General features: G+C 40.0%; 1 protein-coding gene across 1 annotated transcript; it reads left to right on the top strand.

Moving 5' to 3' along the window:
• Positions 1–44,013: 44,013 nt before the first annotated feature.
• On the top strand, positions 44,014–71,743 carry LOC127482632 (vomeronasal type-2 receptor 116). The gene is made up of 4 exons (XM_089315518.1): positions 44,014–44,757; positions 54,794–55,021; positions 56,429–56,552; positions 70,830–71,743. Exons 1-4 carry the CDS (start codon positions 44,014–44,016, stop codon positions 71,741–71,743), a joined length of 2,010 nt encoding a protein of 669 aa, XP_089171644.1.
• Positions 71,744–72,089: the final 346 nt, after the last annotated feature.

Raw genomic sequence — 72,089 nt, 5'->3', positions numbered from 1 at the left:
GCCTTTATTACTGTTTCAATTTCTGTCTCAGTTATGGGTCTATTTAGGTTTTCTATGTCTTCATGGTTCAGTTTTGGTAGATTGCATGTGTCCAGGAATCTATCCATTTCTTATAGATTTTCCTGTTTGCTGGCATACAGGTCCTTGTAGTAATTTCTGATGATTCTTTTTATTTCTGTCATGTCTGTTGTTATGTTTCCTTTGTCATCTCTGATTTTATTGATTTGGGTCTTTTCTTTTTTTAGTTAGTTGGGCCAATGGGGTGTCAATTTTGTTTATTTTTTCAAAAAACCAGCTCTTCGCTTGGTTGATTTTTTGTAGTGTTTTTTTTTTTTTTTGATTCAATCCTGTTGATTTCTTCTCTTGTTTTAATTATTTCCCTTTTCCTAATAGATTTGGGTCTGGTTTGCTGCAGTTTTTCTAGGTCCTTGAGATGCGCTGAAAGCTCATTTACTTGGTGCCTTTCCAATTTCTAGATATAGGCACCTATTGCTATAAACTTGCCTCTCAATACTGCTTTTGCTGTATCCCATAAGTTTTGATATGTTGTGTTGTAATCCTCATTTAATTCCAGAAAGTTTTTGATTTCTCTTTTGATTTCTTGAATGACCCAGTGTTCATTCAGGAGCATGTTGTTCAGTCTCCATGTGTTTTCATATTTCTAGGGTTTCCTGAGCTGCTAATTTCCAGCTTCATTCCGCTGTGGTCTGAGAAGCTGCATGGTATGATTCTAATTCTTTTAAATTTGCTGAGACTTGCTTTATGGCCTAGTATGTGATCAATCCTAGAGAAGATTCCATGAACTGCTGAGAAGAATGTAAAGTCTTTAGATGTAGGATTGAAAGTTCTGTCAATATCTGTTAGATCCATTTGGGCTACAGTGTCGATTAAATCTGCTGTTTCCTTGTTGATCTTCTGTCCAGATGATCTGTCTATTTCTGAGAGTGGAGTATTGAAGTCCCCCAGTACTATTGTATTGGAATCTAAATCTTCCTTTAAGTCCCTTAACATATCTTTTAAAAAGACCGGTGCCCTGTAATTAGGTGCATATACATTTGTAATAGTTCCATCTTCCTGTTGAATTGAACCCTTAATCATTATATAGTGTCCCTCTTTGTGTCTCTTAACAGTTTTTGTATTAAAGTTTATTTTGTCTGATATTAATATGGCTACACCTGATTTTTTTTTGGTTTCTGTTGGTATGGAATATCTTTTTCCAACCTTTCACTTTCAGTCTGTTTGCATGTTTGTTAGAGAGATGTGTTTCTTGTAGGCAACAAATAGTTGGGTTTTGTTCCTTGAGCCAATCAGCCACTCGGTGTCTTTTAACTGAAGAGTTAAGACCATGAACGTTTAATATGACTATTGATACGCAGTGACTTTGCCCTGCCATTTTCCCGTAGATATTTTCTAGTATATGCTTTGAGCTTCCCATGCTCTTTTACTGGTAGGTGTTCTTCCTTTACCTTCTTTCCTATTGATGGCCGGGTTTCTGTGTTTCTGAGTGTAGCACATCTTTAGGCATCTTTTGCAGGGCCGGAAGAGTGGCGGCAAAGTCTTTCAATTTCTGTTTGCTATGAAAGGTCTTTATTTCATCTTCATTCACAAATGAGAGCTTGGCAGGATATAATATTCTGGGCTGGCAATTTTTCTCTCTTAGCACCTGTGCTATGTCTCGCCATTCCCTCCTAGTCTGTAGTGTTTCTGATGAGAAGTCTGCTGTGAGTCTGATTGGAGATCCTTCTGAGAGTAATCTGACGTTTCTCCTTTGCACATTTTAGGATCTTTTCTTTATGTTTCACTGTGGTGAGTTTAATTACAATGTGTCAAAGTGAAGATCTCTTTTGGTCATGTTTATTGGGGGTTCTATAAGCTTCCTGTACTAGGATGTCTCTGTCCTTCTCCAAACCTGGAAAGTCCTCTGCTAGTATCTTACTAAAAAGGCCTTCTAATCCTTTCTCTCTCTCCATGCCTTCAGGAACTCCTAGAACTCGAATCTTGGTTTTTTTAATAGTATCCTGTAGATTCCCAACAATATTTTTTAGATTTCTAATTTCCTCTTCTTTTATTTGATTTGACTGTATGTTTTCCTGTGCTCTGTTTTCTTAGCCCGATATTCTCTCTTTTGTTTCACTGACACTGTTTTTTAGACTTTCTAATGTGTTTGTCATTTGATCTATTGAACTCTTCATTTCATTTTGTTTTCTCTTCACTATCACACTTTCCTGTTCTACTAGTTTCTGCATTTCATTTTGATTCTTCCTTAAAATTTCATTTTCACAAGAGAGATTTTCAATCCTGTCCAATAAGGATTTCTGTAGTTCAAGGATTTGCTTTTGAAAACTTCTAAATGTTCTTATCATGAATTTTTTGAAATCCGTATCTTGCATTTCTTCTATCTCATCATCTTCATAATCTTGACTTGGTGTGTGTGTGTGTTTTTTTTTTTTTTATTTGCAGGCATCATAGTGTGATCGTTGATCTTGTTCCCTCGATTTTTTTGTTTTTGGTTGGCATTGTTAATTCTTCTTCCCTCACTGTGAGTTTTTTTTTTTATACTATTTCTGTGTTAAATGGACTGCCTGCTGTTGGAGGAGCCTTGGAGGCTTGAGATGGGTGTGGCCTGAGAGCTCTGCTTGGTTCTTCAGGGTTACGGGTGTTCAAAGGTGACACCATTAGGTTATGTGTGGTAAATCTCTCTCTCTCTTTATTTATTTATTTTATTTTTTATTTAGGAGGTAAGTAATACCGCACGGCTGAGCAGAATTGATGGTATTTAGCTTCTGATCTCTGGCTTCTACCCAGAGTCTGTGCCAGTTCAGTTTCTGCTGCAGACTCCCACTGGGTTGCCTAGGCTACTGAATTGTAGCCTTAGTTCTCCCCTTTTGCTATTTATATCCTGCGTGGGGCCTGCTCTTTGTCTCTTGCTCGCCTTTGTAAGGTTGGCAGAGAGAGAAAAACTTGTTTGTACCAGTACCCCACCACCACCTTTTTTTGTCCTTCTCTCCTGTAGTCAGTCTGGTGAACTTTCCTGCCTCAAAGCCCGCTTCCCTCTAGATTCTGTCCACCATTTCCCCGCCAATGTCTCTGGGTACTGAGCTCACTTCCCCTTCCTGCGCCGATGTGTGGACTCGGAGCCCCGGGTGTCTGTGCTTTCCCTGCTGGTGTCTGTGTGACATCCACCCATGCATTTGTTTTTGATAACTTCTAAATGTTCTTATCATAAATTTTTTGACATCTGTATCTTTCATTTCTTCTATTTCATCATCTTCATAATCTTGTATTGGAATGTCATGTTAATTTGGGGGGTGTCATAATGTCTTCTTTGTGCCTTTATTTTTTGACAGGCGGAGTTAGATAGTGAGAGAGAGACAGAGAGAAATGTCTTCCTTTCGTTTGTTCACCCTGCAAATGGCTGCTATGGCCAGTGTGCTGCACTGATCTGAAGCCAGCAGCCAGGTGATTCCTGCTGCTCTCCCATGCAGGTGCAGGACCCAAGCACTTGGACCATCCTCCACCGCCTTCGCTGGCTACAGCAGAGAGCGGGGCTGGAAGAGCAGAAACGAGGACAAGCTGGTGCCCCAACTGAGACTAGAACCAGAGTACTGGTGCTACAGGTAGAGTATTAACCTAGTGAGCCATGGCACAGGCCTTCTTGTTTTTTTTTTACAGGCAGAGCAGATAGTGAGAGAGAGAGAGAGACAGAGAGAAAAGTCTTCCTTTGACGTTGGTTCACCCTCCAATGGCTGCCGCAGCCAGTGTGCTGCGGCCAGTGCATCACGCCGATCCAAAGCTGGGAGTCAGGTGCTTCTCCTGGGTCTCCAAAGCAGGAGCCCAAAGACTTGGGCCATCTTCTGTTGCATTCCCAGGCCAGAGCAGAGAGCTGGATCAGAAGTGGAGCAGCCAGGACTAAAACCAGTGCCCGGATGGGATTCCGGTATGCAGGTGGTGGCTTTACCCACTATGGCACAGTGCCAGCAACTGAATTCTTTTTTTTAAGGATTTATTTATTTATTTGAAAGTTAGAGTTACACAGAGATGGAGAGGAAGAGAGGGAGAGGGAGAGGGCAGGGGGAGGGGGAGGCAGAGTGAGAGAGGGAGAGGGAGAGGGAGTGGGAGTGGGAGAGGGAGAGGGAGAGGGAGAGGGAGGTCTTCCATCCACTGGTTCACTCTAAAACTGGCTGCAATGGTCAGAGCTGAGATGATCTGAAGCCAGGATCCAGAGCTTCCTCCAGGTTTCCCACACAGGTGCAGCGGCCCAAGCACTTGGGCCATCTTCTACTGCTTTCCTGGGTCAGAACAGAGAGCTGGATCAGAAGTGGAACAGCTGGGACTTGGAACTGGTGCCCATAAGGGATTCTGGCACTGCAGGTGGTGGCTTTAACTGCTATGCTATAGCGCTGCCCCCCACCCACACCAACCAGTGTTTTAATATAATCAGTCTAATCAGGATAGGGTTAATCTTTCCACTTGCAAGCCTTCACAAGGACTGAATGCATATTTCAAGGACTGAGTGGCAATCTTGTGATGAGCTTGATGTCTGGCTTACCAGAGATCAAGTAGTGTTTTGTGATAGTTGTATAGGATATCCTGCTATGTGCTCCTCATGATAAAGTCAAGCCATCAAGTAAGTTTCCCAGAGCTGTGCTACATCTGAGATACCCTGTGATCAGACAGACAACCAGCTTCTGCACCTGGCTTAGCAGCCCAACTCCTTTGCAGCCTCCTTGAAGACCTCAGAACCTCCTTACTGTGCAGGATGGTCGTTCTTGAGACTCAGAAGTCTACTACCTCCTAATCTGTTGATAGGTTAAACTGAGTCTTTCCTTTACCCTCAAACCTTGTCCTCATCATTTTGATATACCACCAGGAACAAGGACCTAGTTTTCAGTAACGCCACTACTTCAAATCCTCTGTTAAAAGACCAAGTTTTCAGCAATGCCACTATTTTAAATCCTGTTAAAAGTTCTTGAAGGGAATCTAGAAAATGTGACATCTTTTCACACCTAATTAGTCCTATACCGTCCTGACCTAATGAACACTTCTCGCCTCTGACTTTTGTTGCATGGCACCATTATTCCATCAGTTACTTATCCTTCAGGTGCTTATTGAGTTAGCACTTTTGTTCCACATCATGAGCAGGTGGGTGAGTCTTGTGGAATGGAGATCTGGTCTATTGATGAAGGCCATGGGGCTGCCACTGCATTTCTCACAGGGCATAAGCCTGATGAAGAAGCTACAGATAGGGGCCAGCACTGTGGTGCAGTGTGTAAAGCTGCTGGTGGCATCCCATATGGGTGCTGGTTTGAGTCCTGGCTGCTGCACTTCCAATCCAGCTCTCTGCAGTAGAAGATGGCCCAAGAGCTTGGGCCCCTGGACTCACATTGGAGATCTGGAAGAAGCTCCTGGCTCCTGGCTTTGGGGATTGGCACAGCTTCAACTATTGCGGCCAGTTGGGGAGTGAACCAGCGGATGGAAGACTTCTCTCTCTGCCTCTGCTTTTCTCTCTGTGTACCTCTAACTTCTAAATAAAGAAATAAATCTTAAAAAAAGAAACTAGATGGTAATTGAGGAAGGAAGTGAAAGATCTGTAAACTGAAAACTGTAAAATCTTGAGATAAATTTTAGAACACAGAAATAAATAGAAAGAAATCCCATGTTCATGGCCTGGAAGGACTAACCGTGTTAAAATGTACATAATACTGAAAGCCATAAAATGATGTAGTGCATTCCTGACAAAATTCTTATGTCATTTTTCACAGAAGTAGAAAAGAACCAAGGTTGCCAAGGCTGGGAGTTTAGAGACCCAGGGAGATATTGGTCAAAGGAATCAGAATTTCAGTTAGACAAGACCAGTGAGTTCAAGTGATGTCTTGCACGTCTTCATAGGAAAACAGGGACACCATTTTGTCCACTTGCAAAGTGCTTAGTCAGTAGACTTTAAGTGCAGTCAAAATACACAGATCAGAATCATGTGAAGTAAAATACACAGCAAATACTTGAATGGAGCTAACTGCAATGTATATAGATATCAAAGTGAATCATTTCCTTGGAAACAAAATCTATACAATTTAAAGTAATCCATTAAAAACATGCAAGGAAATTCTGTTGAGGATGTTTTCTCTGAAAAGTGAGGGAAAATATGCGTGATGAGGAAGTCAGTGTTTGGAGCAGAGCATAGTTCCTTTCATTTGTCACATGGAAACCATGTAATGCTGACGGGGCTTCCAGAATTTTGAATGGGGAGAGCATCGGTGAAGTGGGAAACTGGATTAGCAGTGTGCAGATGTACATGTGGGAGTGAACTTGTACCCTTTTCTGGATATGCCTACACATTTACAATCATGAAGCCCATTTTTTCCCAGCAGAGTTCTGTAGACTTGAGAGTGATATTAGTTAGATACAGCAATGAAGAGACTGGGTGGGAAGCACAGAGTCATCAGTGATAGACATCAGCCCTTGACTTCTTTCCAGCGCATATTTGGAATGATGCAACTGGTTGTTTTGTTGATCCCAGCACCAACTCTTTCAGAAGTAGCCAAACACACCAAGAAGGGCACTGGACTAACAGCCATTTGTGCGCTGTCCAATCATTCAGTGGTCCCCAGTGCCTTGTTGGGCCATGATGAAATCACACAAGGAGGAGAGAAATGAGAGTCCAAAACATGTTTTTCAAATGTGTTTTCCCCTAGAATGGAGGGTGACAGGTGCAGGGCCCCAGGGCAGGGTGATCCCTTGAGTTCCTGTATGAGACACAGTGAAGCAATGAAAAGGCCGAGCTGCAAATGCTGTGCTGATCACAGGGACACTAAGGGCAATGTCTCACTGAGTGTCTCACTTCCTTAGAAATGACTCCCTGTAGTTGCTAGATGTGCCCCTTTCTGACTCACTAGATTGGCACACAGCAATACTGGGAATCAGCTGCGCCCTGCACAGAGAGCAATTCTCTACAGGTTTTTGAGCCAGCCACCACCTGCCAGCTCCTTGTTCCCTTCTCTCAACTGACATTTTGGGCTTCATCTCTGCATTGTGATAACCCTGGCAAGATGTTGTCTATGAGCCTTCTGTGCCTACTCCTGCACACTATACACACTTCACAGGGCATGAGTTACAGCCAATGCCATCATTACTTTAAGCCAAGTATCAACCAAGATGGAGACCTGATCCTGGGTGGATTTTTCCCTCTCTACTACCCAGAACCAGAAACTGAAAAGCTCCAGATGTCTTTTATACATGGTCCCCAGCGTAGAACTGTTGTGTCTTGGTAAGTTCGAGATTGTATGCATATGTTAAGTGTGGTTATGATTGAATGTGAGTGTATGTCACTATGTCTGTGTTTAATCCTTTCTGAGAATGCTGGAAGGTATGCAGAAAGTGGCAGAAATGCCAATAAAGAAGGGCACAGATTCCCTCCTTTCTTGTTCCTTCCATGTCTTCCTGTTCATTTTTCTATTTGCTTCTTAGTTCTTCAGGGACAGAGCAGTGACATTAACATCTCTGTGCCCACTCCATTGTCTTGGATATCTCAGAAGCAGCCCTGGGCATCTTGGAATGAGTCATAATGTGGGGACTCCAGATCCCATCCTACCTACTTGAATGCAGTGAGCACAGGTGTCCTGACACTGAGACCCTGGTCTGGGGTCAGTGTTAGGATTAAGGGGTCACTCTGAGTGTCAGTACTGACAAGAGCATTGTCAAAATGCACCTGAGAGTGAGTCCATGTGTGTCTGAGATGTGCCACCATAACAGACGGTGTCTAACCACATGTCAGTAACTGAGCCCCAACAGAATACAGGCATCAAGTCCCTGAAAGTCATAAGGAGAAAGGGGTTTATCTTCTCCAATTCTGTCACTTGGATCCTGAAGGTTCTTCTCCAGGAACCACACAGAAACTGCATTAATTCTGGGCTTGACGCACCTGAGCAGCATGTGTTTTAGTAACTGTTAACATTAATGTGTGGTGAGGATTAGAAACAAGACATCCTGTCTCTGCACCCTTGTTGGTGGTGACAGTGGGGTGTGCTTCTGACTCACTGCAGAGAACCATATGCTCATGTGTTCAGAAGAGGGTGAGGCAGAGAGATGTTGGTTTAAATGGTGTGTGTTGGTGTTTGTCAGCGCCTTTTGCAATTTAATGCTTATCAGTTCAGCAGGTTGCCAAGCACTGGGGGCAACTGATAATGTGGCTGGTGACCTTTGAGGCACAGTGTTACCGTGTGCTCTCTCCTAGTCTGTGTTTTCACAGTGTTCTGTCCCTTCTCAATGTTTCATTGATTTCATCTGTTTTTAATTTGTATATGATTAGCCAAGATGCCTAATGGGACATTTATGGTAAACATTTTAAGCATGTGAATCTTCTGGTTGTGTGGCAGCTACGGATTGTACTCTGTCTGATATAGGGAGATAGGATGTGATTATCTGAAGGTGAGTTAATCTCTCATCTCAGGGATGCTGTGTGGGAGACAGGGAGGACCTGCCTTGTGGTAATCTTAGGGTGAAAGGTTTTAGATCATGCCATGGAGAGGAGGCCAGGCTTTGCTCTCTGCCTTCTCTTCCCCAGGTAGAAAAGTGTCTGGCCACTCTTTTTTTGTGCAGACCTGCGAGCCCTCTTGTGCTTGTCACAGTCTAAAATTGCATATGCTTCAATCCCCTTGATGGGCTCAGATGATTGATGCTTTCTGGAGTTTGACTTGAAGCTCCAGCTTCAATACAGGGAAATAACTTCCCTACAGCTGATGGAAGATATGTTTTTATTTGCCTGACTGATAGAGATTATTTTATGTGCATATCCCATACTTGTTTACCCAATATTTGGCTTTTGACTTGGCATTCATTTTGTGTGACTGTAATACTCTAATGATAATTTTTATTTAATAAACTGTATATTTTTCTGAGATGATAGGATGCATCATTGAATAATGAGATAAAGTTTTTTTATCAAGATTCTTTAAAATAGTTACCAAATCATTGCTGATAAAACTGCAGATGCTCATCACCCACTTACAAATCCCCATACTCCTTTTCAGTATCTCCACATCCTTCATTCTTTCTCTCCTGCATACCACTCATTTGTCTTGTGTCTGTAAGGATCAGCCTGTTATGGACACTTCATGTGAATTGATTCATATCCTTTGTGGTCTTTTGTGATGACATCTTGCAGTGCACCACGTTTTCCTGTTTTATCCATGCTGCGGCTTGCAGCAATATTTAGTATACTTTTCTCAAAATATCTTAATATCTAAGTCTGCCTTGGTGTCAGCCACTCCTGTTTACTCAAAATTATATCTCTGCTTTAAAAAAAACTGACAACATTGTCTTCAGGGACAAAAGAATTAAGCTAGCCAACTTTAAGCTGATAGCAAGTGCTATAGATATCCTGGGGTGAATGCGTTATGCCCTTTGAAATGAAATATTATACTAGGAAGGCCAATGTATAAAAGAAAAAAGTTTATTCAATGGTTTTAATTTATCATTCAAATAAATAGAGCTAAGCTATGGACACATGCCAGGAACACAATTTATTTCTCAGGTCAACTTCATTGTTAACAAGAAAGTCCTCTGTACGATCTGAAAACCTCCTGGGATTATATGTGTATAGAATGGTGATTTTTACCTATCAGATACAATTAAATTTCAAACTCCACATATAAGAATAACATGTACAACACTGTGTGACATAATAGAGAAATACCTTTCAACTATAAGCAAAGCACTGCCAATTACAAACTGTATGAATATATATTGTAATATTGAGGAAAAGGACAAATTCTTAGTTATGCCCCAAATAGAAACATATCCAAGTGCAAAGGACTAAAGGAATGACTGGATAAATATATTGAGTCCCATGTAACTTATTACCAGAAAGGAATTTTCTTAGCATTCAAATTATGGAAGAAATGTAATAAATTAGAAAAATCCAGAATTCCAAAGGAATGCATAGTGAGATAAAAGAATATACCCTTTTAGGTACGTAAAACAGGAAAGCTCTTCTTAAATTCTAAGAAATCAAATTTTCACTTAAGTTACATAGAAAAACAGAAAGAACATGCAAATATAAAATATGAAATGATAATTCAATACAGAGAAAAATGAAAACCAAGTGAACATCTCCAATTATCCAACAGAGTTTATGAATAAATTCTTATGTTTGAAAGAAAACAAGAAGTTAAAGCTGACTTGAACAGAGTGAAATATTGTATTAGGAAATTATAGCAAGGACAGGGGTCAAATGGCTCAGATGGACCTAGCTGAGGAGGAGAAAGTTCTAAAATTTGGGACAACTGATGAGTCAGGTGGTATTCAGCCTACTCCAGAAATTACTGAAAACAGAAATGCTTGCTCCTGGGTGTTATCCTTAGGTTGGGACACATCGAGGCTTTCCTAAAGGGTTCCTGAAGGTGAGTGTGAGAACAGACATGGTTTATTTCAGAGGAGTTCAAGGGCCATTCCACAATCTTCTAAAGTACTTGGAACTTCACTCACACCTCCTCCTTTTGCCAGAGCTGAGGCACCACTGAGTGGAAGCCTGAGTCTGATCATTGCTGCCTCAGGGCATGGCATTGTTGTTGCTCCGAATTCCGTAGTCTCACCCTTCTCCCTGATGCTGCTCCTCTCTTTAGGTGGCTGTGGAAGAACTACCAATATGTGCTGGCCTTCCGCTTTGCCATCCAGGAGATCAATAAAAACCCCCAGCTACTCCCCAACCTGACCCTCGGTTTCAAATTCTACAATGCCTTTGCCAGTGAACAGTACACCTTATTGAGCATAGTGTATTGGTTGCTTGGGGCCACTATACCTTTACCTAACTACACCTGCCATACACAAGGCAGACATGTTGCCATCATTGCTGGAACCACATCAGCATTGTCTGTTGAATTTGGAACGCTTTTGGAGCTCTACAAAACCCCACAGGTAATGAGTTGTGAATCTGGAGGACAATAGTTGAATCTCCTCCAACACTATTCTCTCACCTCTGAAGAAAGGGAAATGGGGCATCTCCCTGTGGTATAAGACTGACCCCATGGGAATTCCTGGGGTGATTAATAGTGGAGGGAGAACAAACAAAAGGAAGTAGCAGGGAATGCTGAGAGCCTCCCCCCAGATGACTGTCTAGGGCCTGTGTATCCATCCCCCACCAGCTGGAGACATTGGCAAATACAGCTCCATACTGCATCAGAAATGTCCACAGCACACAGAGGTATCCTGTCCTAGCACAGCACTGTCTTGGGAGGGATCCAGAGACCCAGCAATATTAGATGTTAAGATATGAAGTATTGCTCATATGGTTTCTGTTTGGGCAAATCTGATGGCTATGTGAGTTCCAAAGATTTCCAAGGCAGGTTTTTAAGATGATTGATTTATTTGAAAGCACAGAGGGATTGGGAAAGTTGCACCCCCCACCCCCGACATGGAGAGGGAGAGAGGGAGCAGAAGGGAGAGAGAGAATGGGAGAGAGAGCTTCTATTCACAGGTTTACTCCATAAATGCCCTCAATAGCCATATATGAGTCAGATAGAAGCCAGGAGCTAGGAACTGAATGCAGATCTCCCACTTAAGTGGCTGTGGTCCAGCACTTGTGTCATGTTCTGCTGCCTTTTCAGGCATGTTTGCAGGAAGGTGGATAAGAAGTGGTGTAGCCAAGCCTTGAACTGGATGGAGTTCTGAAATGGGATGCTGGTGGTGCAAGTTGGAACTTAACTCATCTGACCCAAACTGGCTACACCCAGAATGTTGAGGCTTAATTCCAGTTAGAGTAGAATCCACCTAATCCCTGTGCCCAATCATCCCTTTTTCACAGGCACACATATTGATTTCTTTGCAGCATTCCCAGTGATAATTGTGCTTACTAGTCCTCATGTCTTGCTGTTTTTATTTGAGGACCAGGGAAATACACACATAGACACACACACACACACACACACACAGAATTCCCATCCACTGGTTCACTCACCAATACCTCCCATGATGTTGGACTTAATCTGCCACAGCAGAAGCATAGAGCCAGGAATGAAACCCCATATGAATGTAATAAATTAAATTACTTGAGCTATAATTATTGTCTCCCAGAGTCTGCACTAGCAACTTAGAGATACTTCACCAGGGACCTGCTACACAAGCAAAAATCAGGACGTGTATCTGCCAAACATGGGCCACCTGGTGATCAGAGGATTCTGGTTTGGAAAAATTATTTTGCCCCAAATCAAAGAGGGTTGGTGATTGTATCCTTGGAGACAACGCAGGATTCCTGTGGTAATCAGTGCACTCCAGATACAAAGAGATCAACACAGTAGAGATTTCTGTCTCAGAGTTATCTACAATGGTGGCTGCTGGAGGAGGTGGCTCTGCTCCACCAGTCACCCTGGGAAAGGATGGGGAAAGACCACTGGCTGGGTGAAGTAGCATCCAAAGTTCCTTCTTCTCAGTCCCCACTGCAGCACAGGAAGAGCATACAGAAACTGACAGATTTTCTTTAAGTGTACATTTATTAACCTAAAGCAATGGACATGTGAAGCATGGTCTTCTCTGTGGCCAAGATAGCAGGATTTGTCCATTCCTGCCATGCACTTTGTCTTTACTCAGTAGCATACTGCAGAAGGAATCCCTTGTTTAGAATTTTTTTCACTCACTTCCGAGAAACAACCCAAATCCCACAAAAGTTTGATTGTGTTTTTCTTTGCTTTTAGCTCACCTATGGCCCTTTTGATCCCATGCTAAATGATAAGGACCAGTTTCCCTCACTCTATCAGATGGCCAGCAGTGACAGCTCTTTGGGCCATGGAATGATCTCCTTGTTGCTGCATTTTGGCTGGACTTGGGTGGCGCTCTTTGTGTCTGATGACATGAAGGGAGAGCAGTACCTTCAGTACTTTGAAGCTGCAATGCTCAAGAAAGGAATCTGTGTGGCCTTTACAGTGAAGCTCCCTGTCACAAAGAAGTTGTATGCGGATAGTGATCTCACTTTCATGAGTAGCATCAGAGTTTCATCTGCAAATGTGCATATTCTCTATGGTGATGTAAGAGGTCTCATCAGCGTGGACATTTCAGTGCAGTCATATTTAACCATGGGGAAGGTGTGGATCATGACATCAAAGTGGGATCTTGTCATTTCTGAGACAAACCACATGCTGCACTCTTTGCATGGAGGCTTCTCTTTTTCACCCCACAAGGAAGAAATCCCTGGCCTCAAACTTTTTGTCAAGACGGCAAAGCCTTCTCACTACCCAGAAGACTTTTACTTCAGTAAATTATGGCTTTTTCATCTGGGCTGCTCACTTGAAGGATCATTTTGTGGACATATTGGAACCTGCTCACCAAATACTTCCTTAGAGTTTCTTCCAGGACACATTGACTTGCTGACCATATCTGACTCCAGCTATTTAGTCTACAATGCTGTCTACACAGTGGCCCACGTCCTCCATAAAATGATTTTGGAGAAAGTAGAAATGAGATCCTTAGCAGAAGCATCCCAGCCCATGATTCTTCCCTGGCAGGTAAACCTCCCCTGGAACAGAACAGACACTGCCCACTTGATGGAATCTAGAGATGTTTTATTGAGGTACAGCATCATGACCCTGCTCTCATTTCAAGGTCAACAGGATTGCAATAGATGATGGTTTTTTTAAAATTATTTCTTTATTTGAGAGGTAGAGTTACAATAAGAGGGAGAGACAGAGAGAAAGGCCTTCCATCTGCTGGTTCCCTTCCCAAATAACTGCAATGGCTGCAGCTGGGCTGATTGAAGCCAGGTGCCTGGATCTTCTTCTGGGAAACCCACATGGGTTCAGGGGCCCAATCACTTGGACCTGGAAGCTGGGATCTTTCCATTGGTTACAGCTATATCTGTGATTGTTCACTTTGGCTGGAGTTTTCAGTCATTGCAGATTTTGAATGTATACTATTAGAAATTGTATCAGAAAATAGTGTTTTTTTACTTTGCATAACTAAGACTTTCAAATTTTATTTATTTATTTAAAGGGCACAGATTTCATGTATTTATATGTCAATGTAAGAAAAATAACAACACTTCCCACCCTTTCTCCCTCACTCCCACCCTTCATCCTCCTTCTTTTATATTTCTTTTAATTTTTGTGATAGCATACTTTCAGCCTACTTTATAATCATATGCTTAAACCTCTACTAAAGAAGGAATTTAACCAGCAGTAAGTAGATCACTTTCTCAGGAGTATAGTCTATGTGGGCTATAAATAATAATCAAATCTCAGGATACCTATGTCACTCATTTATGTTTATATTGAAAAATGCATACAAACAATAAGTAAAATGAACATATAATTAGATCTGTACTATTAAGTTTAGTCTCTGAAAATATTTAGTGAATAATTCTCATCTTTATCAGAACCCATTATTTTAAAAGAAATTTTATTTATGTTATATAGGTTTCATGTATTTCATGTATACAATTTAGGAACATAGTGATAATTCCCCTCCTAGCCTCTCTCCTGCTCACACTCCAACTCATCCTCCTCCTCCCTCTCCCGTTCTAACTCTTAATTTTTGCAAAGATCTATTTCCAGTTTATTTAATGATCGTATGGTTAACCCTACACTAAGTAAAAGAGTTCAACAAATAGTGTGAAGGAAAAACCTCTCTCTTCTTCAGCAGAAGAGACAAGGGTTGTAAACCATTATTAAATCTCAAAATGTTGGTTTCACTCCAATACATTATATTTCAGGTACTGTAATAGTTACCTTGGTTCAGAGAAAATATATGGTATCTATCGTTTGGGGACTGGCTTATTTCACTAAGTATAATGGTTTCCAGTTGCACCATTGCAAAAGGCAGGATTTCATTTTTTTCAGCTGAGTAGTAAGCCATAGTGTATATATGCCATAATTCCTTTATCCAGTCGATAGTTGATGGATGTCTGGGGTGAATCCATATCTTAGCTATTGAAAATTGTGCTGTAATGAGCATGAGGGTACAGATAACTCCTTCAGGTGCTGATTTCTTTTGGTTTGTGTAAATTCCCAGGAGTGGGATGGCTGGATCATATGGTAGGTCTGTATTCAGGTTTTTTTTAATAGAAAGCTTTTATTTAATAAATATAAATTTTCAAAGTACAACTTCTGCAGTTCTTCCCCCCATACCCAGCCTCCTACAATCCCAAACAATCCCAAACAATCCCACCACTTACTAGTGCTCCCATCCCATTCTTCATTGATTTATTTTAATTATCTTTATATACAGAAGATCAACTCTGTACTAAAAGTAAAGATTTCAACAGTTTGCACCCACACAAACACACAGAGGATAAAGTACTGTTTGAAGACTAGTTTTACTGTTAATTCTCATAGCACAATACATTAAAGACAGAGACCCTACATAGGGAACAAGTGTAGAGTGATTCCTGTTGTTGATTTAACAATTGACAGTCTTATTTATGATGTCAGTGATCAACCGAGGCTCTTGTCATGAGCTGCCAAGGCTATGGCTGCCTCTTGAGTTTAGACAAGGCCATAGTCAAAGTGGAAATTCTCTTCTCCCTTCAGAGAAAGTTACCTGCTCTTTTGATGGCCTCCTTTCCACCGGGATCTCAGTCACAAAGATCTTTCATGAAAGGTATATTTTTGCCACAGTGACTTGGATTTCCATGCCTGAAATGCTCTCCTGAGCTTTCTAGACAGATCTGAATGCCTAAAGGGCTGATTCTGAGGCCAGAGTGCTGTTTAGGGCATTTGCCATTCTATGAGTCTGCTATGTGGCCTGCTTTCCATGTTGAATCGTTCTCTCCCTGTTAATTCTATGAATTGTTATTAGCAGACATTTTTCTTTGACACTTAATCCCATCTTTATGATCATTTATGAACTTAAACTGATCACTTTAACTAATAAGGTGGCATTGGTACCTGCCAATTAATGAGATTTGGAGTCCCATGGGAAGTTTTTAGCTTTACCCTTAGGGCTAACTCCAAGGAACATGTGCTGAACTGTCCATCTCCCCCCTCTATATTCCCACTCCTATTTTAAAGAGGGATAAATTTTCAATTGGATTTAACCACCTAAGAATAAATGTGTGTTAAGTTTAGTGTTCAACCAATGGTATTAAGAAGAAAAAGAAAATACTAAAAAGAATAAAATAGTAAGCTGTTCCTTGACAGTCATGACAAGGGCTGATCAAGTCATTTCTTCTTATAGTGTCAGTTTCACTCCTACAGGTTTCCTTTTAGGTGCTCAGTTAGTTGTCACAGGTCAGGGAGAACCTATGATATTTATCCATTTGGGACTGGCTTATTTCACTCAGCATGATGTTTTCCAGATTCCTCCATTTTGTTGCAAATGACCAGATTTCACTTTTATTTATTTATTTATTTTGCCGCTGTTAGTATTCTATAGAGTACATATCCAATAATTTATTTATTTTTCTGGGTGCAAAATTTTTTTTTCATTTAGTAAATATAAATTTCCAAAGTACAGTTTATGGATTACAATGGCTTTCCCCCCATAATTTCCCTCCCACTCGCACCCCTCCCATCTCCCGTTCCCTCTCCCATTCCATTCACATCAAGATTCATTTTTCAATTATCTTTATATACAGAAGATCGATTTAGTATATATTAAGTAAAGATTTCATCAGTTTGCACCGACACAGAAACACAAAGTGTAAAATACTGTTTCAGCATTACTTCACATTGGACAACATATTAAGGACAGATCCCACATGAGAAGTAAGTACACAGTGACTCCTGTTGTTGACTTAACAATTTGACACTCTTGTTTATGGCGTCAGTAATCTCCCTAGGCTCTAGTCATGAGTTGCCAAGGCTATGGAAGCCTTTTGAGTTCACCAACTTCGATCTTATTCCGACAGTGTCATAGTCAAAGTGGAAGTTCTCCCCTCCCTTCAGAGAAAGGTACCTCCTTCTTTGATGGCCTGTTCTTTCTACTGGGATCTCACTCGCAGAGATCTTTCATTTAGTTTTTTTTTTCAGAGTGTCTTGGCTTTCCATGCCTAAAATACTCTCATGGGCTCTTCAGCCATATCCAAATGCCTTAAGGGCTGATTCTGAGGCCAGAGTGCTACTTAGGACATCTGCCATTCTATGTCTGCTGTGTATCCCACTTCCCATGATGGATCATTCTCTCCTTTTTTGATTCTATCAGTTAGTATTAGCAGACACTAGTCTTGTTTGTGTGATCCCTTTACTCTTAGACCTATCAGTGTGATCAATTTTGAACTGAAATTGATCACTTGGACTAGTGAGATGGCATTGGTACATGCCACCTTGATGGGATTGAATTGGAATCCCCTGGTGTGTTTCTAACTCCACCATTTGGGCAAGTCCGACTGAGCATGCCCCAACTTGTACATCTCCTCTCTCTCTTATTCCCACTCTTATATTTAACAGGGATCACTTTTCAGTTAAAATTTAAACACCTAAGAATAATTGTGTGTTAATTACAGAGTTCAACCTATAGTACTAGAACAAAAATACTAAAATGGATATAGTATTACATTGTACATCAACAGTCAGGACAAGAGCTGATCAAGTCACTGTTTCTCAGTGTCCCTTTCACTTCAACATGTTTCCCCTTTGGTGCTGTTAGTTGTCACCAATCAAGGAGAACCTATGATATTTATCCATTTGGGACTGGCTTATTTCACTCAGAATGAGGTTTTCCAGATTTCTCCATTTCGTCACAAATGACCAGATTTCACTTTTATTCTTTTTTTTTTTACCGCTGTTAGTATTCTATAGAGTAAATATCCAATAATTTCTTTAAGCATTCTTCCATTGATGGGCAACTAGGTTGATTCTAAGTCTTAGCTATTGTTAATTGAGCTGAGATAAATGTTGAGCTCTTTTTTTTTTGCCAATTTAAATTTCCTAGTGTAAATTTCGAGGAGTAGGATGGCTTGGTCATAGGGTAGGTCTATATTTAGAGAGAGAGAGAGAGAAAGAGAGAAATCGAGAGGGTCTTACATCAAATGGTATGCTTTCCAATTGGCCACAAGGATAGAGCAGCACTGTTTTGAAGCCAGGAGCCAGGAGCTTCTTCCGGGTCTCCCACATGGGTGCAGAGGTCCAAGGACTTAGACCATCTTCTACTGCTTTCCCAGGCCATAGCAGAGAGCTGGATCAGAAGTGGAGGAGCTAGTCTCCAACTGGCACCCATATGGGTTGCTGGTGCTTTAGGCCAGGGTGTTAACCTGCCGTGCCACAGCCCCAACCCCTATAGTGACTTTTCCAGTTTGCATTCTGACCAAAAGTGCATTAGTGTGCCTTTTTCCTCATATCCTCACCAGCATCTGTTGTTGATTCATTTCTCTATGAAATCCATTCTAAACTGGGTGAGGTGAAACCACATTGTAGTTTTGATTTTTGATTTGCATTTCCCTGATGGCTAGTGACCCTGAACTTTTTTCATGTGTCTGTTGACCATTTTGATTTCCTCTTTTGAAAAACGTCTGTTTAGGCCCTTGGCCCATGTCTTAAGTGGGTTGTTGTTTTGTTGTGGTGGAGTTAGTTTATCTCTTTGTAGATTCTGGCTATTGATTCTTTATCAGTTGCATAGTTTGCAAATATTTTTCCCCATTCTGTTGGTTCCCTATTCAGTTTCCTGACTTTTTTTTTTTTGCATTACATAAACTTCTCAATTTGATGTAATCCCAATTGTTAATTTTGGCTTTGTTTTCCTGTGCTTCTGGGGTCTTTTCCAAGATGTCTTGGCCTGTGCCTACGTCTTGCAGGTTTTCTCCAAAGTTCTCTAATAATTTGATGGTGTCAGGTCATAAATTTAGATCTTTAATCCATGTTGGAGGGATTTTTGTGTAAGGTGTAAAGTGTGGAAATTCAGTTTCCGCAGCACCATTTGTTGAATAGACTGTTCTTGCTCCAGGAATTGGTTTTAACTCCTTGATCAAAAATAAGTTGGGGGACCGGTGCTGTGGCACAGTGGGTTAAAGCCCTAGCCTGAAGCACTGGCATCTCTTATGGGCACTGTTTCTAGTCTCAGCTTCTCCTCTTCTGATCCAGCTCTCTGCTATGTCCTGGGATAGCAGCAGAAGATGGCTCAAGTCTTTGGGCTTCTGCCTCTCTGTTGGAGATCTGGAAGAAGCTCCTTCTCCTGGCTGCGGATCAGCGCTGCTCTAGGAGTTGCGGCCATCTGGGGCGTGAACCAGCAGATGGAAGACCTCTCTCTATTGTCTCTCTCTCTGTAACTCTGCATTTCATATAAATTAAATAAATCTTATAAAATAGAAGTTGGTTATAGATGTTTGGATTGATTTCAGGTGTTTCTGTTCTGTTCCATTGGTCTATCCATCTGTTTTTGTACCAGTACTAGGTGATTTTGATTATAACTGCCCTGTAGTATGTCTTGAATCTGTTATTGGGATGCCTCTAGCTCTGTTTTTGTTGTATAAGATTGCTTTGGCTATTCGAGGTCTCCTGTGCCTCCATACGAATTTCAGCATTACTTTTTTCCAAATCTGAGAAGAACATCTTTGATATTTTGATTGGTATCACATTAAATCTATAAATTGATTTTGGAAGAATGGCCATTTTGATGATATTGATGATTCCAATCCACAACCATGTAAAATTTCTTCATTTTTTGGTATCTTCTTCTATTTCTGTAAAGTTTTGTAATTCTCATCATAGAGTTCTTTGACATCCTTGGTTAAGTTTACTCCAAGATATTTGATTTTTTTTAGCTATTGTGAGTGATATTGATCTTAGAAGTTCTTTCTTAGCTGTGGCATTTCCTGTGTATACAAAGGCTGTTGATTTTTGTACATAGTTTTTATATCCTGGTACATAGCCAAACTCTTCTATGAGTTCCAATAATCTCTTAGTAGAGTTCTTTGGATCCTCTAAATAAAGAATCATATCATCTGCAAAGAGGGATAGTTTGACTTCTTCCTTTCCAATTTGATCCCCTTGATTTCTTTTCTTTTCTTTTGCCTAATGGCTCTGGCTAAAACTTCTAGTACTGTATGAAATAGCAATGATGAGAATGGGCATCTCTGTCTGGCACTGGATCTCAGTGGGAATGCTTACAACTTTTCTCCACTGAGTAGAATGCTGGCCGTGTGTTTGTCATAAATTTCCTTTATTGTGTTGAGGAGTGTTCCTTCTATACACAGCTTACTTAGAGTTTTCCACCATGATAGGGTGTCATATTTTTTCAAATGCTTTCTCTGCATGTATTGAGATAATCATATGGTTTTCTTCTGCAGGTTGTTAATGTGGTGTATCACATTGTTTGTTTTGTGAATGTTGAACAATCCCTGCATACCAAAGATAAATCCCAGGTGGTCTGGGTGGATGATATTTCTGATGTGGTGTTGCATTCTATTGGCTAGAATCTTATTGAGGATTTTTGTGTCCATGTTCATAAGGGAATTGTTCTGTAATTCTCTTTCAATGTTGCATCATGTTTAAGTTTAGGAATTAAGGTGATGCTGGCTTCATGGAAAGAATTTGGGAGGATCCCTCTGTTTCAATTGTTTTGAATAGCTTGAGAAGGATTGGAGTTGGTTCTTTACATTTCAGGTAGAATTCAGCAGTGAATGCATCTGGTCCTGGGCTTTTCTTTGTTGTGAGGGCCTTTATTACTGATTCAATTTCTGTCTTGATTATGTGTCTGTTTAGGTTTTCTATATCTTCATGGTTCAAGGTAGGTCTTAGGTGTCCAGGAATCTATCCATTTCTGCTAGATTTCCCAGTTTGTTGGCATACAACTCTTTGTAGTAATTTCTGCTACCTCTTTTAATTTCTGTGGTGTCTGATGTTACATTCCCTTTTTCATCTCTATTTTTATTGATTTCGGTCTTCTCTCTCCTTTTTTTGGTTAGTTGGGCCAATGGGGTGTCAATTTTGTTTATTTTTTTAAAAGTACCTCTTTGTATTGCCAATATTTGGTAATGTTTTTTAGATTCAAATTTGTTGATTTCTTCTCTAATTTTAATTACAGATTTTGTTGCTGGTGGATTTCTTAAGAGAGCCATTCTAACAGGAGTGAAGTGAAACCTCATTGTGGTTTTGATTTGCATTTCCCTGATGGCTAGTGATCCTGAGCATATTTTTAAGTGTCTGTTAGCAATTTGAATTTCCTCTTTTGAAAAATACCTATTCAAGTCCTTTGCCCATTTCTTTCTTAATGGGGTTGTATTTTTTTGTTGTTGTTGAATTTCTTAAGCTCTTTATAGATACTGCATGTTAACCCTTTATCAGTTGCATAGTTTGCAAATACTTTCTTCCATCTGTTGATAGCCTCTCCATTTTGCTGCGTGTTTCTTTTGTGGTGCAGTAGCTTTTCGGCTTGATGTAATCTCATTTGTTAATCTTGGCTTTGATTGCCTGTGCTTCTGGGGTCTTTTCAAGAGTCTTTGCCTATGCCAAAGTCTTGCAGAATTTCCCCAATGTTCTCTCGTAATTTGATGGTATTGGGTCATAGATTTAGGCCTTTGATCCATTTTGAGTGTGTTTTTGTGTACGTTGTAAGGTACGGGTCTAATTTTACACTTCTGTAAGTGGAGATCCAGTTTCCCCAGCACAATTTGTTGAGGAGATTGTGCCTTCTTCAGGGATTTATTTTATTCCTTTGTCAAATATAAGTTGGTTGTGGATGCATGGATCGATTTCTGGAGTTAAGAGCCTATTACATTTATTCTCTTCTGTTTGTTGACTTACTTTTTCAGGGATTTCTGTTGAACTTCATCTGATATGTTACGCAGGACAAAGTGCTTCAAGAATTCGAATGCAACTCATGAGAAAACAAAGATAAACAAATGGGTCAAATTTTTTGAAATTATGCAAAAACCAGCATATATGGACATATTGGATAGTAGTTATTACATTTGTATTTCTGTATACACTGTGGCCCATGTGGTTAGGAGATACATTTTTTGAAAGTAGAAATGAGTTCTACATAATATCCTAAGATGACTCTGGGAAATACAGTGTGTTACAAAATCTGCAAGAATCAAGGAGCAGAAATTGTGGTCATATTTCTTATATATGAGACTATTGAGGATGCACATTAGTTAGCACAGGATATGTCCTCTGGGTTACAGATGGTTTTGCCTAGATTTTCCTCACAGCTTATTTGAATCTACTCTTTCCCCATATATAGAATATATTTAGGAAGTTCTGTTTGCATGTGAAAAGTACAAATAGATGAATAAATTTGTTGAACAAATAGGTGTGTTATGTAGAAGACAAATATGTATATGTAAAAAATAACATCAGAAAGTTCACTTCATAATCTATCTTCTATTTTACTTATAGGAGTGTTTTATTTTTTATTTTACTTTTTATTTTTTTGACAGGCAGAGTGGACAGTGAGAGAGAGAGAGACAGAGAGAAAGCTCTTCCTTCACTGTTGGTCCACCTCCAATGGCCGCTGTGGCTGGCGTCCTGCAGCCAGTGCACCACGCTAATCTGAAGGCAGGAGCCAGGTGCTTCTCCTGGTCTCCCATGTGGGTGCAGGGCCCAAGCACTTGTACCATCCTCCACTGCACTGCCGGGCCACAGCTGAGAGCTGGCCTGGAAGAGGGGCAACCGGGACAGAATCCAGTGCCCCGACTTGGACTAGAACCTGGTGTGCTGTTGCCACAAGGTGGAGGATTAGCCTATTGAACTGCGGCGCCGGCTGAGTGTTTTATTTTTATTTGTGATTAGATTCAAACTTTAGAAAAGTAAACAGAATTCTTCCCCAGAAATAACTATGGATTATTTGGAAATCTTCTACAAATTATTTAAGAACTAACTGATAGCTATTTAAATATAAAAACTTAGTTTTATCCTGCAGCAGGTGTGTTGTACCCAGAATGTCAAGGGTTAGCATATACTATGGGTAACCTCAGGACCATCAGTATATTTGTTTTTGGCCATACAGTCCTACCTGGAATGTCAAAGGTAATCACACTTACCATAAAAAGTGACCCAAAATATTTAGAGAAAAAACACTCATGTATTATTTCAAGCTCTGTTAAGATATAAATGCATATATCTATGTATCATTGCATATATAGAAGACATGCACACATTTTTATAAATATGGATCTCAGTGCTAAGAGGGGTCTTGAGTCAGTTCATGGAAAATGTATATGATGAAATTAGCATACATGTTTATCTAATTTTTCAATCAAAATAACTGATATTTCATTCTGTTCTTGAACCTCATGAAGCCCCTTTGTATGCACATAACTGTGACATATCACAACTGTCAAGGTATTTAAAAGACCAACCATGTTGTACTCAATTGGTTATATTAGGGTTAGCTTCCATAAAGCCCCACCTAAACCTTCTGGCTGCAGCAGAGCCTTGCAATAGTTCCCCTCTGAACCCCACAAACTACAATTTTTCTGACTGGATACAACCATTATACTTTTATATTTGGGGGGGATCAAATGTTCTCTTCACTAGAAGTTGTTGACCATCCAAAGAATTAAACCTGGAACATAGAGAGGAGGGTAGAAAATGCTTGTTCAGTGCATATACATCTCCCTCTAATTTGAAAGGTCTCCCTGTTACCACTTATTCCTGTTCTCCAGCTTCATCCAATCCTGAGGAAAATCCAGTTTACAAACCGTGCTGGAGATGATGTGTTTTTCCATGAAACAAGACACCATGTGGTACATTATGATATTCAGAACATTGTAAATTTTCCTGCTGGATTTCGCTTGCTGGTTAAAATTGGAGAATTTTCCTCTAAGAGTCCACATGACCAAGATTTGCTGATCAATGAAGACATTATAGAATGGCCTGTTGGATTCAAAAAGGTGCAGTTTTCTTTTTATATTGGATAACTACAGAGAGATCTGAGTAGAGCCTTGGGAGATTAAGTGTGAAGTGACCATGTGATTCCCATTTCCCATCTTGGCACTTAACTGATGGTGTTCCTTACACATATCCTGAGCTAACACCTATCAGAAGAGCATGAGTGCATAGCCTTACCTTTTCAGTTTTGTCATAATTATTGGTGTAGCAGTTGAGTTAAAACTAGACAAAGTTAATGAATAGAGGCAGAGACCCACGTATAGATATATAGATCTTTAACATATCTCTGTATATATTCTCAACTCTTTAATCTCATAAGTCACAGTCTTTCTTATTTTTTTTAAATGTTTTATTTCAATGGCAGAGTTAGAGAGAGGAGAGTGGTGGGGGGAGATATCTTCTGTCTGCTGGTTTATTCCACCAATGGACAACAGGCAGGGCTGGGCAGGTCCAAAGTCAAGAGCCAGGAACTGCTTGTGGGTCACTCATGTGGGTCAGGGGTCCAAACACTTGGTCCATTCTCTGCTGCTTTCCAAGGCATGTTAGCAGGGAGGTGGATTGGAAATGGAGCAGCTGGGAATAGAAATGGTGCCCATATGGAATGCTGGTGCATCAGGAGGTGATTTAATGTGCTACACCACAAGACTGGCCCCCCTTGTATTATATGTATATGTATATATGTACATATAAATATATATATATATATTTATATTAAACAGGCAGAGTGGACAGTGAGAGAGAGAGATAGAGAAAGTATTCCTTTGCCGTTGGTTCACCCTCCAATGGCCACCGTGGCCAGTGCACCGCGCTGATCTGAAGGCAGGAGCCAGGTGCTTTTCCTGGTCTCCCATGGGGTGCAGGGCCCAAGCACTTGGGCCATCCTCCACTGTACTCCCTGGCCACAGCAGAGAGCTGGCCTGGTAGAGGGGCAACTGGGACAGAATGTGGCACCCTGACCGGGACTAGAACCCAGTGTGCTGGCACCGCTAGGCGGAGGATTAGCCTATTGAGCTGCAGCGCCAGCCCTGCCCTTGTTATATTTTCATGCATGATAAGTAGAAATACATAATGGGTTGACTTATTCATCTTCTTGCAGATACTATTCCCATATTCCTTTACCACATAGAATAATGCATTTTAAAGATTTTAGATAAAGTGACTTGATATGCATGACATTGCCCAAGGGATCTAACTGATACTATATGAAATAAAATTGAGCAGGTATTTTTGTAATACTTGATAAAGAAACGATGAGGTGGGAGTGATGATCATAGAAACCTGCATTAAATGTCATAGTCATGGCCTTCAGTTGAAGGTCAGTGTTATGCTGTAAGGAGGGAAGTATTGACACCCATTATAATGGCTGATAACGTGGAAAACCATGATCAATGCTTTTCTTTTTCCTTCAGACTCCTCAATCTGTGTGTAGCCAGAGCTGTGGTCCAGGATTTCGGAAAATGTCACAGGAAGGAAGACCTGTCTGTTGCTATACTTGTGTTTTTTGTCCAGAGAGAGATGTTTCCAATCAGACAGGTAGAAAATACAGAATTTCAGATTGACAGCTTTACTGTCCTAATTATTTCTCAATAAAAAAGAAACCAAAGAGATTTGCAGTGACTTCATACTGCACCACGGTTCTCAATGCCAGCTTATTCTCATTCATTCAGTGTAACCATGCATGATTATTACTGCTACTTCTTTATGTGTAAGCTGTTGTCTAGTGATATTCCTTCTAAAATATATCTGAAAGTGCTAGATAAGACAGCATTCTTCTCTGATTTGAAGGTCGAACTCACTATATTCTTTTTTTTAATTTTTTGACATGCAGAGTGGACAGTGAGAGAGAGAGACAGAGAGAAAGGTCTTCCTTTGCCACTGGTTCACCCTCCAATGGCCGCCACGGCCGGCGCGCTGCGGCCGGCGCACCACGCTGATCCGATGGCAGGAGTCAGATACTTATCCTGGTCTCCCATAGGGTGCAGGGCCCAAGTACTTGGGCCATCCTCCACTGCACTCCTTGGCCACAGCAGAGAGCTGGCCTGGAAGAGGGGCAACCGGGACAGAATCCGGCATCCGACTGGGACTAGAACCTGGTGTGCCGGCGCTGCAAGGCAGATGATTAGCCTAGTGAGCCATGGCGCCGGCCGAACACATTATGTTCTAAGACATATAAGATGTGTAAAAACCTAGGCTTCCTGTTGGTGCCTAGAAGTCTTGAAACGAATACATTTTTATACACACATGATAAGCACAAAGCTATTGCACATATTTCATTATATAATTATTGCATTCCTTTTTTTAAACTTTTATTTAATGAATATAAATTTCCAAAGTACAGCTTATGGATTACAATGGCTCCCCCCCCATAACTTCCTCCCATCTGAAACCCCATTTCCTTCTCCCTCCCCCCTTCCATTCACATCAAGATTCATTTTCCATTCTCTTTATATACAGAAGAGCAGCTTAGCATATATTAAGTAAAGATTTCAACAGTTTGCACCCACATAGAAACAGAAAGTGAAACATAATGTTTGAGTACTAGTTATAGCAGTAAATCACAATGTACAGCACATTAAGGACAGAGATCCTACATGAGGAGTAAGTGCACAGTGACTCCTGTTGTTGACTTAACAAATTGACACTCTTGTTTATGGCATCAGTAATCACCCTAGGCTCTTGTCATGAGTTTCCAAGGCTATGGAAGCCTTTTGAGTTCACCGACTCTTATCTTATTTAGACAAGGTCATAGTCAAAGTGGAAGTTCTCTCCTCCCTTCAGAGAAAGGTACCTCCTTCTTTGATGACCTGTTCTTTTCACTGGGATCTCATTTGTGGAGATCTTTCGTTTAGTTTTTTTTTTTTTTTTTTTTTTTGCCAGAGTGTTTTGGCTTTCCATGCATGCAATACCCTCATGGGCTTTACAGCCAGATCCGAGTGCCTTAAAGGCTGATTCTGAGGCCAGAGTGCTGTTTTGGAATCTGCCATTCTATGGGTCTGCTGTGTATCTCACTTCCCTGTTGGATCATTCTCTCCCTTTTTTATTCTATCAGCTAGTATTAGCAGACACTAGTCTTGTTTATGTGCTCCCTTTGTCTCTTAGTCCTATCATTATGATCAATTGTGCACAGAAATTGATCAACGGGACTAGTGAGATGGCATTGGTGCATGCCACCTTGATGGGGTTGAATTGGAATCCCCTGGTATGTTTGTAACTCTACCATTTGAGGTAAGTCAGCTTGAGCATGTCCCGAATTGCACATCTCTTCCCTCTCTTATTCCCACTCTTATATTTAACATCGATCACATTTCATTTAAGTTTCAACACTTGAAAATAACTGTGTATTGATTACCGTATTCAACCAAAAGTATTAAGTAGAACAAAAGAAAATACTAAGAGGGATAACATATTAAGTTGTTCATCAACAGTCAGGTTGAGGGCTGATCAGGTCACCGTTTCTCATAGTGTCCGTTTCACTTCAGGAGGTTTCCTTTTTGGTGCTCAGTTAGTTGTCACCGATCAGGGAGAACATATGGTATTTGTCTCTTTGGGACTGGCTTATTTTACTCAGCATAATGCCTTCCAAATTCCAAACAGGGATCACTTTTCAATTAAAATTTAAACACCCAAGAATAATTGTGTGTTAATTACAGAGTTCAACCAATAGTACTAGAACAAAAAAATACTAAAATGGATAAAGTATTACATTGTATATCAACCGTCAGGACAAGAGCTGATCAGGTCACTGTTTCTCATAGTGTCCATTTCACTTCAACAAGTTTCCCCTTTGGTGCTCAGTTAGTTGTCACCGATCAGGGAGAACATATGATATTTGTCTCTTTGGGACTGGCTTAATTCACTCAGCAGGATGTTTTCCAAATTCTTCCATCTTGTTAGAAATGACAGGATTTCATTGTTCTTGACTGCTGTATAGTATTCTATAGAGTACATGTCCCATTATTTCTTTATCCAGTCTACTGTTGATGGGCATTTGGGTTGGTTCCAGGTCTTAGCTATTGTTAATTGAGCTGCAATAAACATTAATGAGCAGACAGCTTGTTTGTTTGCCAATTTCATTTCCTTTGGGTGAATTCCAAGGAGTGGGATGGCTGGGTTGAATGGTAGGGTTATATTCAGGTTTCTGAGGAATCTCCAGACTGACATCCATAGTGGCTTAACCAGTTTGCAATCCCACCAACAGTGGGTTAGTGTCCCTTTTTCCCCACATGCTCTCCAGCATCTGTTGTTGGTAGATTTCTGAATGTGAGCCATTCTAACCGGGGTGAGGTGAAACCTCAATGTGATTTTGATTTGCATTTCCCTGATTGCTAATGACCTTGAACATTTTTTCATGTGCCTGTTGGCCATTTGGACTTCCTCTTTTGAAAAATGTCTATTGAGGTCCTTGGCCCATCTCTTAAGTGGGTTGTTTGTTTTGATGTTGTGGAGTTTCTTGATTCTTTGTAGATTCTGGTTATCAACCCTTTATCAGTTGCATAGTTTGCAAATATATTTTCCCATTCTGTCAGTTGCCCCTTCACTTTCCTGACTGTTTCTTTTGCAGTACAGAAACTTCTCAATTTGATGCATTCCCAAATTGAATTTTGGTTTTGACTGCCTGTGCTTCTGGGGTGTTTTCCAAGAAGTCTTTGCCGGTACCTATATCTTGCAGGGTTTTTCCAATGCTCTCTAGTAATTTGATGGTGTTGGGTCATAGATTTAAGTCTTTATTCCATGTTGAGGGAATTTTTGTGTAAGGTGAAAAGTAGGGGTCTTGCTTCATGATTCTGCATGTGGAAATCCAGTTTTCCTAGCAGCATTTATTGAATAGACTGTCCTTACTCCAGGGATTGGTTTTGGATCCTTGATCAAATATGAGTTGGCTGTAGATGTTTGGGTTGATTTCTGGTGTTTCAATTCTGTTCCCTTGCTCTATCCATCTGTTTCTGTACCAGTACCATGCTGTTTTGATTACAACTGCCCTGTAGTATGTCCTGAAATCTGGTATTATGATGCCTCCGGTTTTGTTTTAGTTCTACAAGATTGCTTTAGCTATTCGAGGTCTATTTTGCCTCCATATGAATTTCAGCATCATTTTTCCAGATCTGAGAAGAAGGTCTCCAGTATCATGATTGGTATCGCATTGAATCTGTAAATTGGTTTTGGGAGAATGGACATTTTGATGATATTGATTCTTCCAATCCATGAGCATGGAAGATTTTTCCATTTTTTGATAACCTTTTCAATTTCTTTCTTAAAGATTTTGTAATTCTCATCATAGAGATCTTTAACATCCTTGGTTAAGTTTATTCCAAGGTATTTGATTGTTTTTGTAGCTATTGTGAATGGGATTGATCTTACAAGTTCTTTCTCTGCCATGGTATTGCCTGTATATACAAAGGCTGTTGATTTTTGTGCATTGATTTTATACCCTGCTACTTTGCCAAACTCTTCTATGAGTTCCAATAGTCTCTTAGTAGAGTTCTTTGGATTCCCTAAGTAAAGAATCATATCATCTGCAAAGAGGGATTCTTTCTTCCCAATTTGTAACCCTTTAATTTCTTCTTATTGCCTAATAGCTCTGGCTATAACTTCCAGAACTATATTAAATAGCATTGGTGAGAGTGGCCATCCCTGTCTGGTACCAGATCTCAGTGGAAATGCTTCCAACTTTTCCCCATTCAATATGATGTTGGCCGTGGGTTTTTCATAAATTGCTTTGATTTTATTGAGGAATGTTCCTTCCATACCCAGTTTGCTTAGAGTTTTCATCATGAACGGGTGTTGTATTTTATCAAATGCTTTCTCGGCATCTATTACGATAATCATATGGTTTTTCTTCTGCCGTCTGTCAATGTGGTGTATCACATTGATGGATTTGTGAATGTTGAACCATCCCTGCATACCAGGGATAAATCCCACTTGGTCTGGGTGGATGATCTTTCTGATGTGTTGTTGCATTCTATTGGCGAGAATTTTATTGAGGATTTTTGCATCTATGTTCATCAGGGATATTGGTCTGTCATTCTCTGTCAATGCTGCATCTTTCTTTGGCTTAGGGATTAAGGTGATGCTGGCTTCTTAGAAAGAATTTGGGAGGATTCCATCTTTTTTGATGGTTCTGAATAGTTTGAGAAGAATTGGTGTTAGTTCTTGTTTAAATGTCTGGTAGAATTCAGCAGTGAATCCGTCTGGTCCTGGGCTTTTATTGTAGGGAGGGCCTTTATTACTGTTTCAATTTCTGTCTCAGTTATGGGTCTGTTTAGGTTTTCTATGTCTTCCTGGTTTCATTTAGGTAGGTTACATGTGTCCAGGAATCTATCCATTTCTTTTTTTTTTAACTTTTATTTAATGAATATAAATTTCCAAAGTACGACTTATGGATTACAATGGCTTCCCCCCCATAACGTCTCTGCCACCCACAACCCTCCCCTTTCCCACTCCCTCTCCCCTTCCATTCACATCAAGATTCATTTTCAATTATCTTAATATACAGAAGATCAGCTTAGTATACATTAAGTAAGGATTTCAACAGTTTGCTCCCACACAGAAACATAAAGTGAAAAATAATAGATGATTTTTTTTAAATGATGATGAAATCAGAGCAGACCTATTGTCATGTTTAATCCCAGTGAGAGTCAAGTTGGGAGTTGAGAATTTATTTATTTATTTATTTTTTTACACAGGATCAGTTTAGTATACATTAAGTAAAGATTTCAACGGTTTGCACCCCCATAGAAACACAAAGTGAAATATATTGTTTGAGTACTCGTTATAGCATTAAATCTCAATACACAGCACGTTAAGGACAGAGATCCTACATGAGGAGTAAGTGCACAGTGACTCCTGTTGTTGACTTTACCAATTGACACTCCTGTCTATGGCATCAGTAGTCTCCCTATGCTCCAGTCATGAGTTTCCAAGGCTATGGAAGCCCTCTGAGTTCTCCGATTCTTATCTTGTTTAGACAAGGTCATAGTTAAAGTGGAGGTTCTCTCCTCCCTTCAGAGAAAGGTACCTCCTTCTTTGAAGACCTGTTCTTTCCACTGGGATCTCACTCGCATAGATCTTTTGCCAGAGTGTCTTGGCTTTCCATGCCTGAAATACTCTCATGGGCTTTTCAGCCAGATCCGAGTGCCTTTAGGGCTGATTCTGAGGCCAGAGTGCTATTTAGGACATCTGCCATTCTATGAGTCTGCTGAGTATTTCACTTCCCATGTTGGATCACTCTCCCCTTTATTTATTCCATCGGTTAGTGTTAGCAGGTACTAGACTTGTTTATGTGCTCCCTTTGACTCTTAGTCCTTTCATTATGATCAATTGTGAACTGAAATTGAATACTTGGACTAGTGAGATGGCATTGGTACATGCCACCTTGATGGGATTGAATTGGAATCCCCTGTTATATTTTTAACTCTACCATTTGGGGCAAATCAGCTTGAGCATGTCCCAAATTATACATCTCTTCCCTCTCTTATTCCCACTCTTATGTTTAACAGGGATCACATTTCTGTTAATTTTTAACACTTAAGAATAACTGTGTATTAATTACAGAATTAAACCAGTCATATTAAGTAGAACAGACAAAAAAACTATTAAGAGGGATAATGTATTAAGTTGTTCATTAACCGTCAGGGCTATGCTGATCAAGTCACCGTTTCCCATAGTGTCCATTTCACTTCAGGAGGTTTGCTTTTTGGTGTTCAGTCAGTTGTCACCGATCAGGGAGAACATATGGTATTTGTCCCTTTGGGACTGGCTTATTTCACTCAGCATGATGTGTTCCAGATTCCTACATTTTGTTGCAAATGACTGGATTTCATTCTTTCTTACTGCGGTATAGTATTCTAAAGAGTACATATCCCATAATTTCTTTATCCAGTCTACCGTTGATGGGCATGTAGGTTGGTTCCAGGTCTTAGCTATTGTGAATTGAGCTGCAATAAACATTAGGCTGCAGACCGCTTTTTTGTTTGTCAATTTAAATTCCTTTGGGTAAATTCCAAGGAGTGGGATGGCTGGGTCGAACGGTAGGGTTATCTTCAGGTTTCTGAGGAATCTCCAGACTGACTTCCATAGTGGCTTGACCAGTTTGCATTCCCACCAACAGTGGGTTAGTGTCCCTTTTTCCCCACATCCTCGCCAGCATCTGTTGTTGGTAGATTTCTGAATGTGAGCCATTCTAACCGGGGTGAGGTGGAACCTCATTGTAGATTTGATTTGCATTTCCCTGATTGCTAATGACCTTGAACATTTTTTCATGTGCCTGTTGGCCATTTGGATTTCCTCTTTTGAAAAATGTCTGTTGAGGTCCTTGGCCCATCTCTTAAGTGGGTTGTTGGTTTTGTTTTTGTGGAGTTTCTTGATCTCTTTGTAGATTCTGGTTATTAACCCTTTATCTGTTGCATAGCTTGCAAATATTTTTTCCCATTCTGTCGGTTGTCTCTTCACTCTCCTGACTGTTTCTTTTGCTTTACAGAAACTTCTCAATTTGATGCAATCCCAATAGTTAATTTTGGCTTTGACTGCCTGTGCCTCCCGGGTCTTTTCCAGAAATTCTTTGCCTATGCCAATATCTTGAAGGGTTTCTCCAATGTTCTCTAGTAACTTGATGGTGTCAGGTCGTGGATTTAGGTCTTAAATCCATGTTGAGTGTATTTTTGTGCAAGGTGTAAAGTAGGGGTCTTGCTTCATGATTCTGCACGTGGAAATCCAGTTTTCCCAGCACCATTTATTGAATAGACTGTCCTTGCTCTAGGAATTAGTTTTAGATCCTTGATCAAGTATGAGTTGTCTGTAGATGTTTGGGTTGATTTCTGGTGTTTCAATTCTGTTCCATTGGTCTATCCATCTGTTTCTGTACCAGTACCATGCTGTTTTGATTACAACTGCCCTGTAGTATGTCCTGAAATCTGGTATTGTGATGCCTCCGGCTTTGTTTTTGTTGTACAAGATTGCTTTAGCTATTCGAGGTCTCTTGTGCCTCCATATAAATTTCAGCACCAATTTTTCCAGATCTGAGAAGAAGGTCTTCGGTATCTTGATTGGTATCGCATTGAATCTGTAAATTGGTTTTGGGAGAATGGACATTTTGATGATATTGATTCTTCCAATCCATGAGCATGGAAGATTTTTCCATTTCTTGGTATTCTCTTCTATTTCTTTCTTTAAGGTTTTGTAATTTTCATCGTAGAGATCTTTAACGTCCTTGGTTAAGTTTATTCCAAGGTATTTGATTGTTTTTGTAGCTATTGTGAATGGGATTGATCTTAGAAGTTCTTCCTCAGCCATGGCATTGTCTGTGTATACAAAGGCTGTTGATTTTTGTGCATTGATTTTATACCCTGCTACTTTGCCAAACTCTTCTATGAGTTCCAATAGTCTCTTAGTAGAGTTCTTTGGGTCCCCTAAATAAAGAATCATGTCATCTGCAAAGAGGGATAGTTTGAGCTCTTCCTTCCCAATTTGTATCCCTTTAATTTCATTTTCTTGCCTAATAGCTCTGGCTAGAACCTCCAGAACTATATTGAATAGCAGTGGTGAGAGTGGACATCAATGTCTGGTCCCAGATCTCAGTGGAAATGCTTCCAACTTTTCCCCATTCAATAGGATGTTGGCTGTGGGTTTTTCATAGATTGCTTTGATTGTATTAAGGAATGTTCCTTCCATACCCAGTTTGCTTAGAGTTTTCATCATGAACGGGTGTTGTATTTTATCAAATGCTTTCTCGGCATCTATTGAGATAATCATATAGTTTTTCTTCTGCAGTCTGTTAATGTGGTGTATCACATTGATTGTCTTGCGCACATTAAACCATCCCTGCATACCAGGGATAAATCCCACTTGGTCTGGGTGGATGATCTTTCTGATGTGTTGTTGCATTCTATTGGCGAGAATTTTATTGAGGATTTTTGCATCTATGTTCATCAGGGATATTGGTCTGTAATTCTCTTTCAGTGCTGCATCTTTTTCTGGCTTAGGAATTAAGGTGATGCTGGCTTCATAGAAAGAATTTGGGAGGATTCTCTCTTCTTCGATTGTTCTGAATAGTTTGAGAAGAATTGGAGTCAGTTCTTCTTTAAATGTCTGGTAGAATTCAGCAGTGAATCCATCTGGTCCTGGGCTTTTCTTTGTTGGGAGGGCCTTTATTACTGTTTCAATTTCTGTCTCAGTTATGGGTCTGTTTAGGTTTTCTATGTCTTCCTGGTTCAATTTAGGTAGGTTGCATGTGTCCAGGAATCTATCCATTTCTGATAGGTTTCCCTGTTTGCTGGCATACAAGTCCTTGAAGTACTTTCTGATGATTCTTTTTATTTCTGTGGTGTCTGTTGTTACGTTTCTTTTTCAACACTGATTTTATTGATTTGTGTCTTTTCTCTTCTTTTTTTAGTTAGTTGGGCCAATGGGGTGTCAATTTTGTTTATTTTTTCAAAAAACCAGCTCCTCGTTTGGCTGATCTTTTGTAATGTTTTTCTTGATTCAATCCTGTTGATTTCTTCTCTGATTTTAATTATTTCTCTTCTCCTACTAGATTTGGGTCTGGTTTGCTGTAGCTTTGCTAGATCCTTGAGGTGAATTGAAAGCTCATCTATTTGGTGCCTTTCCAATTTCTTGATGTAGGCACCTATTGATATAAACTTTCCTCTTAACACTGCTTTTGCTGCATCCCATAAGTTTTGGTATGTTGTGCTGTTATCCTCATTTACTTCCAGAAAGTTTTTGATTTCTCTTTTGATTTCTTCTATGACCCATTGTTCATTCAGGAGCATGTTGTTCAATCTCCATGTGTTTGCGTATGCTCTAGGGATTCCTGAGTTGCTAATTTCCAGCTTCATTCCTTTATGGTCTGAGAAGCTGCATGGTATGATTCTAATTCTTTTGAATTTGCTGAGACTTGCTTTATGGCCTAGTATGTGGTCAATCCTAGAGAAGGTTCCATGTACTGCTGAGAAGAATGTAAAATCTTTAGCTGTAGGATTGAAAGTTCTGTATATATCTGTTAGATCCATTTGGGCTATAGTGTCATTTAAATCTACTGTATCCTTGCTGATCTTCTGTCCTTCTGATCTGTCTATTTCTGAGAGTGGAGTATTGAAGTCCCCCAGTACTATTGTATTGGGGTCTAAGTCTCCCTTTAAGTCCGTTAACAAATCTTTTAGATAAACCGGTGCCCTGTAGTTAGGTGCATATACATTGATAATCATTATATCTTCCTGTTGAATTGATCCCTTAATCATTATGTAGTGTCCCTCTTTGTCTCTCTTATCGGTTTTTGTGGTAAAGTTTATGGTGTCTGATATTAAGATGGCTACGCCCGCTCTTTTTTCATTTCTGTTGGCATGGTATATCTTTTTCCAGCCTTTCACTTTCAGTCTGTATGGATCTTTGTTGGAAAGATGTGTTTCTTGTAAGCAGCAAATAGATGGGTTTTGTTCCTTAACACAATCAGCCAATCGGTGTCTTTTAACTGGACAGTTCAGGCCATTCACGTTCAATGTCACTAACGATAAGTGGTAACTTTGCCCTGCCATTTGCCAAAGATAAGTTCTAATATATGCTTTGAATTCCCTGTGATCTTTTGCTGTGAGCTTTCCTTCCTTGGTTTCCTTCCTTTACCTTCTTTCATATTGATGACCATGTTTCTTTGTTTCTGTGTGTAACACATCTTTAAGCATCTTTTGCAGGGCTGGACGAGTGGCAACCAATTCTTTCAATTTCTGTTTGTTATGAAAAGTCTTTATTTCACCTTCATTCACAAATGATAGCTTTGCAGGATATAATGTTCTGGGCTGGCAGTTGTTCTCTTTTAGTACCTGGGCTATATCTCGACATTCCCTCCTAGCTTGTAGAGTTTCTGATGAGAAGTCGGCTGTGAGTCTGATTGGAGATCCTCTGAGAGTAATCTGACGTTTCTCTCTTGCACATTTTAGGATCTTTTCTTTCTGTTTCACTGTGGAGAGTTTAATTACAACGTGTCGTGGTGAGGATCTCTTTTGGTCATGTTTATTAGGGGTTCTGTGGGCTTCCTGTACTAGGATGTCTCTGTCCTTCTCCAAACCTGGGAAATTTTCTGCTAATATCTCACTAAAAAGGCCTTCTAATCCTTTCTCCCTCTCCATGCCTTCAGGAACTCCTAGAACCTGAATGTTGGTTTTTTTTAAAATAGTATCCTGAATATTCCCAACACTATTTTTTAGATTTCTGCTTTCCTCTCCTTTTCTTTGGTTTGATTGTATATTTTCCTGTGCTCTGTCTTCTAAGTCTGATGATCTCTCTTCTGTTTCACCCATTCTGTTTTTTAGGCTCTACTAGTTTTTTCTTTTCATTTTGATTCCTCCTTAATATTTCATTTTCATGAGAGAGATTTTCTATCTTGTCCATTAAGGATTTGTGTAGTTCCAGAATTTGTTTTTGAGAACTTCTTAATGTTCTTATCAATTTTTTGAGATCCGCTTCTTGCATTTCTTCTATCTCATCATCTTCATAATCTTGAATTGGGGTGTCTATTTCATTTGGGGGTGTCATAGTGTCTTCCTTGTTTTTGTTACCTCGGCTTTTGCGTTTGTTTGTGATATTGGAGATATTCTTTGTTTTTTTCTCATTATACTGTGACTCTAGATTAAGAGGACTGTCTGCTTTTGATGGATCCTTAGAGGCTGTGATTTGTGTGACCAGAGAGCTCTGGTTCTACAGGGTTAAGGGTGTGCCAAAGGTGATTTTCCCTGATTGTTCTCTTGCTCACTCTCTTTCTCTCTCTTTTGACATAGTTGGGAAGTAATTCCACACAGCTGAGTGGAATTGAGAGTAGTTGATGTATGAAATGTGGCCCCTGTAGCTATTTGTTTGCTTACCAGAGTCAGGTTTTTCTGCTTGGCTAATGAGGGGCACCCGCTTTGCATATGCAAAATGGTACACACCACTTTACTTACATAAAATGGCACTTGCCCTTTGTCTTGCTCGGCTTTGTAAGGTGAGTGGAGAGAGAAGCTAAATGTCCGTGCCAGTTACCCTTATTTATTTGATTTTTTTCTCTCCTCCAGCCATCCTGAACTTCCCCAATGGGGTTTCATTCCTTGTTCTCTGCAGGGTCTTTCTGCCTTTCCCCACCAATGTCTCAGGTTACCCAGAGGTTTTTTTTCTCACCTCCCCTTCCCGTGCTGGCGGGAAGACTCTGCAGCTCTGGTGGGTTCGGTGGGTCCAGCGGGTCCCATGGCTTGGCTTCCACGTGGTGGGCGACCTTGCTCTCCCTGTAGGTCCTCAGAGTCACAGCCACTAGATCTGGAAGAGTTCCCTCTGCAGTTTTTCCCTGATCCTTTTCCTGAGGCTACCGTAACTCCACTTTTATTAAACTATCTTTTCCCAGACTATCGGTGTGCGCCCTCACTATTCCACCATCTTCCAGTCTTATTTCTGTGCATTCCTTTTAATACCGTATCTTTAATATTATATGTGAGACTAAGGATGACTAATTAAAACCACAACACTTTCTCTCAGGTCTATGGAATTTATTAAGAGAAATGTTCCAAGTGATATATGAATACCACAACCTAATTAAGCACACAATTTAGTATCCCTATAAAAACTTTTGAACAAGACAAGAAATTACCTTTCAAAATTATGAATCAAAATGAATGTACTGAGAAGTATAAAAATATACTAGGTCTCAATAAGAACTATTTCCATTGTTCACAATATTAAGAGATAGACCTTGGAGTCATTTGATTCAATGATGTTATCAGTAGCAACCATTTGGTTTCAATCTTTCCCAAGAGGAAATTTATATTGTTAGTCATTAGAAAGGTAAAGAAACAATGACTTAACTTATCCATAATGGGTTTTGGGAATACCCACTAATGTATAAAAAAGTATGAAAAATGAATGAACATACACTTGAAGCCCATTGTGCAGCAGCATTTGCTTGTGTGCCTTCAGAATGTCTCTGAGATCACACCTCTTGAATATATGAAGAATGAGTATCTCCAGATAAAAATTGCCAGGGAGAATTATTTTAAAATGTTTCTGAATATTTTATGATTGAATAAGTACCACCTGCAAAAATTGTATAATACCTTTATGATAAAGGTAGCCAAATCAATACCATTTTCTGTATTTAACTGAAATGTCATTGAAGCAGAGAAATACCCATTCATTGACCTCTATTTAGGACTTCTTTCTTGTGTAATGGCACAAGAGTTTTTTCATGAGGGACAATGTGGTGTGCAGAGCTCAAAGTATTCCATTCCTTCCATGAGGCAGAAGGGTAATAAGCCCTTATTTCAGGTGAAATTGGAAAGTTTCAAAAACCTAATTTCTCCTTGAAAATTTTGTTGAAAATATCAGTTATACCCAAATGACTTATAATAAAGTCAAACTCCTCCATAAAATCCAAATGTTTTTGATTTGATAAAATATATTTCAACCTTTGCATTGAATAACTGACAAAAATTGTCCCAGAGTTATGAAAATATAAAACAAGGAAAGACTTTTTACCAGATATCAAATAGTATCAATGAAGAAATGCTAGATATTGATTGTTGTAAGGATTTCATAGGCATTTTGCATTTTTATTTCTCTGCAAGAGAAGGAAAGCTCTAAAGCTGATTATCCTAGGCAAATGTTCTAAGCCATGATAATGCAGGATTGAGCATGAGAAAGACTGGAGACAGCAGGGGGAGGAATTCAGAAGAATGCAAATGGACATCACTGTGCCACAGGATGAGCCACCCTAACCAATCATTTGCTAAAGATGCCATTTGAAATAGTTTGTTCCCATTTGTAGATGAGAATTCTCCCTGGGTCAGGAATGTAGAAACTTGCTCTGGTGTGGCCTCATATTTTTAAGAAAACTTTTATTTAATAAATACAAATTTTGAAAGTACAACTTTTGGATTACAGCAGTTCCCCCCCCCATAACTACTACCCCATGCACAAACAACCCCATCTCTTACTCTTCCATCCCATTCTTCATTGATTCATTTTTAATTATCTTTATATGCAGAAGATCAATTTAGTATAAACTAACTAAAGATTTCAACAGATTGCACCCACACAGCATACAAATTATAAAGTACTGTTTGAAGACTAATTTTACCATTAATTATCATAGTACAACTCATTAGGACAGAGATCCTACGTGGGGAGTAAGTGCACAGTGACTCCTGTTGTTGATTTAATAATTGACACTCTTATTTATAATGTCAGTGATCAACCAAGGCTCTTGTCATGAGCAGCCAAGGCTATGGAAGCCTCTTGAGTTCACAAACTCCGACCTTATTTAGACAAGGTCGTAGTCATAATGGAAATGCCTCGATTCAGAGAAAGATACCTCCTTTGATGGCCTGTTCTTTCTGCTGGGATCTCACTCACAGAGATATTTCATTTAGGACATTTTTTACCACAGTGTGTCTTGGCTTTCCATGCCTGAGAAACTCTCATGGGCTTTTTATTCAGATTGGAATGCCTTAAGGAATGAATCTGAGGCCAGAGTGCTGTTTATGGCATTTGCCATTCTATGAGGCTGCTGTGTATCCCACTTCTAATGTTGGATCATTCACTCCTGTTTAATTCTATCAATTATTATTCGCAGACAATGGTCTTATTTATGTGTTCCCTTTGATGTTTAATCCTATCTTTATGATCAATTTTGGTGTTAAACTGATCACTTTAACTGGTAAGATGGCATGGTTATCTGGGTGTGGCCTCATATTACATCAGAGTATTTTATACTCAAAATGGTATTCAAAGTGACCGTTTCTCCCAACAGGAAAAATTTCAGAATTTCAGTAATGGAAACTCAGCCTTTCTTCTTCCACAGATGCAGAACAGTGTATCCAGTGTGCAGAGCATGAGTATCCGAACATGGAGAGAAGTCACTGCCTCCCCAAGATGATGACCTTCTTAGCCTTTGAGGATGCCCTGGGGATGGCTCTGGTTTGCATGGCTCTGTGCTTCTCTGTAACCACAGCTGCAGTTTTGGGGGTCTTTGTGAAGCACCGAGACACTCCCATCGTCAAGGCCAATAACCGGTCTCTCAGCTACATCCTGCTCATCGCCCTCCTCCTGTGCTTCCTGTGCTCCTTACTCTTCATTGGCCATCCCAACACAGCCACCTGCCTCCTCCGACAAATAACATTTGGTCTTGTGTTCACAGTGGCTATTTCTGCTGTGCTGGCCAAGACCATCACTGTGATTCTGGCTTTCAAGGTTATGAAACCTGGAAGAACTATCAGGCGATTGCTTGTATCCGGAGCTTCTAACTTCATCATTCCCATCTGTTCCTTGATCCAACTAGCTCTCTGTGGCATCTGGTTGGGAATCTCTCCTCCATTTATTGAGTTAGATGCATATGCTCAGCATGGCCACATCATCCTGGTGTGCAACAAGGGCTCAGTCACTGCCTTCTACTGTGTCCTGGGCTACCTGGGTTCCTTGGCCCTAGCGAGCTTCACTGTAGCTTTCCTAGCCAGGAATCTGCCTGACACTTTCAATGAAGCCAAGTTCCTGACGTTCAGCATGCTGGTGTTCTGCAGTGTCTGGGTGACCTTCCTGCCTGTCTACCACAGCACCAAGGGGAAGGTCATGATGGCCGTGGAGGTCTTCTCCATCTTGGCCTCCAGTGCGGGACTCCTGGGGTGCATTTTTGCCCCCAAGTGCTACATTATTCTTATAAGGCCTGAAAAGAATTCTTTGAAAGGCTTAAAGAAAAGAGCAAGTTCTACGGGATTCTAATATTTTTCTGCTTGTTTTGTTGTCACATTTTCAGAGTTTGGTGCCAAAAACCAAACTGATATAACATCCCATATATATAAAATAACTAAAATCAACTTTTCCTTTGAAAATGACTTCTAGATAGGACACTTAGCCTAGCAGATTACATGGGATCAGTTTCTGGCTCTGACACCTGGCCTGTACTTTTGACTCTTGGGGACCCTGGAAGGAAGTGGTGATGGATTATGGAACTTGGTTCTGTCCACGCATATGAGAATCCTGGTTTCACTCCCTATTTTGGGTCTAGCCACAGCCTAAGTATAGGCATTTGGGGTGTAGAAGCATGAGGTATAGAATGAGAGGTGTCTATGCCTCAGTAGTCACTTATGTTCTGGCAGCCAATATCATACTGAATGGAGAGAAGCTGAAAGCATTTCCCCTCAGATCTTGAACACGATAGGCATGTCTACTTTCAACATTCTTATTCAGTACATAACTTGAAGTGTTGGCAGGAGCAATTAGGGAGGAGGAAGAAATAAAGGGCATCAAAATTGGAAAGGAGGAGGCCAGCACTGTGGCATAGCAGGTAAAGCCACCCCCTGCAGTACTGGCATTCCCATATGGCACTGGTTTGAGATCTGGCTGCTCCTCTTCCTATCCAGCTCTCTGCTATGGCCTGGGAAAGCAGTGGAAGATGGCCTAAGTTGTTGGGCCCCTGCACCCATGTGGGAGACCTGGAAAAATCTCCTGGCTCCTGGCTTCAGATTGGTGTAGCTCTGGTCATTGATGCCATTTGGGGAGTGAACCAGCGGGTGGAAGATCTTTCTCTTTCTGACTCTCCTTCTTTCTTTGTGTGACTCTGACTTTAAAATAAATAAATCAATCTTGGGGCCGGTGCTGTGGTTCACTAGGTTAACACCCTGGCCTGAAGTGCTAGCATCCCATATGGGCACCTGTTTGAGTCCCAGCTATTCTACTTCCTATCCAGCTCTCTGCTATGGAATGGAAAAGCAGAAGTCCTTGGGCCCCTGCACCCACATGGGAGACCCAGAAGAAGATCCTGGCTCCTGGCTTCGAATACGCACAACTCTGGCCATTGTGGCCAACTGGGGAGTGAACCATCGAGTGGAAGACCCCCTCACCCCCACCTCTCCTCTCTCTGTGTAACTCTAACTTTCAAATAAATTAAATACATCTTTAAAATAAATAAATAAATAAATGAATCTTTAAAAAAATTGGAAAGGAGGAGATCAAACCATCTGTTTGCAAATGACATGACATTGTACATGGAAAATCCTAATGCTCCACCAGAAAGCTGTAGAACTGATAAACTAATTCAGTAAAGTTGCAGGTTACAAATAAACACCAAAACGCCCATGGGCTCTTTAACACCCTAATGAACTCATCGATAAAGAAATCAAGAAAGAAATCTCATTCATAATATCCACAAAACAATCCAATACTTTGGAATAAATTTAACCAAAGAAATGCAAGATCTCTACAATGAAAGTTATGAAACATTGATGAAAGAAATCATCAAGGACACAAAAATATAGAAAGATAATTCCTTGTTCATGAAATCAGTATCTTTAAAATATCTATAGTAACTAAATAAATCTACACATTCTGTACAAAACCTGCCAAAGTACTAACGGCATTCTTCACAGAGGTAGAAAGAGCAATCTTAAAGTTCATATCGAGGAAGAGATTGATGGCGGAATAGTGAGGGCCCACACCGATAGCCCGGGAAAATTTAGTTTAATAAAAGGGGAGTTATGGTAGCCTCAGAAAAAAGAACCAGGAAAATATTGCAGAGGAAACTCTTCTGGATCAAGTAGCCATGAATCGGAGGACTTACTGGGAGAACAAGGTCGCCCACCACGCGGAAGCTGAGCCGCGGGACCGAGCCGCGGGACCGAGCCGCGGGACCGAGTCGCCCAAGCCACAGGGTCTGCGCGCCAGTGTTCGAAGGAGAGTGCGTGCCACACAGACAACAGTGGGGAGACTTGGGACGTCCAGGGCTCCAAGTCCACACATCAGCACTGGAAGGGGAGCGGACCTGCGTGGAGAGCGTGGGAGCCCACAGTTCGGGACACCAGCAGCAGCCTCAACACACCAGCGCTGGAACGCGAGGTGAGCCGAACCTCAATAGCCCGAGACACCGGCAGGCAAGCGGAGAGAGGAGACTAGAGGGAATGACCCCTGGGGGGGGGAAACTTCACCAGGCAAACTGGAAGAGAGAGAGAGGAAAAAAAAAAAGGTGACTGGTACGGACACGGGTTTCTCTCTCTCCACTCACCTCTCAAGGGTGAGCAAGACAAAGAGCAGGCGCCATCTTGGACATACGTCATAAGCAGAGCGACCTCAGGTCTGCACCAGCCCTGAGCCTAGCAGAAAAACCTGACTCTGGGTGGGGCGAATTAACAGGAGATTAGGACCTAGTAAATTTGTGGTGTACTGAACTGAGACTGTGAAAAAAGAGACGGTGGGGGAGAGAACTCACGAAATTCACGTGAGCACTCTCCAGAGACGCTACAATTCCGTAACTTTGGCAACCCAGTGGGAGACTGAAGGAGAATTTGAGCCCACTCTGAGGGCCGAACAGATTTCCTGTGTGGTCCTTGGGAAAGAGCTTCTGATCTCTGCCTCCTGTGGGTATATCATTTGCCTGCGAACTACCTCCAACTTTGTTCAGCTGTGCAGAATAACTTCCCTTTTGAATCAAAAAAAAAAAAGAAAGAGAGAGAGAGAGAGAGGTTTACCATGCCTAACCTGGGAGTGTCACCTTTGGCACACCAAACAGAGCTCTCAGGCCACACCCATCTCAAGCCCTAAGGCTCCATCAAAAACAGAGAGTCCACTTAATCTAGAGTCATAGTATAACAAGAAAAAGCACCAGAGTGAAGAAACCAAATATCTCCAATATGCCAAATAACAAACGCAAAAACCAAGGTAATAAAAACAAGGAAGTCACCATGAAGCCCTCAAATGAAAAAGACACCCCAATTCAAGATTATGAGGATGATGATATAGAAGAAATGCAAGAAGCAGATCTCAAAAAATTGATAAGAACATTAAGAAGTTCTCAAAAACAAATTCTGGAACTACACAAATCCTTAATGGACAAGATAGAAAATCTCTCTCGTGAAAATGAAATATTGGAGGAATTAAAATGAAATGAAACAACTAGTACAACAGGAAACTCTGATAGTGACTGAAGTGAAGAATTCAATAGATCAAATGAAAAACACAATAGAGAGCCTTACAAACAGAATGGGTGAAGCAGAAGAGAGAATATCGGACTTAGAAGACAGAGAACAGGAAAGGATACAGTCAGACCAAAGAAAAGAAGAGGAAATTAGGAATCTAAAACATATTGTCGGGAATCTTCAGGATACTATTAAAAAACCCAACATTCGGGTTCTAGCAGTTCCTGAAGGCATGGAGAGGGAGAAAGGATTAGAAGGCCTTTTTAGTGAGATATTAGCTCACCTTTTAGCTCACCTATGGCCCTTTTGATCCCATGCTAAATGATAAGGACCAGTTTCCCTCACTCTATCAGATGGCCAGCAGTGACAGCTCTTTGGGCCATGGAATGATCTCCTTGTTGCTGCATTTTGGTTGGACTTGGGTGGCGCTCTTTGTGTCTGATGACATGAAGGGAGAGCAGTTCCTTCAGTACTTTGAAGCTGCAATGCTCAAGAAAGGAATCTGTGTGGCCTTTACAGTGAAGCTCCCTGTCACAAAGAAGTTGTATGCGGATAGTGATCTCACTTTCATGAGTAGCATCAGAGTTTCATCTGCAAATGTGCATATTCTCTATGGTGATGTAAGAGGTCTCATCAGTGTGGACATTTCAGTGCAGTCATATTTAACCATGGGGAAAGTGTGGATCATGACATCAAAGTGTGATCTTGTCATTTCTGAGACAAACCACATGTTGCACTCTTTTCATGGAGGTTTCTCCTTTTCACCCCACAAGGAAGAAATCCTTGGACTCAAACTTTTTGTCAAGACAGCAAAGCCTTCTCACTACCCAGAAGACTTTTACTTCAGTAAATTATGGCTTTTTCATCTGGGCTGCTCACTTGAAGGATCATTTTGTGGACATATTGGAACCTGCTCACCAAATACTTCCTTAGAGTTTCTTCCAGGACACATTGACTTGCTGACCATATCTGACTCCAGCTATTTAGTCTACAATGCTGTCTACACAGTGGCCCACGTCCTCCATAAAATGATTTTGGAGAAAGTAGAAATGAGATCCTTAGCAGAAGCATCCCAGCCCATGATTCTTCCCTGGCAGGTAAACCTCCCCTGGAACAGAACAGACACTGCCCACTTGATGGAATCTAGAGATGTTTTATTGAGGTACAGCATCATGACCCTGCTCTCATTTTAAGGTCAACAGGATTGCAATGGATGATTTTTTTTAATTATTTCTTTATTTGAGAGGTAGAGTTACAATAAGAGGGAGAGACAGAGAGAAAGGCCTTCCATCTGCTGGTTCCCTTCCCAAATAACTGCAATGGCTGCAGCTGGGCTGATGGAAGCCAGGTGCCTGGATCTTCTTCTGGGTCACCCACATGGGTTCAGGGGCCCAAGCACTTGGACCTGGAAGCTGGGATCTTTCCATTGGTTACAGCTATATCTGTGATTGTTCACTTTGGCTGGAGTTTTCAGTCATTGCAGATTTTGAATGTATACTATTAGAAATTGTATCAGAAAATAGTGTTTTTTTACTTTGCATAACTAAGACTTTCAAATTTTATTTATTTATTTAAGGGGCACAGATTTCATGTATTTATATGTCAATGTAAGAAAAATAACAACACTTCCCACCCTTTCACCCTCACTCCCACCCTTCATCCTCCTTCTTTTATATTTCTTTTAATTTTTGTGATAACATACTTTCAGCTTACTTTATAATCATATGCTTAAACCTCTACTAAAGAAGGAATTTAACCAGTAGTAAGTAGATCTCTTTCTCAGGAGTATAGTCTACATGGGCTATAAATAATAATCAAATCTCAGGATACCTATGTCACTCATTTATGTTTATATTGAAAAATGCATACAAACAATAAGTAAAATGAACATATAATTAGATCTGTACTATTAAGTTTAGTCTCTGAAAATATTTTAGTGAATAATTCTCATCTTTATCAGAACCCATTATTTTAAAAGAAATTTTATTCATGTATACAATTTAGGAACATAGTGATAATTCCCCTCCTAGCCTCTCTCCTGCTCACACTCCAACTCATCCTCCTCCTCCCTCTCCCGTTCTAACTCTTAATTTTTGCAAAGATCTATTTCCAGTTTATTTAATGATCGTATGGTTAACCCTACACTAAGTAAAAGAGTTCAACAAATAGTGTGAAGGAAAAACCTCTCTCTTCTTCAGCAGAAGAGACAAGGGTTGTAAACCATTATTAAATCTCAAAATGTTGGTTTCACTCCAATACATTATATTTCAGGTACTGTAATAGTTACCTTGGTTCAGAGAAAATATATGGTATCTATCTTTTTGGGACTGGCTTATTTCACTAAGTATAATGGTTTCCAGTTGCATCATAGCACAAGGCAGGATTTCATTTTTTTCAGCTGAGTAGTATGCCATAGTGTATATATGCCATAATTCCTTTATCCAGTCAACAGTTGATGGATGTCTGGGGTGAATCCATATCTTAGCTATTGAAAATTGTGCTGTAATGAATATGAGGGTACAGATAACTCCTTCAGGTGCTGATTTCTTTTTGTTTGGGTAAATTCCCAGGAGTGGGATGGCTGGATCATATGGTAGGTCTGTATTCAGGTTTTTTAAATAGAAAGCTTTTATTTAATAAATATAAATTTTCAAAGTACAATTTCTGCAGTTCTTCCACCCCAAACCCACCCTCCTACAATCCCAAACAATCCCAAACAATCCCACCACTTACTAGTGCTCCCATCCCATTCTTCATTGATTTATTTTTAATTATCTTTATATACAGAAGATCAACTCTGTACTAAAAGTAAAGATTTCAACAGTTTGCACCCACACAAACACACAGAGGATAAAGTACTGTTTGAAGACTAGTTTTACTGTTAATTCTCATAGTACAATACATTAAGGACAGAGACCCTACATGGGGAACAAGAGTAGAGTGATTCCTGTTGTTGATTTAACAATTGACAGTCTTATTTATGATGTCAGTGATCAACCGAGGCTCTTGTCATGAGCTACTAAGGCTATGGATGTCTCTTGAGTTTAGGCAAGGCCATAGTCAAAGTGGAAATTCTCTTCTCCCTTCAGAGAAAGTTACCTGCTCTTTTGATGGCCTACTTTCCACCGGGATCTCAGTCACAAAGATCTTTCATGAAAGGTATATTTTTGCCACAGTGACTTGGATTTCCATGCCTGAAATGCTCTCCTGAGCTTTCTAGACAGATCTGAATGCCTAAAGGGCTGATTCTGAGGCCAGAGTGCTGTTTAGGGCATTTGCCATTCTATGAGTCTGCTATGTGGCCTGCTTTCCATGTTGAATCGTTCTCTCCCTGTTAATTCTATGAATTGTTATTAGCAGACATTTTTCTTTGACACTTAATCCCATCTTTATGATCATTTATGAACTTAAACTGATCACTTTAACTAATAAGGTGGCATTGGTACCTGCCAACTTAATGAGATTTGGAGTCCCATGGGAAGTTTTTAGCTTTACCCTTAGGGATAACTCCAAGGAACGTGTGCTGAACTGTCCATCTCCCCCCTCTATATTCCCACTCCTATTTTAAAGAGGGATAAATTTTCAATTGGATTTAACCACCTAAGAATAAATGTGTGTTAAGTTTAGTGTTCAACCAATGGTATTAAGAAGAAAAAGAAAATACTAAAAAGAATAAAATAGTAAGCTGTTCCTTGACAGTCATGACAAGGGCTGATCAAGTCATTTCTTCTTATAGTGTCAGTTTCACTCCTACAGGTTTCCTTTTAGGTGCTCAGTTAGTTGTCACAGGTCAGGGAGAACCTATGATATTTATCCATTTGGGACTGGCTTATTTCACTCAGCATGATGTTTTCCAGATTCCTCCATTTTGTTGCAAATGACCAGATTTCACTTTTATTTATTTATTTATTTATTTATTTATTTTGCCGCTGTTAGTATTCTATAGAGTACATATCCAATAATTTATTTATTTTTCTGGGTGCAAAATTTTTTTTCATTTAGTAAATATAAATTTCCAAAGTACAGTTTATGGATTACAATGGCTTTCCCCCCATAATTTCCCTCCCACTTGCACCCCTCCCATCTCCCGTTCCCTCTCCCATTCCATTCACATCAAGATTCATTTTTCAATTATCTTTATATACAGAAGATCGATTTAGTATATATTAAGTAAATATTTCATCAGTTTGCACCCACATAGAAACACAAAGTGTAAAATACTGTTTCAGTACTAGTTATAGCATTACTTCACATTGGACAACATATTAAGGACAGATCCCACATGAGAAGTAAGTACACAGTGACTCCTGTTGTTGACTTAACAATTTGACACTCTTATTTATGGCATCAGTAATCTCCCTAGGCTCTAGTCATGAGTTGCCAAGGCTATGGAAGCCTTTTGAGTTCACCAACTTCGATCTTATTCCGACAGTGTCATAGTCAAAGTGGAAGTTCTCCGCTCCCTTCAGAGAAAGGTACCTCCTTCTTTGATGGCCTGTTCTTTCTACTGGGATCTCACTCGCAGAGATCTTTCATTTAGTTTTTTTTTTCAGAGTGTCTTGGCTTTCCATGCCTAAAATACTCTCATGGGCTCTTCAGCCATATCCAAATGCCTTAAGGGCTGATTCTGAGGCCAGAGTGCTACTTAGGACATCTGCCATTCTATGTCTGCTGTGTATCCCACTTCCCATGATGGATCATTCTCTCCTTTTTTGATTCTATCCGTTAGTATTCGCAGACACTAGTCTTGTTTGTGTGATCCCTTAAACTCTTAGACCTATCAGTGTGATCAATTTTGAACTGAAATTGATCACTTGGACTAGTGAGATGGCATTGGTACATGCCACCTTGATGGGATTGAGTTGGAATCCCCTGGTGTGTTTCTAACTCCACCATTTGGGCAAGTCCGATTGAGCATGTCCCAACTTGTACATTTCCTCCCTCTCTTATTCCCACTCATATATTTAACAGGGATCACTTTTCAGTTATAATTTAAACACCTAAGAATAATTGTGTGTTAATTACAGAGTTCAACCAATAGTACTAGGACAAAAATATAAAATGGATATAGTATTACATTGTACATCAACAGTCAGGACAAGAGCTGATCAAGTCACTGTTTCTCATAGTGTCCCTTTCACTTCAACAGGTTTCCCCTTTGGTGCTGTTAGTTGTCACCAATCAAGGAGAACAGATGATATTTGTCTCTTTGGGACTGGCTTATTTCACTCAGAATGAGGTTTTCCAGATTCCTCCATTTCATTGCAAATGACCGGATTTCACTTTTATTCTTTTTTTTTTAACCACTGTTAGTATTCTATAGAGTAAATATCCAATAATTTCTTTAAGCATTCTTCCATTGATGGGCAACTAGGTTGATTCTAAGTCTTAGCTATTGTTAATTGAGCTGAGATAAATGTTGAGCTCTTTTTTTTTTGCCAATTTAAATTTCCTAGTGTAAATTTCGAGGAGTAGGATGGCTTGGTCATAGGGTAGGGCTGTATTTAGAGAGAGAGAGAGAGAGAAAGAGAGAAATCGAGAGGGTCTTACATCAAATGGTATGCTTTCCAATTGGCCACAAGGATAGAGCAGCACTGTTTTGAAGCCAGGAGCCAGGAGCTTCTTCTGGGTCTCCCACATGGGTGCAGAGGTCCAAGGACTTAGACCATCTTCTACTGCTTTCCCAGGCCATAGCAGAGAGCTGGATCAGAAGTGGAGGAGCTAGTCTCCAACTGGCACCCATATGGGTTGCTGGTGCTTTAGGCCAGGGTGTTAACCTGCCGTGCCACAGCCCCAACCCCTATAGTGACTTTTCCAGTTTGCATTCTGACCAAAAGTGCATTAGTGTGCCTTTTTCCTCATATCCTCACCAGCATCTGTTGTTGATTCATTTCTCTATGAAATCCATTCTAAACTGGGTGAGGTGAAACCACATTGTAGTTTTGATTTTTGATTTGCATTTCCCTGATGGCTAGTGACCCTGAACTTTTTTCATGTGTCTGTTGACCATTTTGATTTCCTCTTTTGAAAAACGTCTGTTTAGGCCCTTGGCCCATGTCTTAAGTGGGTTGTTGTTTTGTTGTGGTGAAGTTAGTTTATCTCTTTGTAGATTCTGGCTATTGATTCTTTATCAGTTGCATAGTTTGCAAATATTTTTCCCCATTCTGTTGGTTCCCTCTTCAGTTTCCTGACTTTTTTTTGCATTACATAAACTTCTCAATTTGATGTAATCCCAGTTGTTAATTTTGGCTTTGTTTTCCTGTGCTTCTGGGGTCTTTTCCAAGATGTCTTGGCCTGTGCCTACGTCTTGCAGGTTTTCTCCAAAGTTCTCTAATAATTTGATGGTGTCAGGTCATAAATTTAGATCTTTAATCCATGTTGGAGGGATTTTTGTGTAAGGTGTAAAGTGTGGAAATTCAGTTTCCGCAGCACCATTTGTTGAATAGACTGTTCTTGCTCCAGGAATTGGTTTTAACTCCTCGATCAAAAATAAGTTGGAGGGCTGGTGCTGTGGCACAGTGGGTTAAAGCCCTCCCCTGAAGCACTGGCATCTCTTATGGGCACGGTTTCTAGTCTCAGCTTCTCCTCTTCTGATCCAGCTCTCTGCTATGTCCTGGGAAAGCAGTAGAAGATGGCTCAAGTCTTTGGGCTTCTGCCTCTATGTTGGAGATCTGGAAGAAGCTCCTGCTCCTGGCTCCGGATCGGCGCTGCTCTAGCAGTTGCGGCCATCTGGGGCGTGAACCAGCAGATGGAAGACCTCTCTCTATTGTCTCTGACTCTCTCTGTAACTCTGCATTTCATATAAATTAAATAAATCTTATAAAATAGAAGTTGGTTATAGATGTTTGGATTGATTTCAGGTGTTTCTGTTCTGTTCCATTGGTCTATCCATCTGTTTTTGTACCAGTACTAGGTGATTTTGATTATAACTGCCCTGTAGTATGTCTTGAATCTGTTATTGGGATGCCTCTAGCTCTGTTTTTGTTGTATAAGATTGCTTTGGCTATTCGAGGTCTCCTGTGCCTCCATATGAATTTCAGCATTTCTTTTTTCCAAATCTGAGAAGAACATCTTTGATATTTTGATTGGTATCACATTGAATCTATAAATTGATTTTGGAAGAATGGACATTTTGATGATATTAATGATTCCAATCCACAACCATGTAAAATTTCTTCATTTTTTGGTATCTTCTTCTATTTCTTTCTTTAAAGTTTTATAATTCTCATCATCACGTTCTTTGACATCCTTGGTTAAGTTTACTCCAAGATATTTGATTTTTTTTAGCTATTGTGAGTGATATTGATCTTAGAAGTTCTTTCCTAGCTGTGGCATTGCCTGTGTATACAAAGGCTGTTGATTTTTGTACATAGTTTTTATATCCTGGTACATAGCCAAACTCTTCTATGAGTTCCAATAATCTCTTAGTAGAGTTCTTTGGATCCTCTAAATAAAGAATCATATCATCTGCAAAGAGGGATAGTTTGACTTTTTCCTTTCCAATTTGATCCCCTTGATTTCTTTTCTTTTCTTTTGCCTAATGGCTCTGGCTAAAACTTCTAGTACTGTATGAAATAGCAATGATGAGAATGGGCATCTCTGTCTGGCACTGGATCTCAGTGGGAATGCTTACAACTTTTCTCCACTGAGTAGAATGCTGGCCGTGTGTTTGTCATAAATTTCCTTTATTGTGTTGAGGAGTGTTCCTTCTATACACAGCTTACTTAGAGTTTTCCACCATGATAGGGTGTCATATTTTTTCAAATGCTTTCTCTGCATGTATTGAGATAATCATATGGTTTTCTTCTGCAGGTTGTTAATGTGGTGTATCACATTGTTTGTTTTGTGAATGTTGAACAATCCCTGCATACCAAAGATAAATCCCAGGTGGTCTGGGTGGATGATATTTCTGATGTGGTGTTGCATTCTATTGGCTAGAATCTTATTGAGGATTTTTGTGTCCATGTTCATAAGGGAATTGTTCTGTAATTCTCTTTCAATGTTGCATCATGTTTAAGTTTAGGAATTAAGGTGATGCTGGCTTCATGGAAAGAATTTGGGAGGATCCCTCTGTTTCAATTGTTTTGAATAGCTTGAGAAGGATTGGAGTTGGTTCTTTACATTTCAGGTAGAATTCAGCAGTGAATGCATCTGGTCCTGGGCTTTTCTTTGTTGTGAGGGCCTTTATTACTGATTCAATTTCTGTCTTGATTATGTGTCTGTTTAGGTTTTCTATATCTTCATGGTTCAAGGTAGGTCTTAGGTGTCCAGGAATCTATCCATTTCTGCTAGATTTCCCAGTTTGTTGGCATACAACTCTTTGTAGTAATTTCTGCTACCTCTTTTAATTTCTGTGGTGTCTGATGTTACATTCCCTTTTTCATCTCTATTTTTATTGATTTCGGTCTTCTCTCTCCTTTTTTTGGTTAGTTGGGCCAATGGGGTGTCAATTTTGTTTATTTTTTTAAAAGTACCTCTTCGTATTGCCAATATTTGGTAATGTTTTTTAGATTCAAATTTGTTGATTTCTTCTCTAATTTTAATTACAGATTTTGTTGCTGGTGGATTTCTTAAGAGAGCCATTCTAACAGGAGTGAAGTGAAACCTCATTGTGGTTTTGATTGGCATTTCCCTGATGGCTAGTGATCCTGAGCATATTTTTAAGTGTCTGTTAGCAATTTGAATTTCCTCTTTTGAAAAATACCTATTCAAGTCCTTTGCCCATTTCTTTCTTAATGGGGTTGTATTTTTTTGTTGTTGTTGAATTTCTTAAGCTCTTTATAGATACTGCATGTTAACCCTTTATCAGTTGCATAGTTTGCAAATACTTTCTTCCATCTGTTGATAGCCTCTCCATTTTGCTGCGTGTTTCTTTTGTGGTGCAGTAGCTTTTCGGCTTGATGTAATCTCATTTGTTAATCTTGGCTTTGATTGCCTGTGCTTCTGGGGTCTTTTCAAGAGTCTTTGCCTATGCCAAAGTCTTGCAGAATTTCCCCAATGTTCTCTCGTAATTTGATGGTATTGGGTCATAGATTTAGGCCTTTGATCCATTTTGAGTGTGTTTTTGTGTACGTTGTAAGGTACGGGTCTAATTTTACACTTCTGTAAGTGGAGATCCAGTTTCCCCAGCACAATTTGTTGAGGAGATTGTGCCTTCTTCAGGGATTTATTTTATTCCTTTGTCAAATATAAGTTGGTTGTGGATGCATGGATCGATTTCTGGAGTTAAGAGCCTATTACATTTATTCTCTTCTGTTTGTTGACTTACTTTTTCAGGGATTTCTGTTGAACTTCATCTGATATGTTACGCAGGACAAAGTGCTTCAAGAATTCGAATGCAACTCATGAGAAAACAAAGATAAACAAATGGGTCAAATTTTTTGAAATTATGCAAAAACCAGCATATATGGACATATTGGATAGTAGTTATTACATTTGTATTTCTGTATACACTGTGGCCCATGTGGTTAGGAGATACATTTTTTGAAAGTAGAAATGAGTTCTACATAATATCCTAAGATGACTCTGGGAAATACAGTGTGTTACAAAATCTGCAAGAATCAAGGAGCAGAAATTGTGGTCATATTTCTTATATATGAGACTATTGAGGATGCACATTAGTTAGCACAGGATATGTCCTCTGGGTTACAGATGGTTTTGCCTAGATTTTCCTCACAGCTTATTTGAATCTACTCTTTCCCCATATATAGAATATATTTAGGAAGTTCTGTTTGCATGTGAAAAGTACAAATAGATGAATAAATTTGTTGAACAAATAGGTGTGTTATGTAGAAGACAAATATGTATATGTAAAAAATAACATCAGAAAGTTCACTTCATAATCTATCTTCTATTTTACTTATAGGAGTGTTTTATTTTTTATTTTACTTTTTATTTTTTTGACAGGCAGAGTGGACAGTGAGAGAGAGAGAGACAGAGAGAAAGCTCTTCCTTCACTGTTGGTCCACCTCCAATGGCCGCTGTGGCTGGCGTCCTGCAGCCAGTGCACCACGCTAATCTGAAGGCAGGAGCCAGGTGCTTCTCCTGGTCTCCCATGTGGGTGCAGGGCCCAAGCACTTGTACCATCCTCCACTGCACTGCCGGGCCACAGCTGAGAGCTGGCCTGGAAGAGGGGCAACCGGGACAGAATCCAGTGCCCCGACTTGGACTAGAACCTGGTGTGCTGTTGCCACAAGGTGGAGGATTAGCCTATTGAACTGCGGCGCCGGCTGAGTGTTTTATTTTTATTTGTGATTAGATTCAAACTTTAGAAAAGTAAACAGAATTCTTCCCCAGAAATAACTATGGATTATTTGGAAATCTTCTACAAATTATTTAAGAACTAACTGATAGCTATTTAAATATAAAAACTTAGTTTTATCCTGCAGCAGGTGTGTTGTACCCAGAATGTCAAGGGTTAGCATATACTATGGGTAACCTCAGGACCATCAGTATATTTGTTTTTGGCCATACAGTCCTACCTGGAATGTCAAAGGTAATCACACTTACCATAAAAAGTGACCCAAAATATTTAGAGAAAAAACACTCATGTATTATTTCAAGCTCTGTTAAGATATAAATGCATATATCTATGTATCATTGCATATATAGAAGACATGCACACATTTTTATAAATATGGATCTCAGTGCTAAGAGGGGTCTTGAGTCAGTTCATGGAAAATGTATATGATGAAATTAGCATACATGTTTATCTAATTTTTCAATCAAAATAACTGATATTTCATTCTGTTCTTGAACCTCATGAAGCCCCTTTGTATGCACATAACTGTGACATATCACAACTGTCAAGGTATTTAAAAGACCAACCATGTTGTACTCAATTGGTTATATTAGGGTTAGCTTCCATAAAGCCCCACCTAAACCTTCTGGCTGCAGCAGAGCCTTGCAATAGTTCCCCTCTGAACCCCACAAACTACAATTTTTCTGACTGGATACAACCATTATACTTTTATATTTGGGGGGGATCAAATGTTCTCTTCACTAGAAGTTGTTGACCATCCAAAGAATTAAACCTGGAACATAGAGAGGAGGGTAGAAAATGCTTGTTCAGTGCATATACATCTCCCTCTAATTTGAAAGGTCTCCCTGTTACCACTTATTCCTGTTCTCCAGCTTCATCCAATCCTGAGGAAAATCCAGTTTACAAACCGTGCTGGAGATGATGTGTTTTTCCATGAAACAAGACACCATGTGGTACATTATGATATTCAGAACATTGTAAATTTTCCTGCTGGATTTCGCTTGCTGGTTAAAATTGGAGAATTTTCCTCTAAGAGTCCACATGACCAAGATTTGCTGATCAATGAAGACATTATAGAATGGCCTGTTGGATTCAAAAAGGTGCAGTTTTCTTTTTATATTGGATAACTACAGAGAGATCTGAGTAGAGCCTTGGGAGATTAAGTGTGAAGTGACCATGTGATTCCCATTTCCCATCTTGGCACTTAACTGATGGTGTTCCTTACACATATCCTGAGCTAACACCTATCAGAAGAGCATGAGTGCATAGCCTTACCTTTTCAGTTTTGTCATAATTATTGGTGTAGCAGTTGAGTTAAAACTAGACAAAGTTAATGAATAGAGGCAGAGACCCACGTATAGATATATAGATCTTTAACATATCTCTGTATATATTCTCAACTCTTTAATCTCATAAGTCACAGTCTTTCTTATTTTTTTTAAATGTTTTATTTCAATGGCAGAGTTAGAGAGAGGAGAGTGGTGGGGGGAGATATCTTCTGTCTGCTGGTTTATTCCACCAATGGACAACAGGCAGGGCTGGGCAGGTCCAAAGTCAAGAGCCAGGAACTGCTTGTGGGTCACTCATGTGGGTCAGGGGTCCAAACACTTGGTCCATTCTCTGCTGCTTTCCAAGGCATGTTAGCAGGGAGGTGGATTGGAAATGGAGCAGCTGGGAATAGAAATGGTGCCCATATGGAATGCTGGTGCATCAGGAGGTGATTTAATGTGCTACACCACAAGACTGGCCCCCCTTGTATTATATGTATATGTATATATGTACATATAAATATATATATATATATTTATATTAAACAGGCAGAGTGGACAGTGAGAGAGAGAGATAGAGAAAGTATTCCTTTGCCGTTGGTTCACCCTCCAATGGCCACCGTGGCCAGTGCACCGCGCTGATCTGAAGGCAGGAGCCAGGTGCTTTTCCTGGTCTCCCATGGGGTGCAGGGCCCAAGCACTTGGGCCATCCTCCACTGTACTCCCTGGCCACAGCAGAGAGCTGGCCTGGTAGAGGGGCAACTGGGACAGAATGTGGCACCCTGACCGGGACTAGAACCCAGTGTGCTGGCACCGCTAGGCGGAGGATTAGCCTATTGAGCTGCAGCGCCAGCCCTGCCCTTGTTATATTTTCATGCATGATAAGTAGAAATACATAATGGGTTGACTTATTCATCTTCTTGCAGATACTATTCCCATATTCCTTTACCACATAGAATAATGCATTTTAAAGATTTTAGATAAAGTGACTTGATATGCATGACATTGCCCAAGGGATCTAACTGATACTATATGAAATAAAATTGAGCAGGTATTTTTGTAATACTTGATAAAGAAACGATGAGGTGGGAGTGATGATCATAGAAACCTGCATTAAATGTCATAGTCATGGCCTTCAGTTGAAGGTCAGTGTTATGCTGTAAGGAGGGAAGTATTGACACCCATTATAATGGCTGATAACGTGGAAAACCATGATCAATGCTTTTCTTTTTCCTTCAGACTCCTCAATCTGTGTGTAGCCAGAGCTGTGGTCCAGGATTTCGGAAAATGTCACAGGAAGGAAGACCTGTCTGTTGCTATACTTGTGTTTTTTGTCCAGAGAGAGATGTTTCCAATCAGACAGGTAGAAAATACAGAATTTCAGATTGACAGCTTTACTGTCCTAATTATTTCTCAATAAAAAAGAAACCAAAGAGATTTGCAGTGACTTCATACTGCACCACGGTTCTCAATGCCAGCTTATTCTCATTCATTCAGTGTAACCATGCATGATTATTACTGCTACTTCTTTATGTGTAAGCTGTTGTCTAGTGATATTCCTTCTAAAATATATCTGAAAGTGCTAGATAAGACAGCATTCTTCTCTGATTTGCAGGTCGAACTCACTATATTCTTTTTTTTAATTTTTTGACATGCAGAGTGGACAGTGAGAGAGAGAGACAGAGAGAAAGGTCTTCCTTTGCCACTGGTTCACCCTCCAATGGCCGCCACGGCCGGCGCGCTGCGGCCGGCGCACCACGCTGATCCGATGGCAGGAGTCAGATACTTATCCTGGTCTCCCATAGGGTGCAGGGCCCAAGTACTTGGGCCATCCTCCACTGCACTCCTTGGCCACAGCAGAGAGCTGGCCTGGAAGAGGGGCAACCGGGACAGAATCCGGCATCCGACTGGGACTAGAACCTGGTGTGCCGGCGCTGCAAGGCAGATGATTAGCCTAGTGAGCCATGGCGCCGGCCGAACACATTATGTTCTAAGACATATAAGATGTGTAAAAACCTAGGCTTCCTGTTGGTGCCTAGAAGTCTTGAAACGAATACATTTTTATACACACATGATAAGCACAAAGCTATTGCACATATTTCATTATATAATTATTGCATTCCTTTTTTTAAACTTTTATTTAATGAATATAAATTTCCAAAGTACAGCTTATGGATTACAATGGCTCCCCCCCCATAACTTCCTCCCATCTGAAACCCCATTTCCTTCTCCCTCCCCCCTTCCATTCACATCAAGATTCATTTTCCATTCTCTTTATATACAGAAGAGCAGCTTAGCATATATTAAGTAAAGATTTCAACAGTTTGCACCCACATAGAAACAGAAAGTGAAACATAATGTTTGAGTACTAGTTATAGCAGTAAATCACAATGTACAGCACATTAAGGACAGAGATCCTACATGAGGAGTAAGTGCACAGTGACTCCTGTTGTTGACTTAACAAATTGACACTCTTGTTTATGGCATCAGTAATCACCCTAGGCTCTTGTCATGAGTTTCCAAGGCTATGGAAGCCTTTTGAGTTCACCGACTCTTATCTTATTTAGACAAGGTCATAGTCAAAGTGGAAGTTCTCTCCTCCCTTCAGAGAAAGGTACCTCCTTCTTTGATGACCTGTTCTTTTCACTGGGATCTCATTTGTGGAGATCTTTCGTTTAGTTTTTTTTTTTTTTTTTTTTTTGCCAGAGTGTTTTGGCTTTCCATGCATGCAATACCCTCATGGGCTTTACAGCCAGATCCGAGTGCCTTAAAGGCTGATTCTGAGGCCAGAGTGCTGTTTTGGAATCTGCCATTCTATGGGTCTGCTGTGTATCTCACTTCCCTGTTGGATCATTCTCTCCCTTTTTTATTCTATCAGCTAGTATTAGCAGACACTAGTCTTGTTTATGTGCTCCCTTTGTCTCTTAGTCCTATCATTATGATCAATTGTGCACAGAAATTGATCAACGGGACTAGTGAGATGGCATTGGTGCATGCCACCTTGATGGGGTTGAATTGGAATCCCCTGGTATGTTTGTAACTCTACCATTTGAGGTAAGTCAGCTTGAGCATGTCCCGAATTGCACATCTCTTCCCTCTCTTATTCCCACTCTTATATTTAACATCGATCACATTTCATTTAAGTTTCAACACTTGAAAATAACTGTGTATTGATTACCGTATTCAACCAAAAGTATTAAGTAGAACAAAAGAAAATACTAAGAGGGATAACATATTAAGTTGTTCATCAACAGTCAGGTTGAGGGCTGATCAGGTCACCGTTTCTCATAGTGTCCGTTTCACTTCAGGAGGTTTCCTTTTTGGTGCTCAGTTAGTTGTCACCGATCAGGGAGAACATATGGTATTTGTCTCTTTGGGACTGGCTTATTTTACTCAGCATAATGCCTTCCAAATTCCAAACAGGGATCACTTTTCAATTAAAATTTAAACACCCAAGAATAATTGTGTGTTAATTACAGAGTTCAACCAATAGTACTAGAACAAAAAAATACTAAAATGGATAAAGTATTACATTGTATATCAACCGTCAGGACAAGAGCTGATCAGGTCACTGTTTCTCATAGTGTCCATTTCACTTCAACAAGTTTCCCCTTTGGTGCTCAGTTAGTTGTCACCGATCAGGGAGAACATATGATATTTGTCTCTTTGGGACTGGCTTAATTCACTCAGCAGGATGTTTTCCAAATTCTTCCATCTTGTTAGAAATGACAGGATTTCATTGTTCTTGACTGCTGTATAGTATTCTATAGAGTACATGTCCCATTATTTCTTTATCCAGTCTACTGTTGATGGGCATTTGGGTTGGTTCCAGGTCTTAGCTATTGTGAATTGAGCTGCAATAAACATTAATGAGCAGACAGCTTGTTTGTTTGCCAATTTCATTTCCTTTGGGTGAATTCCAAGGAGTGGGATGGCTGGGTTGAATGGTAGGGTTATATTCAGGTTTCTGAGGAATCTCCAGACTGACATCCATAGTGGCTTAACCAGTTTGCAATCCCACCAACAGTGGGTTAGTGTCCCTTTTTCCCCACATGCTCTCCAGCATCTGTTGTTGGTAGATTTCTGAATGTGAGCCATTCTAACCGGGGTGAGGTGAAACCTCAATGTGATTTTGATTTGCATTTCCCTGATTGCTAATGACCTTGAACATTTTTTCATGTGCCTGTTGGCCATTTGGACTTCCTCTTTTGAAAAATGTCTATTGAGGTCCTTGGCCCATCTCTTAAGTGGGTTGTTTGTTTTGATGTTGTGGAGTTTCTTGATTCTTTGTAGATTCTGGTTATCAACCCTTTATCAGTTGCATAGTTTGCAAATATATTTTCCCATTCTGTCAGTTGCCCCTTCACTTTCCTGACTGTTTCTTTTGCAGTACAGAAACTTCTCAATTTGATGCATTCCCAAATTGAATTTTGGTTTTGACTGCCTGTGCTTCTGGGGTGTTTTCCAAGAAGTCTTTGCCGGTACCTATATCTTGCAGGGTTTTTCCAATGCTCTCTAGTAATTTGATGGTGTTGGGTCATAGATTTAAGTCTTTATTCCATGTTGAGGGAATTTTTGTGTAAGGTGAAAAGTAGGGGTCTTGCTTCATGATTCTGCATGTGGAAATCCAGTTTTCCTAGCAGCATTTATTGAATAGACTGTCCTTACTCCAGGGATTGGTTTTGGATCCTTGATCAAATATGAGTTGGCTGTAGATGTTTGGGTTGATTTCTGGTGTTTCAATTCTGTTCCCTTGCTCTATCCATCTGTTTCTGTACCAGTACCATGCTGTTTTGATTACAACTGCCCTGTAGTATGTCCTGAAATCTGGTATTATGATGCCTCCGGTTTTGTTTTAGTTCTACAAGATTGCTTTAGCTATTCGAGGTCTATTTTGCCTCCATATGAATTTCAGCATCATTTTTCCAGATCTGAGAAGAAGGTCTCCAGTATCATGATTGGTATCGCATTGAATCTGTAAATTGGTTTTGGGAGAATGGACATTTTGATGATATTGATTCTTCCAATCCATGAGCATGGAAGATTTTTCCATTTTTTGATAACCTTTTCAATTTCTTTCTTAAAGATTTTGTAATTCTCATCATAGAGATCTTTAACATCCTTGGTTAAGTTTATTCCAAGGTATTTGATTGTTTTTGTAGCTATTGTGAATGGGATTGATCTTACAAGTTCTTTCTCTGCCATGGTATTGCCTGTATATACAAAGGCTGTTGATTTTTGTGCATTGATTTTATACCCTGCTACTTTGCCAAACTCTTCTATGAGTTCCAATAGTCTCTTAGTAGAGTTCTTTGGATTCCCTAAGTAAAGAATCATATCATCTGCAAAGAGGGATTCTTTCTTCCCAATTTGTAACCCTTTAATTTCTTCTTATTGCCTAATAGCTCTGGCTATAACTTCCAGAACTATATTAAATAGCATTGGTGAGAGTGGCCATCCCTGTCTGGTACCAGATCTCAGTGGAAATGCTTCCAACTTTTCCCCATTCAATATGATGTTGGCCGTGGGTTTTTCATAAATTGCTTTGATTTTATTGAGGAATGTTCCTTCCATACCCAGTTTGCTTAGAGTTTTCATCATGAACGGGTGTTGTATTTTATCAAATGCTTTCTCGGCATCTATTACGATAATCATATGGTTTTTCTTCTGCCGTCTGTCAATGTGGTGTATCACATTGATGGATTTGTGAATGTTGAACCATCCCTGCATACCAGGGATAAATCCCACTTGGTCTGGGTGGATGATCTTTCTGATGTGTTGTTGCATTCTATTGGCGAGAATTTTATTGAGGATTTTTGCATCTATGTTCATCAGGGATATTGGTCTGTCATTCTCTGTCAATGCTGCATCTTTCTTTGGCTTAGGGATTAAGGTGATGCTGGCTTCTTAGAAAGAATTTGGGAGGATTCCATCTTTTTTGATGGTTCTGAATAGTTTGAGAAGAATTGGTGTTAGTTCTTGTTTAAATGTCTGGTAGAATTCAGCAGTGAATCCGTCTGGTCCTGGGCTTTTATTGTAGGGAGGGCCTTTATTACTGTTTCAATTTCTGTCTCAGTTATGGGTCTGTTTAGGTTTTCTATGTCTTCCTGGTTTCATTTAGGTAGGTTACATGTGTCCAGGAATCTATCCATTTCTTTTTTTTTTAACTTTTATTTAATGAATATAAATTTCCAAAGTACGACTTATGGATTACAATGGCTTCCCCCCCATAACGTCTCTGCCACCCACAACCCTCCCCTTTCCCACTCCCTCTCCCCTTCCATTCACATCAAGATTCATTTTCAATTATCTTAATATACAGAAGATCAGCTTAGTATACATTAAGTAAGGATTTCAACAGTTTGCTCCCACACAGAAACATAAAGTGAAAAATAATAGATGATTTTTTTTAAATGATGATGAAATCAGAGCAGACCTATTGTCATGTTTAATCCCAGTGAGAGTCAAGTTGGGAGTTGAGAATTTATTTATTTATTTATTTTTTTACACAGGATCAGTTTAGTATACATTAAGTAAAGATTTCAACGGTTTGCACCCCCATAGAAACACAAAGTGAAATATATTGTTTGAGTACTCGTTATAGCATTAAATCTCAATACACAGCACGTTAAGGACAGAGATCCTACATGAGGAGTAAGTGCACAGTGACTCCTGTTGTTGACTTTACCAATTGACACTCCTGTCTATGGCATCAGTAGTCTCCCTATGCTCCAGTCATGAGTTTCCAAGGCTATGGAAGCCCTCTGAGTTCTCCGATTCTTATCTTGTTTAGACAAGGTCATAGTTAAAGTGGAGGTTCTCTCCTCCCTTCAGAGAAAGGTACCTCCTTCTTTGAAGACCTGTTCTTTCCACTGGGATCTCACTCGCATAGATCTTTTGCCAGAGTGTCTTGGCTTTCCATGCCTGAAATACTCTCATGGGCTTTTCAGCCAGATCCGAGTGCCTTTAGGGCTGATTCTGAGGCCAGAGTGCTATTTAGGACATCTGCCATTCTATGAGTCTGCTGAGTATTTCACTTCCCATGTTGGATCACTCTCCCCTTTATTTATTCCATCGGTTAGTGTTAGCAGGTACTAGACTTGTTTATGTGCTCCCTTTGACTCTTAGTCCTTTCATTATGATCAATTGTGAACTGAAATTGAATACTTGGACTAGTGAGATGGCATTGGTACATGCCACCTTGATGGGATTGAATTGGAATCCCCTGTTATGTTTTTAACTCTACCATTTGGGGCAAATCAGCTTGAGCATGTCCCAAATTATACATCTCTTCCCTCTCTTATTCCCACTCTTATGTTTAACAGGGATCACATTTCTGTTAATTTTTAACACTTAAGAATAACTGTGTATTAATTACAGAATTAAACCAGTCATATTAAGTAGAACAGACAAAAAAACTATTAAGAGGGATAATGTATTAAGTTGTTCATTAACCGTCAGGGCTATGCTGATCAAGTCACCGTTTCCCATAGTGTCCATTTCACTTCAGGAGGTTTGCTTTTTGGTGTTCAGTCAGTTGTCACCGATCAGGGAGAACATATGGTATTTGTCCCTTTGGGACTGGCTTATTTCACTCAGCATGATGTGTTCCAGATTCCTACATTTTGTTGCAAATGACTGGATTTCATTCTTTCTTACTGCGGTATAGTATTCTAAAGAGTACATATCCCATAATTTCTTTATCCAGTCTACCGTTGATGGGCATGTAGGTTGGTTCCAGGTCTTAGCTATTGTGAATTGAGCTGCAATAAACATTAGGCTGCAGACCGCTTTTTTGTTTGTCAATTTAAATTCCTTTGGGTAAATTCCAAGGAGTGGGATGGCTGGGTCGAACGGTAGGGTTATCTTCAGGTTTCTGAGGAATCTCCAGACTGACTTCCATAGTGGCTTGACCAGTTTGCATTCCCACCAACAGTGGGTTAGTGTCCCTTTTTCCCCACATCCTCGCCAGCATCTGTTGTTGGTAGATTTCTGAATGTGAGCCATTCTAACCGGGGTGAGGTGGAACCTCATTGTAGATTTGATTTGCATTTCCCTGATTGCTAATGACCTTGAACATTTTTTCATGTGCCTGTTGGCCATTTGGATTTCCTCTTTTGAAAAATGTCTGTTGAGGTCCTTGGCCCATCTCTTAAGTGGGTTGTTGGTTTTGTTTTTGTGGAGTTTCTTGATCTCTTTGTAGATTCTGGTTATTAACCCTTTATCTGTTGCATAGCTTGCAAATATTTTTTCCCATTCTGTCGGTTGTCTCTTCACTCTCCTGACTGTTTCTTTTGCTTTACAGAAACTTCTCAATTTGATGCAATCCCAATAGTTAATTTTGGCTTTGACTGCCTGTGCCTCCCGGGTCTTTTCCAGAAATTCTTTGCCTATGCCAATATCTTGAAGGGTTTCTCCAATGTTCTCTAGTAACTTGATGGTGTCAGGTCGTGGATTTAGGTCTTAAATCCATGTTGAGTGTATTTTTGTGCAAGGTGTAAAGTAGGGGTCTTGCTTCATGATTCTGCACGTGGAAATCCAGTTTTCCCAGCACCATTTATTGAATAGACTGTCCTTGCTCTAGGAATTAGTTTTAGATCCTTGATCAAGTATGAGTTGTCTGTAGATGTTTGGGTTGATTTCTGGTGTTTCAATTCTGTTCCATTGGTCTATCCATCTGTTTCTGTACCAGTACCATGCTGTTTTGATTACAACTGCCCTGTAGTATGTCCTGAAATCTGGTATTGTGATGCCTCCGGCTTTGTTTTTGTTGTACAAGATTGCTTTAGCTATTCGAGGTCTCTTGTGCCTCCATATAAATTTCAGCACCAATTTTTCCAGATCTGAGAAGAAGGTCTTCGGTATCTTGATTGGTATCGCATTGAATCTGTAAATTGGTTTTGGGAGAATGGACATTTTGATGATATTGATTCTTCCAATCCATGAGCATGGAAGATTTTTCCATTTCTTGGTATCCTCTTCTATTTCTTTCTTTAAGGTTTTGTAATTTTCATCGTAGAGATATTTAACGTCCTTGGTTAAGTTTATTCCAAGGTATTTGATTGTTTTTGTAGCTATTGTGAATGGGATTGATCTTAGAAGTTCTTCCTCAGCCATGGCATTGTCTGTGTATACAAAGGCTGTTGATTTTTGTGCATTGATTTTATACCCTGCTACTTTGCCAAACTCTTCTATGAGTTCCAATAGTCTCTTAGTAGAGTTCTTTGGGTCCCCTAAATAAAGAATCATGTCATCTGCAAAGAGGGATAGTTTGAGCTCTTCCTTCCCAATTTGTATCCCTTTAATTTCATTTTCTTGCCTAATAGCTCTGGCTAGAACCTCCAGAACTATATTGAATAGCAGTGGTGAGAGTGGACATCAATGTCTGGTCCCAGATCTCAGTGGAAATGCTTCCAACTTTTCCCCATTCAATAGGATGTTGGCTGTGGGTTTTTCATAGATTGCTTTGATTGTATTAAGGAATGTTCCTTCCATACCCAGTTTGCTTAGAGTTTTCATCATGAATGGGTGTTGTATTTTATCAAATGCTTTCTCGGCATCTATTGAGATAATCATATAGTTTTTCTTCTGCAGTCTGTTAATGTGGTGTATCACATTGATTGTCTTGCGCACATTAAACCATCCCTGCATACCAGGGATAAATCCCACTTGGTCTGGGTGGATGATCTTTCTGATGTGTTGTTGCATTCTATTGGCGAGAATTTTATTGAGGATTTTTGCATCTATGTTCATCAGGGATATTGGTCTGTAATTCTCTTTCAGTGCTGCATCTTTTTCTGGCTTAGGAATTAAGGTGATGCTGGCTTCATAGAAAGAATTTGGGAGGATTCTCTCTTCTTCGATTGTTCTGAATAGTTTGAGAAGAATTGGAGTCAGTTCTTCTTTAAATGTCTGGTAGAATTCAGCAGTGAATCCATCTGGTCCTGGGCTTTTCTTTGTTGGGAGGGCCTTTATTACTGTTTCAATTTCTGTCTCAGTTATGGGTCTGTTTAGGTTTTCTATGTCTTCCTGGTTCAATTTAGGTAGGTTGCATGTGTCCAGGAATCTATCCATTTCTGATAGGTTTCCCTGTTTGCTGGCATACAAGTCCTTGAAGTACTTTCTGATGATTCTTTTTATTTCTGTGGTGTCTGTTGTTACGTTTCTTTTTCAACACTGATTTTATTGATTTGTGTCTTTTCTCTTCTTTTTTTAGTTAGTTGGGCCAATGGGGTGTCAATTTTGTTTATTTTTTCAAAAAACCAGCTCCTCGTTTGGCTGATCTTTTGTAATGTTTTTCTTGATTCAATCCTGTTGATTTCTTCTCTGATTTTAATTATTTCTCTTCTCCTACTAGATTTGGGTCTGGTTTGCTGTAGCTTTGCTAGATCCTTGAGGTGAATTGAAAGCTCATCTATTTGGTGCCTTTCCAATTTCTTGATGTAGGCACCTATTGATATAAACTTTCCTCTTAACACTGCTTTTGCTGCATCCCATAAGTTTTGGTATGTTGTGCTGTTATCCTCATTTACTTCCAGAAAGTTTTTGATTTCTCTTTTGATTTCTTCTATGACCCATTGTTCATTCAGGAGCATGTTGTTCAATCTCCATGTGTTTGCGTATGCTCTAGGGATTCCTGAGTTGCTAATTTCCAGCTTCATTCCTTTATGGTCTTAGAAGCTGCATGGTATGATTCTAATTCTTTTGAATTTGCTGAGACTTGCTTTATGGCCTAGTATGTGGTCAATCCTAGAGAAGGTTCCATGTACTGCTGAGAAGAATGTAAAATCTTTAGCTGTAGGATTGAAAGTTCTGTATATATCTGTTAGATCCATTTGGGCTATAGTGTCATTTAAATCTACTGTATCCTTGCTGATCTTCTGTCCTTCTGATCTGTCTATTTCTGAGAGTGGAGTATTGAAGTCCCCCAGTACTATTGTATTGGGGTCTAAGTCTCCCTTTAAGTCCGTTAACAAATCTTTTAGATAAACCGGTGCCCTGTAGTTAGGTGCATATACATTGATAATCATTATATCTTCCTGTTGAATTGATCCCTTAATCATTATGTAGTGTCCCTCTTTGTCTCTCTTATCGGTTTTTGTGGTAAAGTTTATGGTGTCTGATATTAAGATGGCTACGCCCGCTCTTTTTTCATTTCTGTTGGCATGGTATATCTTTTTCCAGCCTTTCACTTTCAGTCTGTATGGATCTTTGTTGGAAAGATGTGTTTCTTGTAAGCAGCAAATAGATGGGTTTTGTTCCTTAACCCAATCAGCCAATCGGTGTCTTTTAACTGGACAGTTCAGGCCATTCACGTTCAATGTCACTAACGATAAGTGGTAACTTTGCCCTGCCATTTGCCAAAGATAAGTTCTAATATATGCTTTGAATTCCCTGTGATCTTTTGCTGTGAGCTTTCCTTCCTTGGTTTCCTTCCTTTACCTTCTTTCATATTGATGACCATGTTTCTTTGTTTCTGTGTGTAACACATCTTTAAGCATCTTTTGCAGGGCTGGACGAGTGGCAACCAATTCTTTCAATTTCTGTTTGTTATGAAAAGTCTTTATTTCACCTTCATTCACAAATGATAGCTTTGCAGGATATAATGTTCTGGGCTGGCAGTTGTTCTCTTTTAGTACCTGGGCTATATCTCGACATTCCCTCCTAGCTTGTAGAGTTTCTGATGAGAAGTCGGCTGTGAGTCTGATTGGAGATCCTCTGAGAGTAATCTGACGTTTCTCTCTTGCACATTTTAGGATCTTTTCTTTCTGTTTCACTGTGGAGAGTTTAATTACAACGTGTCGTGGTGAGGATCTCTTTTGGTCATGTTTATTAGGGGTTCTGTGGGCTTCCTGTACTAGGATGTCTCTGTCCTTCTCCAAACCTGGGAAATTTTCTGCTAATATCTCACTAAAAAGGCCTTCTAATCCTTTCTCCCTCTCCATGCCTTCAGGAACTCCTAGAACCTGAATGTTGGTTTTTTTTAAAATAGTATCCTGAATATTCCCAACACTATTTTTTAGATTTCTGCTTTCCTCTCCTTTTCTTTGGTTTGATTGTATATTTTCCTGTGCTCTGTCTTCTAAGTCTGATGATCTCTCTTCTGTTTCACCCATTCTGTTTTTTAGGCTCTACTAGTTTTTTCTTTTCATTTTGATTCCTCCTTAATATTTCATTTTCATGAGAGAGATTTTCTATCTTGTCCATTAAGGATTTGTGTAGTTCCAGAATTTGTTTTTGAGAACTTCTTAATGTTCTTATCAATTTTTTGAGATCCGCTTCTTGCATTTCTTCTATCTCATCATCTTCATAATCTTGAATTGGGGTGTCTATTTCATTTGGGGGTGTCATAGTGTCTTCCTTGTTTTTGTTACCTCGGCTTTTGCGTTTGTTTGTGATATTGGAGATATTCTTTGTTTTTTTCTCATTATACTGTGACTCTAGATTAAGAGGACTGTCTGCTTTTGATGGATCCTTAGAGGCTGTGATTTGTGTGACCAGAGAGCTCTGGTTCTACAGGGTTAAGGGTGTGCCAAAGGTGATTTTCCCTGATTGTTCTCTTGCTCACTCTCTTTCTCTCTCTTTTGACATAGTTGGGAAGTAATTCCACACAGCTGAGTGGAATTGAGAGTAGTTGATGTATGAAATGTGGCCCCTGTAGCTATTTGTTTGCTTACCAGAGTCAGGTTTTTCTGCTTGGCTAATGAGGGGCACCCGCTTTGCATATGCAAAATGGTACACACCACTTTACTTACATAAAATGGCACTTGCCCTTTGTCTTGCTCGGCTTTGTAAGGTGAGTGGAGAGAGAAGCTAAATGTCCGTGCCAGTTACCCTTATTTATTTGATTTTTTTCTCTCCTCCAGCCATCCTGAACTTCCCCAATGGGGTTTCATTCCTTGTTCTCTGCAGGGTCTTTCTGCCTTTCCCCACCAATGTCTCAGGTTACCCAGAGGTTTTTTTTCTCACCTCCCCTTCCCGTGCTGGCGGGAAGACTCTGCAGCTCTGGTGGGTTCGGTGGGTCCAGCGGGTCCCATGGCTTGGCTTCCACGTGGTGGGCGACCTTGCTCTCCCTGTAGGTCCTCAGAGTCACAGCCACTAGATCTGGAAGAGTTCCCTCTGCAGTTTTTCCCTGATCCTTTTCCTGAGGCTACCGTAACTCCACTTTTATTAAACTATCTTTTCCCAGACTATCGGTGTGCGCCCTCACTATTCCACCATCTTCCAGTCTTATTTCTGTGCATTCCTTTTAATACCGTATCTTTAATATTATATGTGAGACTAAGGATGACTAATTAAAACCACAACACTTTCTCTCAGGTCTATGGAATTTATTAAGAGAAATGTTCCAAGTGATATATGAATACCACAACCTAATTAAGCACACAATTTAGTATCCCTATAAAAACTTTTGAACAAGACAAGAAATTACCTTTCAAAATTATGAATCAAAATGAATGTACTGAGAAGTATAAAAATATACTAGGTCTCAATAAGAACTATTTCCATTGTTCACAATATTAAGAGATAGACCTTGGAGTCATTTGATTCAATGATGTTATCAGTAGCAACCATTTGGTTTCAATCTTTCCCAAGAGGAAATTTATATTGTTAGTCATTAGAAAGGTAAAGAAACAATGACTTAACTTATCCATAATGGGTTTTGGGAATACCCACTAATGTATAAAAAAGTATGAAAAATGAATGAACATACACTTGAAGCCCATTGTGCAGCAGCATTTGCTTGTGTGCCTTCAGAATGTCTCTGAGATCACACCTCTTGAATATATGAAGAATGAGTATCTCCAGATAAAAATTGCCAGGGAGAATTATTTTAAAATGTTTCTGAATATTTTATGATTGAATAAGTACCACCTGCAAAAATTGTATAATACCTTTATGATAAAGGTAGCCAAATCAATACCATTTTCTGTATTTAACTGAAATGTCATTGAAGCAGAGAAATACCCATTCATTGACCTCTATTTAGGACTTCTTTCTTGTGTAATGGCACAAGAGTTTTTTCATGAGGGACAATGTGGTGTGCAGAGCTCAAAGTATTCCATTCCTTCCATGAGGCAGAAGGGTAATAAGCCCTTATTTCAGGTGAAATTGGAAAGTTTCAAAAACCTAATTTCTCCTTGAAAATTTTGTTGAAAATATCAGTTATACCCAAATGACTTATAATAAAGTCAAACTCCTCCATAAAATCCAAATGTTTTTGATTTGATAAAATATATTTCAACCTTTGCATTGAATAACTGACAAAAATTGCCCCAGAGTTATGAAAATATAAAACAAGGAAAGACTTTTTACCAGATATCAAATAGTATCAATGAAGAAATGCTAGATATTGATTGTTGTAAGGATTTCATAGGCATTTTGCATTTTTATTTCTCTGCAAGAGAAGGAAAGCTCTAAAGCTGATTATCCTAGGCAAATGTTCTAAGCCATGATAATGCAGGATTGAGCATGAGAAAGACTGGAGACAGCAGGGGGAGGAATTCAGAAGAATGCAAATGGACATCACTGTGCCACAGGATGAGCCACCCTAACCAATCATTTGCTAAAGATGCCATTTGAAATAGTTTGTTCCCATTTGTAGATGAGAATTCTCCCTGGGTCAGGAATGTAGAAACTTGCTCTGGTGTGGCCTCATATTTTTAAGAAAACTTTTATTTAATAAATACAAATTTTGAAAGTACAACTTTTGGATTACAGCAGTTCCCCCCCCCATAACTACTACCCCATGCACAAACAACCCCATCTCTTACTCTTCCATCCCATTCTTCATTGATTCATTTTTAATTATCTTTATATGCAGAAGATCAATTTAGTATAAACTAACTAAAGATTTCAACAGATTGCACCCACACAGCATACAAATTATAAAGTACTGTTTGAAGACTAATTTTACCATTAATTATCATAGTACAACTCATTAGGACAGAGATCCTACGTGGGGAGTAAGTGCACAGTGACTCCTGTTGTTGATTTAATAATTGACACTCTTATTTATAATGTCAGTGATCAACCAAGGCTCTTGTCATGAGCAGCCAAGGCTATGGAAGCCTCTTGAGTTCACAAACTCCGACCTTATTTAGACAAGGTCGTAGTCATAATGGAAATGCCTCGATTCAGAGAAAGATACCTCCTTTGATGGCCTGTTCTTTCTGCTGGGATCTCACTCACAGAGATATTTCATTTAGGACATTTTTTACCACAGTGTGTCTTGGCTTTCCATGCCTGAGAAACTCTCATGGGCTTTTTATTCAGATTGGAATGCCTTAAGGAATGAATCTGAGGCCAGAGTGCTGTTTATGGCATTTGCCATTCTATGAGGCTGCTGTGTATCCCACTTCTAATGTTGGATCATTCACTCCTGTTTAATTCTATCAATTATTATTCGCAGACAATGGTCTTATTTATGTGTTCCCTTTGATGTTTAATCCTATCTTTATGATCAATTTTGGTGTTAAACTGATCACTTTAACTGGTAAGATGGCATGGTTATCTGGGTGTGGCCTCATATTACATCAGAGTATTTTATACTCAAAATGGTATTCAAAGTGACCGTTTCTCCCAACAGGAAAAATTTCAGAATTTCAGTAATGGAAACTCAGCCTTTCTTCTTCCACAGATGCAGAACAGTGTATCCAGTGTGCAGAGCATGAGTATCCGAACATGGAGAGAAGTCACTGCCTCCCCAAGATGATGACCTTCTTAGCCTTTGAGGATGCCCTGGGGATGGCTCTGGTTTGCATGGCTCTGTGCTTCTCTGTAACCACAGCTGCAGTTTTGGGGGTCTTTGTGAAGCACCGAGACACTCCCATCGTCAAGGCCAATAACCGGTCTCTCAGCTACATCCTGCTCATCGCCCTCCTCCTGTGCTTCCTGTGCTCCTTACTCTTCATTGGCCGTCCCAACACAGCCACCTGCCTCCTCCGACAAATAACATTTGGTCTTGTGTTCACAGTGGCTATTTCTGCTGTGCTGGCCAAGACCATCACTGTGATTCTGGCTTTCAAGGTTATGAAACCTGGAAGAACTATCAGGCGATTGCTTGTATCCGGAGCTTCTAACTTCATCATTCCCATCTGTTCCTTGATCCAACTAGCTCTCTGTGGCATCTGGTTGGGAATCTCTCCTCCATTTATTGAGTTAGATGCATATGCTCAGCATGGCCACATCATCCTGGTGTGCAACAAGGGCTCAGTCACTGCCTTCTACTGTGTCCTGGGCTACCTGGGTTCCTTGGCCCTAGCGAGCTTCACTGTAGCTTTCCTAGCCAGGAATCTGCCTGACACTTTCAATGAAGCCAAGTTCCTGACGTTCAGCATGCTGGTGTTCTGCAGTGTCTGGGTGACCTTCCTGCCTGTCTACCACAGCACCAAGGGGAAGGTCATGGTGGCCGTGGAGGTCTTCTCCATCTTGGCCTCCAGTGCGGGACTCCTGGGGTGCATTTTTGCCCCCAAGTGCTACATTATTCTTATAAGGCCTGAAAAGAATTCTTTGAAAGGCTTAAAGAAAAGAGCAAGTTCTACGGGATTCTAATATTTTTCTGCTTGTTTTGTTGTCACATTTTCAGAGTTTGGTGCCAAAAACCAAACTGATATAACATCCCATATATATAAAATAACTAAAATCAACTTTTCCTTTGAAAATGACTTCTAGATAGGACACTTAGCCTAGCAGATTACATGGGATCAGTTTCTGGCTCTGACACCTGGCCTGTACTTTTGACTCTTGGGGACCCTGGAAGGAAGTGGTGATGGATTATGGAACTTGGTTCTGTCCACGCATATGAGAATCCTGGTTTCACTCCCTATTTTGGGTCTAGCCACAGCCTAAGTATAGGCATTTGGGGTGTAGAAGCATGAGGTATAGAATGAGAGGTGTC

The sequence above is a fragment of the Oryctolagus cuniculus genome, chromosome 16 (genome assembly GCF_051225735.1).
Source record: "Oryctolagus cuniculus isolate XC-2025 breed Fujian yellow rabbit chromosome 16, ASM5122573v1, whole genome shotgun sequence".
In the NCBI taxonomy this organism is placed as follows: domain Eukaryota; kingdom Metazoa; phylum Chordata; class Mammalia; order Lagomorpha; family Leporidae; genus Oryctolagus; species Oryctolagus cuniculus.
Note: the sequence above shows the minus strand (reverse complement) of the source record. Positions and strands in the feature narration are given on the sequence as shown.

What these genes read in the sequence shown, in the direction of transcription:
- LOC127482632 (XM_089315518.1), top strand. Translation starts at nt 44,014, where the DNA reads ATGGCCAGCAGTGACAGCTCTTTGGGCCATGGAATGATCTCCTTGTTG. An exon ending in CCATGATTCTTCCCTGGCAG is followed by an intron (nt 44,758 to 54,793) that starts GTAAACCTCCCC and finishes CCTGTTCTCCAG; the next exon opens with CTTCATCCAATCCTGAGGAA. An exon ending in AGATGTTTCCAATCAGACAG is followed by an intron (nt 56,553 to 70,829) that starts GTAGAAAATACA and finishes CTTCTTCCACAG; the next exon opens with ATGCAGAACAGTGTATCCAG.